Below are 72,089 nucleotides of genomic sequence, written 5' to 3'. Positions count from 1 at the left end.
GGGGTCTGGCCATAGGCCGCAATGTTAATGTGGTTTTTCCAGGGGGCGCTGACGCGCCATTTTTTTGAATTTTTGAATTTTGGAGATGTGAAAGTTTTTTTTTTCACCTAATTGAATTTTGGGCAAAAACGACAAACTTAAATTTTCGAGTCTCTCCATAGGCGCAATGTAATCCTGATTTTCCAGGGGGCGCTGGTGCGCCATTTTTCGATATTTTTTAATGGGATTCATTGACACTGTGTATCGCCGGGATTTTTAATTTTGGGCAAAAAATGGTGACTTTTCGTCGACGACTCGTCGAGTTATTCCAAAAAAACACGGATAGATGAAAAATAATAATAATTAAAGCCGCAAGCGGCATTTAGAGGCCCTCGCGAGCGGCGTTGGCCGGTTGGCGCACGCCGTCGCACGCCACCGCAATAACCGGGGGGCGCTGCCGCGCCGTACGTTGTTATGCCGTCCCTGCCACCCTCGGTTGAGTTTATAAAAGAGCAAAGGCAAGAAATGCGCCTTCGGCGCCAGATCACGCGATATTTCCCAAAATGGCCGACCTCCTGTTGGTTGCCTAGCAACCACGTAATGTACTTTTTTGTTCGGACGGTCATGACGAAGGTGTGTACCAATTTTGGTTTGGCTACGCCAAACTTTATTTCGGGTCGTTGCCATGGCAACACGGTGGGGAAATGGCCGTGGCCATAATTTACTTTTTGATCGGGGTCACGTGTCGGATGTCTGTGCCAATTTTTTTTTGTCTACGACAAAGTTTACTTTTTTTCTCCATTCATTTTTATTCGGTGCTCTGCAGGGGGCGCTATTGCGCCCATTTTCAAAATTCCCATATCAGAACATCCGGGGCCGACGACTCGACCAACGATTCAAGTTTCACTCAAATCGGCCAAAGTATGTGCGAGTTATGACTCTTCGAAAGTGACGGCGAACGCCGAAAACGAACGCCAAATTCATGGCGTTGCCATGACAAAACCAGAAATCCTATTAGAAAGTTTTTAATAACTTTTAATGCCCCACATGTGTAGATGATCTGGAGCGACCGGGGAGTCGCTGCGTTCAACGCCCTAGGACGAGTTCGTTCAAATGCGAGGGCACGAAAAGGCGCCTTCGGCGCCAGGTCGCTCTTCTGGCCAAGATGGCCGCCGTATGGTTGGTTGCCTAGCAACCGCGTAATATCTTTTTTTTTTTGGTTCTATGTGACCAATCACTGTGCCGAATTTTTTTCGTCTGCGACGAACTAAAATTTTCGGGGTTTTCGGGATTTTGGGGGGTCTGGCCATAGGCCGCAATGTTAACGTCGTTTTTCCAGGGGGCGCTGACGCGCCATTTTTTTGAATTTTTGAAATTTGGAGATGTGAAAGTTTTTTTTTTCACCTAATTGAATTTTGGGCAAAAATTCAGGACTTTTCGTCGGTGGGAAGTGGCCGAAACGGCCTCCGGAGGGGGAGAGGAAAAATAATAATAATTAAAGCCGCAAGCGGCATTTAGAGGCCCTCGCGAGCAGCGTTGGCCGGTTGGCGCACGCCGTCGCACGCCACCGCAATAACCGGGGGGCGCTGCCGCGCCCTACGTGGTTAAAATGACGCCGCCACCCTCGGTTAAGTTTATAAAAGAGCAAAGGCAAGAAACGGCGCCTTCGGCGCCAGACCACGCGGTATTTCCCAAAATGGCCTATTTTGTGGGGGTTGCCTAGCAACCACGTAATGTACTTTTTTGTTTGGAAAGTCATGACGAAGGTGTGTACCAATTTTGGTTTGGCTACGCCAAACTTTATTTCGGGTCGTTGCCATGGCAATACGGTGGGAAAATGGGCATGGCCATAATTTACTTTTTGATCGAGGTCACGTGACGGATGTCTGTGCCAAATTTTATTTGTCTACGACAAAGTTTACTTTTTTTCTCCATTCATTTTTATTTGGTGCTCTGCAGGGGGCGCTATCGCGCCCATTTTCAAAATTCCTATATCAAAACATCCGGGGCCGACGACTCGACCAACGATTCAAGTTTCACTCAAATCGGCCACAGTATGTGCGAGTTATGACTCTTCGAAGGTGACGGCGAACGCCGAAAACGAACGCCAAATTCATGGCGTTGCCATGACAACACCGGAAATCCTATTAGAAAGTTTTTAATAACTTTTAATGCCCCACATGTGTAGATGATCTGGAGCGACCGGGGGGTCGCTGCGTTCAACGCCCTAGGACGAGTTCGTTCAAATGCGAGGGCACGAAAAGGCGCCTTTGGCGCCAGGTCGCTCTTCTGGCCAATATGGCCGCCATACAGTTGGTTGCCTAGCAACCGCGTAATATCTTTTTTTTTTTGGCTTCACGTGACCAATCACTGTGCCGAATTTTTTTCGTCTACGACAAACTAAAATTTTCGGGTTTTTCGGGATTTTGGGGGGTCTGGCCATAGGCCGCAATGTTAACGTGTTTTTTCCAGGGGGCGCTGACACGCCATTTTTTTGAGTTTTTGAATTTTGGAGATGTGAAGTTTTTTCTTTTCACCAAATTGAATTTTGGGCAAAAATTCAGGACTTTTCGTCGGTGGGAAAGTGGATTTCTGGGGGAGAGGAAAAATAATAAGAATTAAAGCCGCAAGCGGCATTTAGAGGCCCTCGCGAGCAGCGTTGGCCGGTTGGCGCACGCCGTCGCACGCCACCGCAATAACCGGGGGGCGCTGCCGCGCCGTACGTGGTTAAAATGACGCTACCACCCTCGGTCGAGTTTATAAAAGAGCAAAGGCAAGAAATGCGCCTTTGGCGCCAGATTATGCGATTTTTCCCAAAATGGCCGACTTTGTGTGGGTTGCCTAGCAACCGCGCAATGTACTTTTTTGTTCAGAAGGTCATGACGAAAGTGTGTACCAATTTTGGTTTGGCTCCGCCAAACTTTATTTCGGGTCGTTGCCATGGCAACACGGTGGGAAAATGGGCGTGGCCATAATTTACTTTTTGATCGGGCTCACGTGACGGATGTTTGTGCCAAATTTTATTTGTCTACGACAAAGTTTACTTTTTTTCTCCATTAATTTTTATTCGGTGCTCTGCAGGGGGCGCTATTGCGCCCATTTTCAAAATTCCCATATCAAAACATCCGGGGCCGACGACTCGACCAACGATTCAAGTTTCACTAAAATCGGCCACAGTATGTGCGAGTTATGACTCTTCGAAGGCGACGGCGAACGCCAAAAACGAACGCCAAATTCATGGCGTTACCATGACAAAACCGGAAATCCTATTAGAAAGTTTTTAATAACTTTTAATGCCCCACATGTGTAGATGATCTGGAGCGACCGGGGAGTCGCTGCGTTCAACGCCCTAGGACGAGTTCGTTCAAATGCGAGGACACGAAAAGGCGCCTTCGGCGCCAGGTCGCTCTTCTGGCCAATATGGCCGCCATACAGATGGTTGCCTAGCAACCGCGTAATATCTTTTTTTTTCTGGCTTCATGCGACCAATCACTGTGCCGAATTTTTTTCGTCTACGACGAACTAAAATTTTCGGGGTTTTCGGGATTTTGGGGGGTCTGGCCATAGGCCGCAATGTTAACGCCGTTTTTCCAGGGGGCGCTGACGCGCCATTTTTTTGAATTTTTGAAATTTGGAGATGTGAAGTTTTTTCTTTTCACCAAATTGAATTTTGGGCAAAAATTCAGGACTTTTCGTCGGTGGGAAAGTGGATTTCTGGGGGAGAGGAAAAATAATAATAATAATAATAATAAGAAAAAGAAAAACTCTTACAATAACAATATAGCGCCGCCTGCGGCGGCCCATATTTATATCGTCGGAAAGGTCTCACGTCCAGTAACCCACCCGTAAGGTTCATTGTCAAATACGAGCGCGTTGCGCTCGTATTTTACCACTTCTTTGTCAATATTTCTTAATGCGTTTTTTTTTCAGATTTTTATGCGAGCAACTACAAATATGCCGCTTTCGCGGCAAACACCTATATCATTGGATAGGCCTCGATGCCCTGAGTCACTCTAGTAGTGTTTTGGGCATTGGGGAGTGGCCATGGTCGATGACGAGCGCGTTGCGCTCGTCATCGACTACTTTCTTGTCAATGTTGCGCCTTCACTGGATTTTTCACCTTTTTTCACACGAGCAGTTACAAATGTGCCGCTTTCGCGGCACACGCCTATTTCACCGGACAGGGCGTGGTGCCGGGGTCCCCCCGATTACTGTCTAATGCATGGGGAGCGCTCCGCGCTCTGTTTCTTGAGCGCTGCGCGCTCTTTTCGGGACGTGCGCTACGCGCACGTCTTTCTTCAGTGCGCTCCGCGCACTGCCGTACAATTACAATAGGCCCGAGCCCTGCCAGGCCGCTCGGGCCTAATAAGAAGAAGAATTAAAGCCGCAAGCGGCATTTAGAGGCCCTCGCGAGCAGCGTTGGCCGGTTGGCGCACGCCGTCGCACGCTACCGCAATAACCGGGGGGCGCTGCCGCGCCGTACGTGGTTATGCCATCCCTGCCACCCTCGGTTGAGTTTATAAAAGAGCAAAGGAAAGAAATGCGCCTCCGGCGCCAGATCACGCGATATTTCCCAAAATGGCCGACTTTGTGTGGGTTGCTTAGCAACCATGTAATGTACTTTTTTGTTCGGACGGTCATGACGAAGGTGTGTACCAATTTTGGTTTGGCTACGCCAAAGTTTATTTCGGGTCGTTGCCATGGCAACACGGTGGGAAAATGGGCGTGGCCATAATTTACTTTTTGATTGAGGTCACGTGACGGATGTCTGTGCCAAATTTTATTTGTCTAAGACAAAGTTTACTTTTTTTCTCTATTCATTTTTATTCGGTGCTCTGCAGGGGGCGCTATTGCGCCCATTTTCAAAATTCCTATATCAAAACATCCGGGGCCGACGACTCGACCAACGATTCAAGTTACACCAAAATCGGCCACAGTATGTGCGAGTTATGACTCTTCGAAGGTGACGGCGAACGCCGAAAACGAACGCCAAATTCATGGCGTTGCCATGACAAAACCGGAAATCCTATTAGAAAGTTTTTAATAACTTTTAATGCCCCACATGTGTAGATGATCTGGAGCGACCGGGGAGTCGCTGCGTTCAACGCCCTAGGACGAGTTCGTTCAAATGCGAGGGCACGAAAAGGCGCCTTCGGCGCCAGGTCGCTATTCTGGCCAAGATGGCCGCCATACAGATGGTTGCCTAGCAACCGCGTAATATCTTTTTTTGTTTGGTTCCATGTGACCAATCACTGTGCCGAATTTTTTTCGTCTACGACGAACTAAAATTTTCGGGGTTTTCGGGATTTTGGGGGGTCTGGCCATAGGCCGCAATGTTAACGTGGTTTTTCCAGGGGGCGCTGACGCGCCATTTTTTTGAATTTTTGAAATTTGGAGATCTGAAAGTTTTTTTTTTCACCAAATTGAATTTTGGGCAAAAACGACGAACTTAAATTTTCGAGTCTCTCCATAGGCGCAATGTAATCCTGATTTTCCAGGGGGCGCTAACGCGCCATTTTTCAACATTTTTTATTGGGATTCATTGACACTGTGTATCGCCGGGATTTTTAATTTTGGGCAAAAAATGGTGAGTTTTCGTCGACGACTCGTCGAGTTATTCCAAAAAAACACGGATAGATGAAAAATAATAATAATAAGAATTAAAGCCGCAAGCGGCATTTAAAGGCCCTCGCGAGCAGCGTTGGCCGGTTGGCGCACGCCGTCGCACGCCACCGCAATAACCGGGGGGCGCTGCCGCGCTGTACGTGGTTCTACTGTCGCTGCCACCCTCGGTTGAGTTTATAAAAGAGCAAAGGAAAGAAATGCGCCTTCGGCGCCAGATCACGCGATATTTCCCAAAATGGCCGACTTCGTGTGGGTTGCCTAGCAACCACGTAATGTACTTTTTTGTTCGGACGGTCATGACGAAGGTGTGTACCAATTTTGGTTTGGCTACGCCAAAGTTTATTTCGGGTCGTTGCCATGGCAACACGGTGGGAAAATGGGCGTGGCCATAATTTACTTTTTGATCGGGGTCACGTGACGGATGTCTGTGCCAAATTTTATTTGTCTACGACAAAGTTTACTTTTTTCCCCCATTCATTTTTATTCGGTGCTCTGCAGGGGGCGCTATTGCGCGCATTTTCAAAATTCCCATATCAAAACATCCGGGGCCGACGACTCGACCAACGATTCAAGTTTCGCTAAAATCGGCCACAGTATGTGCGAGTTATGGCTCTTCGAAGGCGACGGCGAACGCCAAAAATGAACGCCAAATTCATGGCGTTGCCATGACAAAACCGGAAATCCTATTAGAAAGTTTTTAATAACTTTTAATGCCCCACATGTGTAGATGATCTGGAGCGACCGGGGAGTCGCTGCGTTCAACGCCCTAGGACGAGTTCGTTCAAATGCGAGGGCACGAAAAGGCGCCTTCGGCGCCAGGTCGCTCTTCTGGCCAAGATGGCCGCCGTATGGTTGGTTGCCTAGCAACCGCGCAATATCTTTTTTTTTTTGGCTTCATGTGACCAATCACTGTGCCAAATTTTTTTCGTCTACGACGAACTAAAATTTTCGGGGTTTTGGGGATTTTGGGGGGTCTGGCCATAGGCCGCAATGTTAACGTCGTTTTTCCAGGGGGCGCTGACGCGCCATTTTTTTGAATTTTTAAAATTTGGAGATGTGGAGGTTTTTTTTTTCACCTAATTGAATTTTGGGCAAAAATTCAGGACTTTTCATCAGTGGGAAGTGGCCGAAACGGCCTCCGGGGGGGGAGAAGAAAAAAAATAATAATAAGAAAAACCCTTACAATAACAATATGGGCCGCCTGCGGCGGCGCATATGCGCATCATCGGAAAGGTCTCACGTCCAGTAATCCACCCGTGAGGTTCATTGTCAAATACGAGCGCGTTGCGCTCGTAATTTACTTCTTCTTTGTCAATATTTCTTAATGCGTTTTTTTTTCATATTTTTGTGCGAGCAACTACAAATGTGCCGCTTTCGCGGCACACGCCAATTTCACCGGACAGGGCGTGGTGCCGGGAGTCCCCCCATTACTGTCTAATGCATGGGGAGCGCTCCGCGCTCTGTTTCTTGAGCGCTGTGCGCTCTTTTCGGGACGTGCGCTACGCGCACGTCTTTCATCAGTGCGCTCTGCGCACTGCCGTACAATTACAATAGGCCCGAGCCCTGCCAGGCCGCTCGGGCCTAATAATAAGAAAAACCCTTACAATAACAATATAGCGCCGCCTGCGGCGGCGCATATTTACATCACCGGAAAGGTCTCACGTCCAGTAACCCACCCGTGAGGTTCATTGTCAAATACGAGCGCGTTGCGCTCGTATTTTACCACTTCTTTGTCAATATTTCTTAATGCGTTTTTTTTTCATATTTTTTTGCGAGCAACAACAAATATGCCGCTTTCGCGGCAAACACCTATATCATTGGATAGGCCTTAATGCCCTGAGTCACTCTAGTAGGGTTTTGGGCATTGGGGAAGTGGCCATGGTCGATGACGAGCGCGTTGCGCTCGTCATCGACTACTTTCTTGTCAGTGTTGCGCCTTGCCTGGATTTTTCACCTTTTTTCACACGAGCAGTTACAAATGTGCCGCTTTCGCGGCACACGCCTATTTCACCGGACAGGGCGTGGTGCCGGGAGTCCCCCCATTACTGTCTAATGCATGGGGAGCGCTCCGCGCTCTGTTTCTTGAGCGCTGCGCGCTCTTTTCGGGACGTGCGCTACGCGCACGTCTTTCTTCAGTGCGCTCCGCGCACTGCCGTACAATTACAATAGGCCCGAGCCCTGCCAGGCCGCTCGGGCCTAATAATAAGAAAAACCCTTACAATAACAATATAGCGCCGCCTGCGGCGGCCCATATTTATATTTTCGGAAAGGTCTCACGTCCAGTAATCCACCCGTGAGGTTCATTGTCAAATACGAGCGCGTTGCGCTCGTATTTTACCTCTTCTTTGTCAATGTTTCTTAATGCGTTTTTTTTTTCATATTTTTTTGCGAGCAACAACAAATATGCCGCTTTCGCGGCAAACACCTATATCATTGGATAGGCCTCGATGCCCTGAGTCACTTTAGTAGTGTTTTGGGCATTGGGGAGTGGCCATGGTCGATGACGAGCGCGTTGCGCTCGTCATCGACTACTTTCTTGTCAATGTTGCGCCATGCCTGGATTTTTCACCTTTTTTCACACGAGCAGTTACAAATGTGCCGCTTTCGCGGCACACGCCTATTTCACCGGACAGGGCGTGGTGCCGGGAGTCCCCCCATTACTGTCTAATGCATGGGGAGCGCTCCGCGCTCTGTTTCTTGAGCGCTGCGCGCTCTTTTCGGGACGTGCGCTACGCGCACGTCTTTCTTCAGTGCGCTCCGCGCACTGCCGTACAATTACAATAGGCCCGAGCCCTGCCAGGCCGCTCGGGCCTAATAAGAATAAGAATTAAAGCCGCAAGCGGCATTTAGAGGCCCTCGCGAGCGGCGTTGGCCGGTTGGCGCACGCCGTCGCACGCCACCGCAATAACCGGGGGGCGCTGACGCGCCCTACGTTGTTAAAATGACGCTCCCACCCTCGGTTGAGTTTATAAAAGAGCAAAGGCAAGAAACGGCGCCTTCGGCGCCAGATCACGCGATATTTCCCAAAATGGCCGACTTTGTGTGTGTTGCCTAGCAACCACGTAATGTACTTTTTTGTTCGGAAAGTCATGACGAAGGTGTGTACCAATTTTGGTTTGGCTACGCCAAACTTTATATCGGGTCGTTGTCATGGCAACACGCTGGGAAAATGGGCGTGGCCATCATTGACTTTTTTGATCAGGGTCATGTGACGGACGTCTGTGCCAAATTTTGTTTGTCTACGACAAAGTTTACTTTTTTTCCTCCATTCATTTTTATTCGGTGCTCTGCAGGGGGCGCTATCGCGCCCATTTTCAAAATTCCTACATCAAAACATCCGGGGCCGACGACTCAACCAACGATTCAAGTTTCACTAAAATCGTCCAAAGTATGTGCGAGTTATGACTCTTCGAAGGCGACGGCGAACGCCGAAAACGAACGCCAAATTCATGGCGTTGCCATGACAAAACCGGAAATCCTATTAGAAAGTTTTTAATAACTTTTAATGCCCCACATGTGTAGATGATCTGGAGCGACCGAGGGGTCGCTGCGTTCAACGCCCTAGGACGAGTTCGTTCAAATGCGAGGGCATGAAAAGGCGCCTTCGGCGCCACGTCGCTCTTCTATCCAATATGGCCGCCATAAAGTTGGTTGCCTAGCAACCGCGTAATATCTTTTTTTGTTTGGCTTCATGTGACCAATCACTGTGCCGAATTTTTTTCGTCTACGACGAACTAAAATTTTCGGGGTTTTCGGGTCTTGCCATAGGGCGCAATGTAAACTTGATTTTCTAGGGGGCGCTGACGCGCCATCTTTTTTAATTTTTTAATTTCAGAGATGTGAAGTATTTTCTTTTCACCAAATTGAATTTTGGGCAAAAATTCAGGACTTTTCGTCGGTGGGAAAGTGGATTTCTAGGGGAGAGGAAAAATAATAAGAATTAAAGCCGCAAGCGGCATTTAAAGGCCCTCGCGAGCAGCGTTGGCCGGTTGGCGCACGCCGTCGCACGCCACCGCAATAACCGGGGGGCGCTGCCGCGCTGTACGTGGTTCTACTGTCGCTGCCACCCTCGGTTGAGTTTATAAAAGAGCAAAGGAAAGAAATGCGCCTTCGGCGCCAGATCACGCGATATTTCCCAAAATGGCCGACTTCGTGTGGGTTGCCTAGCAACCACGTAATGTACTTTTTTGTTCGGACGGTCATGACGAAGGTGTGTACCAATTTTGGTTTGGCTACGCCAAAGTTTATTTCGGGTCGTTGCCATGGCAACACGGTGGGAAAATGGGCGTGGCCATAATTTACTTTTTGATCGGGGTCACGTGACGGATGTCTGTGCCAAATTTTATTTGTCTACGACAAAGTTTACTTTTTTCCCCCATTCATTTTTATTCGGTGCTCTGCAGGGGGCGCTATTGCGCGCATTTTCAAAATTCCCATATCAAAACATCCGGGGCCGACGACTCGACCAACGATTCAAGTTTCGCTAAAATCGGCCACAGTATGTGCGAGTTATGGCTCTTCGAAGGCGACGGCGAACGCCAAAAATGAACGCCAAATTCATGGCGTTGCCATGACAAAACCGGAAATCCTATTAGAAAGTTTTTAATAACTTTTAATGCCCCACATGTGTAGATGATCTGGAGCGACCGGGGAGTCGCTGCGTTCAACGCCCTAGGACGAGTTCGTTCAAATGCGAGGGCACGAAAAGGCGCCTTCGGCGCCAGGTCGCTCTTCTGGCCAAGATGGCCGCCGTATGGTTGGTTGCCTAGCAACCGCGCAATATCTTTTTTTTTTTGGCTTCATGTGACCAATCACTGTGCCAAATTTTTTTCGTCTACGACGAACTAAAATTTTCGGGGTTTTGGGGATTTTGGGGGGTCTGGCCATAGGCCGCAATGTTAACGTCGTTTTTCCAGGGGGCGCTGACGCGCCATTTTTTTGAATTTTTAAAATTTGGAGATGTGGAGGTTTTTTTTTTCACCTAATTGAATTTTGGGCAAAAATTCAGGACTTTTCATCAGTGGGAAGTGGCCGAAACGGCCTCCGGGGGGGGAGAAGAAAAAAAATAATAATAAGAAAAACCCTTACAATAACAATATGGGCCGCCTGCGGCGGCGCATATGCGCATCATCGGAAAGGTCTCACGTCCAGTAATCCACCCGTGAGGTTCATTGTCAAATACGAGCGCGTTGCGCTCGTAATTTACTTCTTCTTTGTCAATATTTCTTAATGCGTTTTTTTTTCATATTTTTGTGCGAGCAACTACAAATGTGCCGCTTTCGCGGCACACGCCAATTTCACCGGACAGGGCGTGGTGCCGGGAGTCCCCCCATTACTGTCTAATGCATGGGGAGCGCTCCGCGCTCTGTTTCTTGAGCGCTGTGCGCTCTTTTCGGGACGTGCGCTACGCGCACGTCTTTCATCAGTGCGCTCTGCGCACTGCCGTACAATTACAATAGGCCCGAGCCCTGCCAGGCCGCTCGGGCCTAATAATTAAAGCCGCAAGCGGCGTCGTGCGGCCCTCGCCCCTGGCATTCCCCCCCTTGCAACCGCCCCTGCTCGCTGTCGCCCCATGCGAGCCCCCCGATTGCTATGCTCCTTGTGAGCCCTTCTGATCGCTCTTGCCCCTGGCGACCTCCCCCTTGCGAATGCCCACGTTCACTGTCACCCAAACCTGCTTTAGCCTCTGTCTCACACCCAAACCACTCTCTTACGCCTGATAACTCCTGCCCCATCCCACTCTCGCCTGAGCCTTTGTCACACACCGGCCTCACTCTTGTCCCAAGTAGCTTTGGTGCCCACTGTTGCCTCAGCCTGAAGGCCCCCTGTCCTCAACCTGGGCTGCTGTTCCAGATATGAAGCTTGTAACACAAGCCTATAAGTAATGTAAGTCTATCAAAGATAACAAACGGATACAGGAGAATCAGAAAAAGACGTTGCAAACTTTTCATACTTGTTGTAGGAAGACACGTTGTACTGTAATGTGGAACCAACCAGAGGGGTGTTTAAATGGAACACCTCTCTGCAATGGGCTGCACGAGTGAAGAGGGGGAAGGGAATACACAATTGTGTCACATTACTTGGTTCTCATTGTGTACTTTTATCAGGCTCGAAAATATGTGAATCATGTGAAAAAACAAAGAATTGGAAAATTGTCATGGCTGTGTTTGAACTGGCAGCCTCCTATACCAGAGACCAGCACACTATCACTGAGCTATAAGTACATACTGTCATTGACCTGATGTGGGCAAGTATTCTCTAGAATAACGCTCCATAATTAGGTCCCAGCACCTGAGGAGATGTAATTTTTGGTCAATTTTCCCCCTCCATTTTCTAGATTGTTTTGACATTGTCCCTGGTGTTGCCTCAATAGTTTCCCTACTATCCTGCCATGTCTTTAGTTATGCAAATTCTGTAAGCGTTGTTCCCACTTTTTTCATGAGGGTGGGACCATAGGTGCTGAATTATGTAATTTCCAGTAGGTGCCGAGAAAAAAAAAAAAAAAGATAAAAATAGTACAGGTCAGAAATGATCCAGCAGCCTCATGGTTATGAACCCAATGCTCTACCTATGACACTATACAGGCACAGTTAAAATTCTAGCTGAACAAAGCAATGTCTTATGAAACTCCCCGTGCATTAGAAATGTTAGGACTAGCTACCTCCTTCACCTAAGACGACCTTTTACCACTGAGATATAAGTCCATACAAACATGGGCCTGATGAGGGCAAGGCTTCTCTAAATTTCTGGGCCGAAATTAGGGGACAGCACCCCACTGGAGGAGAGGGAACATTTCCCCATTTTTCATGAGGGTGGGCCCAAAGGCGGTAAATCATGTTCTTCCCAGAAAGAGCCAAAAAAAAGAAAGAAAGAAAGAAAGAAAAAAAAGAAAAAAACTTATGAAGGTCAGAATTGATCCAGGGTCCTCTTGGTTATAAACCCAATGCTCTGCCCATGACACTATACAGGCATAGACAATGTATTACTCGAACAAAAAAATATCTTATGAAACACCCGCACTCATGGTCTTAGGCTGAGACAATGTGTACAGTGGTCCATGTAAAATGAGAAAGCATAAGAAAAGTGTGAAGGCTGTGTTAGGACTAGCTCATTCACTGAAGACAACCTTGCTACTACTGAGATATAAGTCCATACAAACATGGGCCTGATGAGGGTGAGGGTTCTCTCAATTCTCAGGCCAAAATTAGGTGACAGCACCCCACTGGAGGAGAGGGATCATTTCCCCATTTTTCATGAGGGTGGGACCAGAAATTACCGAGTCCAAAAGAAAAAAAAAAAAAGGTGATGGCTGGGATTGATCCAACAACCTAACGTATAGGAACCCGGCACTCTACCAATGGAGCTTCACAAGCTTAGTGAATACTGCAGCCAATTGAACATTAATGTTATGAAGGCTGCACTTGTCTATTTGCAGGAAACGGAAATTACAGCTTAAGCATTAATATATTTCATCTTTTTAATTAGGGTAAATTCCTCTGACCGGCCAAAGATTTGATGAGAGGGTGCACCAGCCCAGCAGCACCCTCCATATAAAGAATATTTCGTTGAGAGCGAAATAGTACGAGGAACACACAGAGGGACGGACAGGAAACGGGTAAACTAAACTTCCTGTCACTATAAACTTTAGAAAAAGTTGATTTTGGAGGCAAAAACATGGAAATTGAAGCATCTTTCTGTGACAGAGGGGTAGTATAAACATGTACGAGTCTAAAACTGTAGCCGTTGTGAATAAAGGAGGAAATTTGGAAAATTGACGAATTTCAGAGAAAAGTCTTACAGAGGCCACTATGCTGCCTGGCTAAGACCTCTGGCCATTTCCACGGAGGATGGGTGGGACCACTTAGAACCACTTAAAACCCACTTAAGGCCCAAAGGCGCGAGTGTGTGTCCAAGTTGGTGGAGGCTCTCCGTCACTGAATTATTTTTTTCAAATTTGCAGGTGGCGCTGTTGTGCCATTTTGCACGTCCCACATTGGACACTCACATTTTCGTAAATTTTTCACCAGACCGGATTTTTCGGTGATTTTTAATTGAGTTTTCGCGCACGTTCAGGGGGTGAAAATCCAGTTTTAAGAGGCGGAAAGGCGGAAAGAAAGAAAGAAAAATAATCGTTTTTTGCCAAAAAAACCTAAGCCGTTGCCGTTACCACCACATGCTGTACACCGTTGGAAAGCGCTGGCTAAGGCGCACAAAAAAGTTGTGGGTCATTTTTTTCTGGCGTGTACGTGGAGCGCGCGGTTGGCCGCTGAAGCCCCCGGGAAGGCTTTTCTGCAAAAGCAAAAACAATATAGGCGTTTTTCCATTGTAGCTGTTTTTACACATTAGACATTTTCGGAAAGCTCTGGCCGAGTCCTATGCGTCTGTCGTGGTCGGAGGTCGCTGTGGTCGCTGTCGTGTCCGTTGTGCACTCCGTACGCCATCGAAGCGCACCCTGGTGCCCCCCTGCGTTGCAGAAGCAATAGTCCCTATCGCCATGTATGGCGCTCGGGCCTAACAAGGGTTCCCGTTGCTCGAAATACCATATATTATACATTTTCGGAAAGCTCTGACCAAGGCGCATGCAACTGTCAGGGTCATTACTCTCTGGTACGTACCCAGTGAATGAGTGATGACATTAACATGCATTGTATAGGGGGCGCTGTTGGGTCCACTGCCACCAAACCTCATTCCATGTATGCGGGGGTGAAGGGGCAACATGTGTATGAGTTTTGGTAATAATCCGAGTTAGTTTGTGCGAACAGGAGTCATTTTTGATGTCTGAGAAATCGCCCAAATAAAGGTCAACTTTGGGGCTCCACTGGACGAAGACCGCAAAACATAGCAAAATTCTTTGGATAACTTTTGATCCCCAACATGTGTAGATGAGTTAGAAGCGATCAGAAGCTCATTCGGACAAACGCCCACGGAGGAGTTCGTTCAAATGCGACATCAGCGTGAAGGCAATTTGACTTTTCCTCATTTTTCCACTCAAAATAGGGGACTTCCTGTTTGTCAGGGGGCGGGGTCATAATAATGTTTTTTGCTGGTCACGACCTGGACAATGTCTGTGCCCAAAGGCGCGAGTGTGTGTCCAAGTTGGTGGAGGCTCTCCGTCACTGAATTATTTTTTTCAAATTTGCAGGTGGCGCTGTTGTGCCATTTTGCACGTCCCACATTGGACACTCACATTTTCGTAAATTTTTCACCAGACCGGATTTTTCGGTGATTTTTAATTGAGTTTTCGCGCACGTTCAGGGGGTGAAAATCCAGTTTTAAGAGGCGGAAAGGCGGAAAGAAAGAAAGAAAAATAATCGTTTTTTGCCAAAAAAACCTAAGCCGTTGCCGTTACCACCACATGCTGTACACCGTTGGAAAGCGCTGGCTAAGGCGCACAAAAAAGTTGTGGGTCATTTTTTTCTGGCGTGTACGTGGAGCGCGCGGTTGGCCGCTGAAGCCCCCGGGAAGGCTTTTCTGCAAAAGCAAAAACAATATAGGCGTTTTTCCATTGTAGCTGTTTTTACACATTAGACATTTTCGGAAAGCTCTGGCCGAGTCCTATGCGTCTGTCGTGGTCGGAGGTCGCTGTGGTCGCTGTCGTGTCCGTTGTGCACTCCGTACGCCATCGAAGCGCACCCTGGTGCCCCCCTGCGTTGCAGAAGCAATAGTCCCTATCGCCATGTATGGCGCTCGGGCCTAACAAGGGTTCCCGTTGCTCGAAATACCATATATTATACATTTTCGGAAAGCTCTGACCAAGGCGCATGCAACTGTCAGGGTCATTACTCTCTGGTACGTACCCAGTGAATGAGTGATGACATTAACATGCATTGTATAGGGGGCGCTGTTGGGTCCACTGCCACCAAACCTCATTCCATGTATGCGGGGGTGAAGGGGCAACATGTGTATGAGTTTTGGTAATAATCCGAGTTAGTTTGTGCGAACAGGAGTCATTTTTGATGTCTGAGAAATCGCCCAAATAAAGGTCAACTTTGGGGCTCCACTGGACGAAGACCGCAAAACATAGCAAAATTCTTTGGATAACTTTTGATCCCCAACATGTGTAGATGAGTTAGAAGCGATCAGAAGCTCATTCGGACAAACGCCCACGGAGGAGTTCGTTCAAATGCGACATCAGCGTGAAGGCAATTTGACTTTTCCTCATTTTTCCACTCAAAATAGGGGACTTCCTGTTTGTCAGGGGGCGGGGTCATAATAATGTTTTTTGCTGGTCACGACCTGGACAATGTCTGTGCCCAAAGGCGCGAGTGTGTGTCCAAGTTGGTGGAGGCTCTCCGTCACTGAATTATTTTTTTCAAATTTGCAGGTGGCGCTGTTGTGCCATTTTGCACGTCCCACATTGGACACTCACATTTTCGTAAATTTTTCACCAGACCGGATTTTTCGGTGATTTTTAATTGAGTTTTCGCGCACGTTCAGGGGGTGAAAATCCAGTTTTAAGAGGCGGAAAGGCGGAAAGAAAGAAAGAAAAATAATCGTTTTTTGCCAAAAAAACCTAAGCCGTTGCCGTTACCACCACATGCTGTACACCGTTGGAAAGCGCTGGCTAAGGCGCACAAAAAAGTTGTGGGTCATTTTTTTCTGGCGTGTACGTGGAGCGCGCGGTTGGCCGCTGAAGCCCCCGGGAAGGCTTTTCTGCAAAAGCAAAAACAATATAGGCGTTTTTCCATTGTAGCTGTTTTTACACATTAGACATTTTCGGAAAGCTCTGGCCGAGTCCTATGCGTCTGTCGTGGTCGGAGGTCGCTGTGGTCGCTGTCGTGTCCGTTGTGCACTCCGTACGCCATCGAAGCGCACCCTGGTGCCCCCCTGCGTTGCAGAAGCAATAGTCCCTATCGCCATGTATGGCGCTCGGGCCTAACAAGGGTTCCCGTTGCTCGAAATACCATATATTATACATTTTCGGAAAGCTCTGACCAAGGCGCATGCAACTGTCAGGGTCATTACTCTCTGGTACGTACCCAGTGAATGAGTGATGACATTAACATGCATTGTATAGGGGGCGCTGTTGGGTCCACTGCCACCAAACCTCATTCCATGTATGCGGGGGTGAAGGGGCAACATGTGTATGAGTTTTGGTAATAATCCGAGTTAGTTTGTGCGAACAGGAGTCATTTTTGATGTCTGAGAAATCGCCCAAATAAAGGTCAACTTTGGGGCTCCACTGGACGAAGACCGCAAAACATAGCAAAATTCTTTGGATAACTTTTGATCCCCAACATGTGTAGATGAGTTAGAAGCGATCAGAAGCTCATTCGGACAAACGCCCACGGAGGAGTTCGTTCAAATGCGACATCAGCGTGAAGGCAATTTGACTTTTCCTCATTTTTCCACTCAAAATAGGGGACTTCCTGTTTGTCAGGGGGCGGGGTCATAATAATGTTTTTTGCTGGTCACGACCTGGACAATGTCTGTGCCCAAAGGCGCGAGTGTGTGTCCAAGTTGGTGGAGGCTCTCCGTCACTGAATTATTTTTTTCAAATTTGCAGGTGGCGCTGTTGTGCCATTTTGCACGTCCCACATTGGACACTCACATTTTCGTAAATTTTTCACCAGACCGGATTTTTCGGTGATTTTTAATTGAGTTTTCGCGCACGTTCAGGGGGTGAAAATCCAGTTTTAAGAGGCGGAAAGGCGGAAAGAAAGAAAGAAAAATAATCGTTTTTTGCCAAAAAAACCTAAGCCGTTGCCGTTACCACCACATGCTGTACACCGTTGGAAAGCGCTGGCTAAGGCGCACAAAAAAGTTGTGGGTCATTTTTTTCTGGCGTGTACGTGGAGCGCGCGGTTGGCCGCTGAAGCCCCCGGGAAGGCTTTTCTGCAAAAGCAAAAACAATATAGGCGTTTTTCCATTGTAGCTGTTTTTACACATTAGACATTTTCGGAAAGCTCTGGCCGAGTCCTATGCGTCTGTCGTGGTCGGAGGTCGCTGTGGTCGCTGTCGTGTCCGTTGTGCACTCCGTACGCCATCGAAGCGCACCCTGGTGCCCCCCTGCGTTGCAGAAGCAATAGTCCCTATCGCCATGTATGGCGCTCGGGCCTAACAAGGGTTCCCGTTGCTCGAAATACCATATATTATACATTTTCGGAAAGCTCTGACCAAGGCGCATGCAACTGTCAGGGTCATTACTCTCTGGTACGTACCCAGTGAATGAGTGATGACATTAACAAGCATTGTATAGGGGGCGCTGTTGGGTCCACTGCCACCAAACCTCATTCCATGTATGCGGGGGTGAAGGGGCAACATGTGTATGAGTTTTGGTAATAATCCGAGTTAGTTTGTGCGAACAGGAGTCATTTTTGATGTCTGAGAAATCGCCCAAATAAAGGTCAACTTTGGGGCTCCACTGGACGAAGACCGCAAAACATAGCAAAATTCTTTGGATAACTTTTGATCCCCAACATGTGTAGATGAGTTAGAAGCGATCAGAAGCTCATTCGGACAAACGCCCACGGAGGAGTTCGTTCAAATGCGACATCAGCGTGAAGGCAATTTGACTTTTCCTCATTTTTCCACTCAAAATAGGGGACTTCCTGTTTGTCAGGGGGCGGGGTCATAATAATGTTTTTTGCTGGTCACGACCTGGACAATGTCTGTGCCCAAAGGCGCGAGTGTGTGTCCAAGTTGGTGGAGGCTCTCCGTCACTGAATTATTTTTTTCAAATTTGCAGGTGGCGCTGTTGTGCCATTTTGCACGTCCCACATTGGACACTCACATTTTCGTAAATTTTTCACCAGACCGGATTTTTCGGTGATTTTTAATTGAGTTTTCGCGCACGTTCAGGGGGTGAAAATCCAGTTTTAAGAGGCGGAAAGGCGGAAAGAAAGAAAGAAAAATAATCGTTTTTTGCCAAAAAAACCTAAGCCGTTGCCGTTACCACCACATGCTGTACACCGTTGGAAAGCGCTGGCTAAGGCGCACAAAAAAGTTGTGGGTCATTTTTTTCTGGCGTGTACGTGGAGCGCGCGGTTGGCCGCTGAAGCCCCCGGGAAGGCTTTTCTGCAAAAGCAAAAACAATATAGGCGTTTTTCCATTGTAGCTGTTTTTACACATTAGACATTTTCGGAAAGCTCTGGCCGAGTCCTATGCGTCTGTCGTGGTCGGAGGTCGCTGTGGTCGCTGTCGTGTCCGTTGTGCACTCCGTACGCCATCGAAGCGCACCCTGGTGCCCCCCTGCGTTGCAGAAGCAATAGTCCCTATCGCCATGTATGGCGCTCGGGCCTAATAAGAAAAACCCTTACAATAACAATATAGCGCCGCCTGCGGCGGCACATATTTATATCACCGGAAAGGTCTCACGTCCAGTAACCCACCCGTGAGGTTCATTGTCAAATACGAGCGCGTTGCGCTCGTATTTTACCACTTCTTTGTCAATATTTCTTAATGCGTTTTTTTTTCAGATTTTTGTGCGAGCAACTACAAATATGCCGCTTTCGCGGCAAACACCTATATCATTGGATAGGCCTCAATGCCCTGAGTCACTCTAGTAGTGTTTTGGGCATTGGGAAGTGGCCATGGTCGATGACGAGCGCGTTGCGCTCGTCATCGACTACTTTCTTGTCAATGTTGCGCCTTCACTGGATTTTTCACCTTTTTTCACACGAGCAGTTACAAATGTGCCGCTTTCGCGGCACACGCCTATTTCACCGGACAGGGCGTGGTGCCGGGAGTCCCCCCATTACTGTCTAATGCATGGGGAGCGCTCCGCGCTCTGTTTCTTGAGCGCTACGCGCTCTTTTCGGGACGTGCGCTACGCGCACGTCTTTCTTCAGTGCGCTCCGCGCACTGCCGTACAATTACAATAGGCCCGAGCCCTGCCAGGCCGCTCGGGCCTAATAAGAAAAACTCTTACAATAACAATATAGCGCCGCCTGCGGCGGCCCATATTTATATCGTCGGAAAGGTCTCACGTCCAGTAACCCACCCGTGAGGTTCATTGTCAAATACGAGCGCGTTGCGCTCGTATTTTACCTCTTCTTTGTCAATGTTTCTTAATGCGTTTTTTTTTCAGATTTTTGTGCGAGCAACAACAAATATGCCGCTTTCGCGGCAAACACCTATATCATTGGATAGGCCTCGATGCCCTGAGTCACTATAGTAGTGTTTTGGGCATTGGGAAGTGGCCATGGTCGATGACGAGCGCGTTGCGCTCGTCATCGACTACTTTCTTGTCAATGTTGCGCCTTCACTGGATTTTTCACCTTTTTTCATGCAAGCAGTTACAAATGTGCCGCTTTCGCGGCACACGCCTATTTCACCGGACAGGGCGTGGTGCCGGGATTCCCCCCATTACTGTCTAATGCATGGGGAGCGCTCCGCGCTCTGTTTCTTGAGCGCTGCGCGCTCTTTTCAGGACGTGCGCTACGCGCACGTCTTTCTTCAGTGCGCTCCGCGCACTGCCGTACAATTACAATAGGCCCGAGCCCTGCCAGGCCGCTCGGGCCTAATAATAATAATAATAATAATAATAATAATAATAATAATAATAATAATAATAATAATTAAAGCCGCAAGCGGCATTTAGAGGCCCTCGCGAGCAGCGTTGGCCGGTTGGCGCACGCCGTCGCACGCCACCGCAACAACCGGGGGGCGCTGCCGCGCCCTACGTGGTTAAAATGACGCTGCCACCCTCGGTTGAGTTTATAAAAGAGCAAAGGCAAGAAATGCGCCTTCGGCGCCAGATCACGCGATATTTCCCAAAATGGCCGACTTCGTGTAGGTTGCCTAGCAACCACGTTATGTACTTTTTTGTTCGGACGGTCATGACGAAGGTGTGTACCAATTTTGGCTTGGCTACGCCAAACTTTATATCGGGCCGTTGCCATGGCAACACGGTGGGGAAATGGGCGTGGCCATAATTTACTTTTTGATCGTGGTCACGTGACGGATGTCTGTGCCAAATTTTTTTTGTCTACGACAAAGTTTACTTTTTTTCCCAATTCATTTTTATTTGGTGCTCTGCAGGGGGCGCTATCGCGCCCATTTTCAAAATTCCTATATCAAAACATCCGGGGCCGACGACTCGACCAACGATTAAAGTTTCACTCAAATCGGCCAAAGTATGTGCGAGTTATGACTCTTCGAAGGTGACGGCGAACGCCGAAAACGAACGCCAAATTCATGGCGTTGCCATGACAAAACCGGAAATCCTATTAGAAAGTTTTTAATAACTTTTAATGCCCCACATGTGTAGATGATCTGGAGCGACCGGGGAGTCGCTGCGTTCAACGCCCTAGGACGAGTTCGTTCAAATGCGAGGGCACGAAAAGGCGCCTTCGGCGCCAGGTCGCTCTTCTGGCCAATATGGCCGCCGTATAGTTGGTTGCCTAGCAACCGCGTAATATCTTTTTTTCTTTGGCTTCATGTGACCAATCACTGTGCCGAATTTTTTTCGTCTACGACAAACTAAAATTTTGGGGGTTTTCGGGATTTTGGGGGGTCTGGCCATAGGCCGCAATGTTAACGTCGTTTTTCCAGGGGGCGCTGACGCGCCATTTTTTTGAATTTTTGAATTTTGGAGATGTGAAAGTTTTTTTTTTCACCTAATTGAATTTTGGGCAAAAATTCAGGACTTTTCGTCGGTGGGAAGTGGCCGAAACGGCCTCCGGGGGGGGAGAAGAAAAATAATAATAAGAATAAGAAAAACCCTTACAATAACAATATAGCGCCGCCTCCGGCGGCCCATATTTATATCGTCGGAAAGGTCTCACGTCCAGTAACCCACCCGTGAGGTTCATTGTCAAATACGAGCGCGTTGCGCTCGTATTTTACCACTTCTTTGTCAATATTTCTTAATGCGTTTTTTTTTCAGATTTTTGTGCGAGCAACTACAAATATGCCGCTTTCGCGGCAAACACCTATATCATTGGATAGGCCTCGATGCCCTGAGTCACTCTAGTAGTGTTTTAGGTAGTGGGGAGTGGCCATGGTCGATGACGAGCGCGTTGCGCTCGTCATCGACTACTTTCTTGTCAATGTTGCGCCTTCACTGGATTTTTCACCTTTTTTCACACGAGCAGTTACAAATGTGCCGCTTTCGCGGCACACGCCTATTTCACCGGACAGGGCGTGGTGCCGGGAGTCCCCCCATTACTGTCTAATGCATGGGGAGCGCTCCGCGCTCTGTTTCTTGAGCGCTGCGCGCTCTTTTCGGGACGTGCGCTACGCGCACGTCTTTCTTCAGTGCGCTCCGCGCACTGCCGTACAATTACAATAGGCCCGAGCCCTGCCAGGCCGCTCGGGCCTAATAATGGAATAGTTAATTACTAGCTAACTATCCAAATACTACAATACTCCTGGCTGGAGCCTCACCTGGCTGCAGCGGTGCCTGGAATAACTTCATAAATGTACAGTCCACCCTCAACATTAGGGAAAGAGCTGTCTCTCTTTTGGAGGTCATCAATCAGTCTAAAAAAAAAAAGATTATTAGCATATAGGTGAGAACACAGAAATTGCATGACTTTTCCACGTAATTCCTCATGTAAATGGATAACCAACATAAAACTTACAACGGTGTGAGCTTCAGCATCCGAACGCCTATGAACTTCTTTGATGGAGCGTTTCCTAAGGTATTGTTAGATTTACAAAAAAAATCAATACAGAGATCACAAATACAGGGCAATCTAAAATAAAAATAAAAAATGTACCACCGCGCTGTCTGATGTGTGACTCTGTGAGGAACTGCCGTATCCGGTCGGCCGGGATGGCAAAGGATATTCCAGCGGCAACTTTCAATGTGTTCACCCCGATCACGTCTCCGTCCTGTCAACGCACGGAAAGTAATGTGGATTAATGCTGCTCTAAAAGCTATTAAAGCAACAATAAAAGCTACAAACGGTCCGTTTTTCGGGTCAGCACAAGGTAACAAACACTATCCAACACTGACTTTGTTAGAGATGCACCGATCCAACGTTTTTGCTTCTGACACCGATACTGGGGGTTTGAGTATCTGGCTATATATCCGATATCAACCGATACCAAGAGACTTTCTTAAAAGTAACTGCTGTGAGTGAAAACAAATTTACTCATTTTCACCACTGTCAATAAAGTCTTATTTTTTGTTATCAATTATCGCTATCAATTAATAAACTGAAACGGAAGAACAAGAATAACTGAACTTTCTATACTAAATATATGAGCGGCTTTTAAGGTTACATTAATATGAACAACTCAATTAAAACAATAACTAATATTCGTTAGCCACATAGCATAATTGCCTAAGTCATTTTGTATTGTTAAAATGGCAATAAGAGAAAAACAATGTGTTTCCTAAAAAACTGGAAAAATAAGCTAGGCAATTATGCTATGTGGCTAACAATGTTATATCAGTTACTATTCTTTAACAGCATTTCATAAGCTAAAATACAAACACTTGACCAGCGACTGCAGTGGCCGATTTTATTTTATTTATTTACTTTAGGTGATCCAATCATAGTTTCTCTCCAAGCCATGATTAGTTGACATTAGCATTAGCATATTGACATTAGCATTAGCATACTGCTGCCGCTAGCTTGCTAGCCGAAGCATTTTGTGCAACGATCAAAAATAAGATTCAAACAAACTCAGTGATTGAACTCTCATTTTCATTTTATTTATTTATTTAATATGGACATAGCAATTACATTGGACGAACCAGATGCATTGTTTAAAGTGTTATAGCACATGTGCTAATTTTCAACACCTCCCTCCAGGTTCAGCTCCGATATCTGATAGCAGTATTGGATCAGTGCTATACTACAGTGCTACAGTGCACTAAGCAAAGTGTCCCACTTCCCACAACAAGCCAACAGGAAATGTTCATAAAATAAATCTCTTCTTCATCATGGCACCAGCTTATATGAGGTCACATGGCTTGAAGTTGAATTTGAGTGACAAATTGTAGAGTGCAGCTCTTTAGGCGTGTCTACAATGGTCTGTAGTCTCTATCAAAAGTGGCCCACAGAATGAGGAGTTGAGCACCAACAACAGGTGAGGCACATGACCATAACATGACAATTATGTCTGAATAATAATCTCTGTCTCAACATGGGGGTGTCAGATGTGCTATAATTACTGTTGTTAATCATAGTGTAATACAAGTATTTAAAAGCACGAACTCTCTCATGCATTGGTTCTTCAAAACAACACCATTGTTTTTGGTATGCATTGGAAACAACGTCCATCTCGCCGCAGCGTAGAGCCTCCGCAGTGAAGGACGAGTTACCAAATGCACCTTGAGTGCACCGCGCGGCATGAAGGAGTGTTTTTTTTTTTTTTACGAACGCTCAAGGCAACAACCTTGATAAATACATGCACGGCGAGGGTAATTCAAAACTACGGCCGAGATGCAAACGGCCTCTCTAATCAGCGGCGAGAAAAGCGACCAGGGAGACTCGAACTGACAAGAAACATGACCTTAGCATTCGCCGCCATTAATAAAACAAGCCGCACTGACAGGCCGCAGCCAAAATGCAAATGAATGGTATTATCCCTTTGACATACGACATAAATCCTCTTACCAAATTGACAAGCGGGCCGCCCGAGTTGCCGTACTGTGGAGACAAAAAGAAGAGCATTAGGGAGGTCGGGCGGGAATGTTTAATGAGTTTGTTTGTGACTATTTTGACATAAATGCTGAACCAGCCAAATGAGGGAAACGAGGGTACGAAAAGTCTGTAAATTATACGGAAGTTATGGGAGTTACCCACCGGAAAATTGTGTAAATAGGTTTACGGTGAATAACTGTTTTGTTTGATCTGACACAGAACTGTACAATTGACATATATTTGCTGTCAATATTACAGGTTTACTTTGTTAACAGTTTTATACAGTCAAGTTTAAAGTATAAAACTGGCAATTCAGTTGCCCGTTTTTTACTGTTCAAGTCACATTTTTCTTTACATTGAATTCAATTTTGGCAGAAAAAACTTCAACTTACAGTTGGCAGTGCACTGAAAAACGTAATTAACTAGATAGACTAGTATAAATGTCCCAATTTGAGCATAATAATCCACATTTGAGATATATTTATTTATTGGTTTATTTGGTCGGAACAGTGCATGTTAATGAACATACATGGGTCTCATGCATGTAAACAAGCCACACCGGATTGTAGCCTTGGTCTAATTTCCATCCGTCGTCCCTCATGCGCACTCACAAACACACTCACATTCATCCTGGCCTATTGTACATGTTTTTAGTGGTAGGGGAAACCGGAGTACGCGGAGGAAACCTACGCAGACCGGAGTACCCGGAGGAAACCTACGCAGACACGGGGAGAACATGCAAACTCCACACAGAAAGGCCCCGTCCCTGGTGGGAATCGAACCCGGACCTTCTAGCTGTGAAGCACCAGCGCTAACCGCTGTACTACCATGCCGCCATGTTTTGGTAAGATGGTAAGATATAGTTTCACTTGTTCTGAGATGTTTCTGACTCGTCTCAATACATTTTGTCCTTATTTCAAGTAATTTTCTTTGCCAATGGGGTGGGTTTTTCTTATCCCAAATCTGTTATTTCAAGCAAGATTTACTTTAGAACAAGTCTAACATGTCCTCAAACTAGCAAGGTAATGCTTACCATTTACTTTTTGCAGTGTGCCAGTTATCCTTTTAATTAAACTAATAGTGTCTCTGCTTTATACTGTTTGTCACTGTCAATTTAATCCCCATTCTCTGCATAATTTCTTAAACCCTTTTAGAATAATTATCTCTGTCAGCAGTTTTATACTGTAAAATGTACTCTTGATTTGTATTATTCAATGTATTTTTTCAATGCAAAAGAGTCTTGAAGGCTATATTTTTAGAAACAGCAAATTCAAGTATCGAAAAATGTATTTTAAATACAAAAACACAAAATCTACCTTCATTAGATCGACAATGGCGAATAATCGTAAAATCGCAATATTTTCTCTCACAATAATCGTGTCTCATAAAATTTAAAGCGTGACACCCCTACTCAGTTGGCAGTTTTTTTTTTACAGTTAAATGTCCAGTTGTTTTGTTTTACAGTGTATATTTCAATTTTGGCAGAAAAACCTATTTTAACTTAATTGGGCTGAGTAGGCTCAAAATCTTTCACAAGACACACATTTATCTTTCTCCCCATATTTCATGTTAGAAAAGGTAAAACCCAATGATCCACAATGATTTAAATATATATCCTCATTATCTCAAGATATTTTGCACTAAATTACATAAACCAGTCACAAAGTTTGTACCATTATCAGAGATCACCTGGTCTTGTTTTGGTGCTTGGCTGTATTACTCTGCACATACTTACTATTTGCATCTTTCCTGTTTCGTCTAACACGAAAACAGCAATGTATTGACATTTATATTCTAAATAAAACAGGGCTGTGGTTTTCAAAGAGAAAGCAATGCTGACAGGTGCTAATTGTCATCACACTAGCAGGAAGTGTGGAATGGTGTTGTGCAGAAGAGCTACAGAAAGTTCTCAACAAGTTACTGCTTTACTTATAAATAAAGAATCTAACAATGAAAATGGCTTACATTAAAATTTAAATTTGCACAAATATATATCAAATTATAGAGTGATATCTGCATCAATCTATAATATTACCATATCAGTCTGGTATTGAACAGAAAAGTTGAGGTTCTGGTATCGAAAAAATAAAAGTATCGAAAGCAGGTACCAAAAGAAATATTACATCTTTAGAGCCCAAGTTTTGATGCCTGTTTTTTCTTGCCTGGCCTTAGCCATCCGTAAACTCGGTCAATTATCATTTCCCTACATGTACGTCTGGGTCTGATCTCAGTGGCCGCGTTACATCGGTTGAATTTCAACCTACCATTCAGCGAGCGGGGGAGGCGGGCACCTACAACAGGTGACGTCAAGCATAGTTTGGCAATGGCGGCGGATCCGAAAGTAATGGAAGCTCTTCAATCGGTTCTGGCTCGGCCCCAAAAATCCCGAAGTTAAAGTTGAAGCCTTGGAATGCCCCCAAGAATTATGAAGGCTGATTCACTCACTCGGGCGCATTACATCACGACCAAACGCTAGTGAAAATCAGATCCAATCGTTTCAAAGGAGTTCATCCCTCCCACCTGATAACGGAGCTCAGTTGTGAAGATCCAGACCCTTGTACGAAACGAAATGAAGTACGAGGGCATGGTAAAACCAGGCTGCAGCCAGATGCTCCTTCTCTCTGTTCAAAAGAAGAACCATCTGGACATCATTTCCTGATTTTACCACTATCGGTCCAATCACGCACCAAGAGGCGGGAGTTCATCGCACTAAGAGATGGAAGCCGTGACCGCACTCTTCCAAAACATTAAAAGATGGCGGCGTGACGACCGATACCCTGTTTTCTTCTGCACTTTGATCTGTTTTGAACAAGTGGGAAAATATAAAATCCCCCAAACTGGAGCAAGAAACAGTGTTGGATGCGTTCCTCGTAAAAAAGGACGTTTTTTTTTTTCCTGCGTCACATCCAGCGTTTCTCTAATTGGTTGATCCCGTCTGTCAATCACGCCCACCAGGAAACTGCTGAGATCACACTCGTAGTCTGGCAGGCCCAGAAAAAAAACATTGCCTGGCCTGTTAAAGTTACTTGGTTGTTTAGTTTTATGGTTCTAGACGACAAATATTTTAGTATAGGTATCGAAAAAAGTATCTTTCAGGAATCAGTGTCCTAAACCAAGTCTCCTCAAAGTACCGGCACTGAAACAAGTGACATTATTAGATTTAAAGATCACCAAGCAGATGAAATAAAAACTGTGGATGCCTGTGACTCACATTAATGATGGCGTCGGTCTGAATGTAGTCCAGGTCGGAGTCCTTGAAGCCCAGTTCCTGTCCCGTCCTCTGGGCGGTGCTGACGATGCCTGTGGTCACCGTGTTCTGGAGGGCGAAGGGGGAGCCCACAGCCACCACGAACTCCCCGGGACGGAGGTCAGACGACTGGCCCAGAGGCAGCACAGGCAGTGGGCTCTGAGGAGGGGGGAGTGGGGGAGGACAGGTGATGTTACGGAATAGATCAGCCACCACTATAGCCTCATCTTTCAAGAATGAGTGAGAAATACGAAATAAAAAGTAGGCTTATATTTGAGTAGAACTGTGGAATAGTCTTAACACATCTGCTTGTGTGAACTACAGCTCGACAAGGACGCACAAAAGCCATGGCATACCAACTTGATTTTATGTGCAAAATCCTCGCTTTTGAAAACGAACGCAGATTTCTTGATTTATTTCACTCAAGGATTTCATGTGCTAACCTCGGATTATTCTTAAAGAATGAGGAAGAAACCTCACACGTTAAGACCATTCAACAATGCACGGCTTTCTAAACGAATAACGGTAAAAATCCTATAATAGGGCCACGGATGAAGCATTTTTCTTGTTAAAAACGACCATTTTGCTCAACTTCCTCACACTTTGCAATTCTCTGACGTTCATCTTTGCTCTTGGAATGACAAGTCAGTGATTTTATTCCAACAAAAAAACCCAAAAAAAAACTCTTCTCTCACTTTTTAACTGTTTTCTGGTACAGTAAATGTAATTAGTGCTATGAAGCGGAAGTGGCTCAGTCGTCATTCGGGGTTCAAAGGTTTACAATTCCATCCCCACTCCAATCAGTGCATGCGGCCATTGTGTCAAGACAAATCTTTGCTTGCTTTTCTTTGATTACACAAGTACTTTGCTAATATAAGTACACGCCTGGGTTTTAAGATAACACGCACTGCGGAGACCTGGACAGCAGCGCAAACGCAAAACTTTCCAAATATATGTTCCGACATATGCAGGATCAGAACGAGTTTTGAGGAAAGAGTGTGGACCGTCATGAAAGTATGACGTATATATCAGAGTGTGGGCTAGTGTTACTTGTATACTGTGTGTATATCCAGGATTACTGAAACAAACTAAAACAAACAATACTCCAGGTATAAAAGGCAGCAACTATAATGTTACATCAAAACTCAATTATTTTCATTAATTCGTTTCGAGAGTGTGTTTGATTTTAATGAACCACCCCTCCTTTTGTAGTTTGTAGTATGTCCTGTGAGAGCTTGAAAATGCTGAATGAAGCACATGAGGTTGTGCGATGTTAAAGGGACGATACGGAGTTTAAAAATGTTTAAAATGATGTATTTTCTACTCCCTACATGTTCCAGCCGTGTCCTAATGTGTAGAATGAGCCCAGACCTGTTCACCACAACTGCCTCTAAAATCCTGCACTGTCACTCAAAAAGTTGTTAATTCAAGAGTTACTTAGTATTGCTTTAATATAAAAACTGCAGGTATGCGTAAGACCTGAGGTGGCAGTAGCGAGAATAAAAATGACAACTTGCATCTAGTCCCTTTAAAGTAAAGATGGGGCGAGAGAAGGGGAAGAAGCAATTCAATCTAGCACGAATTCTAGTTCCCACTTTTCTCAGGATAAGGACAGATGTTTACGAAAATAAAATTCTCGTTTTTCTCATAAAAACGTGAATCCTTTCTTTGAGAGACTTCCAGTTTTGCCCATAAAGCGTAGTAACACTGAAGTTAGCGCTCACATGCCAGAGCCTGCCCATTTGTGATCGTGGCAGGCTTCGTTAGATGATTTATTGCAGCTCATGTCCTCAGGTGAAAAGCTGGGTTTAGAGATTCGTTTTAGAATTGAGGAATGTGCCACTTAAAGATACCACCGTATTCAGAGTGCTGTGTGCAATGCCTTCAATGTTATCCACTTTGATATGAACGTGACATCACGCAGGCAAGGCCAACGAAGCTCTTTGTCAGAATGGAAGTGCCAGTATGCAAGAGAAGTCACTACAAATTGAAAATTCTAGCCTTGGCCTGGCTTCCACCTCCGTTTGAGACTCTGACAATATGCGAAGCAACCTAATAATACATTATAAGTGATTTGCAGTGTTCACAACATTCTTATCATTTCAGATGGAGGGTGTGGGTCTGTTTGAGCCTGATTTATTTAATTGAAGGTTGTGCCTGTGGATCCAATAATGCCAACATTTTTGTTTAATTGTGGGAAGTTTAACTTTACTTCATTTTTTTTTATGACAGACAAGATCTTGAGTTTTATATCCGTTTATTTGTGGATAGACTCAAACTTTTCTCAACAAGTTGTACCACCTCCATATTTGACCTTTCACCATGCAGGCTTGGATTGAAAACAAATTATGCATAAACTAGAAAACACACCTAACTTGAATGCATAAATAAAGAATAAATGAAATGATCTGGTGCAAAAAGGAATACTTTTAAATATTGCAAATGGCCCTGAGCAACACCTGAAGATGCCCAAGTACCACCTGTGGAACTCGTTTGAGAACCACAGGGATAGACTAAGTAATCATGGAGATATACTAGAGATGCACCTTTTTTTTTTTTGCTTCAGCTGCCAATACTGATACTGGGGATTCAAGTATCTCCCGATATCCGATAAGAGACTTTCTTAAAAGTCATTGCTTTGAGTGAAAAAGATGGTCCTCTGTTGGTCCTATTCTTCTTTTTTTTTGCAAACAAGATGATCAATTGACCCATGTGCATTAAGCTAACGGTAACCTCGCCCAAGAAACGACATCCGGTTTTGCCAGCACGGCAAAATAAAAGCACCGTCTCATTCATTAGTTTGTTCAGCAATTCATTAGTTCAGCTTTTGTTTGATGTCTGACTATTAACAGGCAAAACACAATGAATATCTCAACTGAAAGATAGTTATTTTTGGATGATTTGGCTCGTTCTTGCTCTGCAGCCTGTACTATCTCTCTCCTCACTCCTCTCCCCTCGCACGCCCATTTTTGCTAGCAGCCGCGGCTCGGCCATAGACTGTAGAAAATAATGGACGTCTTATGCTCACTCCTCCCCGTTTACCAGAATGACCACGGCCGTGGGGCAATTCATGGCGGATTTACAGGCTCCCCCTCCCCAGCTCTGACGAAGCATGTTCCTAAAAAGGACATACGGGCGGGATTTTCACCGTAGACTCGGCCCTTGCGTGACGTGTAGCTCGCGCTGCTCCAATGCTAACAGTCCGAGCCACATTAAGTACGAGATTTCAAAAAATCATATTACGAAAACCAGCCTGGTTTCATATATTGTTATTAACCCAGCGTGATCTCAGGAGGAAGATCTAGCCTAGTCTAGCGTTGAAACAATTGAAACCAGGCTTTAAAGTAGTTTTTAACGTGTCTAAAGTCCAATGCTTTTCAATGGGGGCCTAGCGGCGATATGGAGGTACTGCAGCAACGGCGGAGCAATGGCGGCCCCCACGTTTGTGGTCAAAAAGCAGGGCAGCCAGCGGCCATTGGGCTCGGCTCGGCTCGGCTCAGCTCGGCTCGGCCCTGAGGGAAGTAATGGTGAGTGATAAAAGCCTTGGGATTTTCATTTTTTGCCCCTTTGCCCCATGGATCAGTGATAGGAACTTTTCTAAGGTATGTTGTTGTTTTTGTACAGGTCAAATGCTAACTTTAGCTCTGCTGCTAGCTATGTCTAAACTTTAAGCTGTTGCTGATGGTTTATTTGTGCGTCTTTCTAATTATACTGTAAAAGTGCTTATCATGCGAGTTATCCTTTCAAATCCACTCTTTATCTGCTCACGCTGCTACAAGTGCAAACCTGGCTCAGAAAAGACTGGTCCTTAGCGTAAACATGCTGCTTAGCTTCACCTCTTTTTTATCATTGTCACTGAATAAAGTCAGAGCGGACATGTGTCTGGATTGCGTTACAGTGGCACTTAAAATGTGTGTATTTAATTATATTCTTATGTACCAAGAACAACTCACATGAATTGATATAATCATTACAACTTGTGCATAACTAATACTATATGTCAGATCAGTTGTTCTTTAACAGCATTTCAACACTTGGCCAGTGCAGCAGCGGGGCATTTTATTCTATTAGGCTACTTTAGGTGATCCGATCATACAGTAGTTTCTGTCCCAGGCTTGATTAGTTGACGTTAGCTTTAGCATACTGCTGCTAGCTTTAGCATACTGTTGCTAGCCGCGACATTTTGTGCGACAAAAAAATGGGGATGTAAAACTAACTCGAATATTTGAAGCCGATATCCAAAATCATATTTTTTTGGGTATCGGCTCCGATAACCAATACCAGTATTGGATCGATGTATCCCGAATAATAAACATAAACTACATCAAAACATCTGTATTTGGAGAGCTACTAGGCCAATTCTGCCATTATTCTGGCCTGTTCTCAACCTTGATACTAAACTGTGGCTCATTGGAACATCAAAATGCAGCTTATAATGTATGAAAAATGGAAGAAACAACTTTGACTACTACCAATCGTTCACATATATTTATGTTAGCAGTGTATAAGCTGTGTGATAGCTATTGTCTCCAGGAAATGCATGTGTCTGTGCCTCGGAGCGGTTCAAATGGCTCAGGCATAAACATCTGGTAAATGTCGGAACAAAACAGCCAGTTCTTGAGTCACGGTGGAAAATACAAAATGCCAAATTTCGTTAGGGACCATCTGGCATTCATTATTTTCACACCAAACCTGCAGCTCTGCGAGGCAATAGAGTGTCAGCTGTGGCTGTACTGACAACAGCGACGCGCGACAAAAACAATTCTTAAAACACAGCTTTTAACAGATGCATAAACTCATTCTTTACATCCTTTGCGTAATGTTTAGCTGATGTATGTATTGCAGATGCTGTTGCTGCCAGGCTTTGCCCATAATGGTGGATGTTTATCTCCTCAAAGGTCACTCACCTCTGGGTCAATCTTGATGAGTGCGATGTCTATGCGCTGGTCCACGTCTATGACCGAGGCGTCGTACTGCAGGCCGCTCTTCAGCTCCACTTTGATCCGCTCTTTGTTGGACAGGACGTGAGCGTTGGTGACGATCCATCCGTCCTCGGAAACAATGAACCCCGAGCCACTGGACACGGACACCGCCTCGGTGGAGAAGGGCAGCCTGTAGAGAAACACAGTCAGTGTGTTTGATCGTTGATGGATGGGAGGTGTTTGCAGAGATATTTAAGTTGAAGCATTCATTCGATCAGTGGTTTTGTCGACCACTTGTTACTCATCAATCACAGCCCAGTGGTTCAGTGGTTTTTGCCCACTCATTCAAAAGGCTTGTGGTTCAAATCAAATTCAGTCTGGTGCATACTGTTGATGTGTCCTTGAGCAAGACACTTCCATATTTTCTATACGAATGTGATGTGTAGGTGATTGGTGATCGTTTGTGGCCTATGGGTCAAGATGTACTTAGTGCCAAACACGAAAAAAAAAAAAAAACTATTTTTTTCACCCCATGCATGGAGTGCTAAAAACGGAGAAAAAAAAAAAAGGTTTTAATTTATGAAACGAGACGCTCTAATACACCTTATGTGTGATTTTGGGAGCTCTGTGATGAACAGAACTGAAATAAATGACGATCAAACACTTGTGAAAAGTCACGATCTGGACATTTCGTCTGGGCATTTAATCACATCGAGGCAGAAATGACCCCCCCTTAGTGCAGCGTGTGTTTTCAATGCCCCGCCCAGCGGTCCTGTAGCAGTGGTGCTTTGAGTGAGGAGGAAGTGAGAGCAGAGGGGATCTCCTGCGCAGAACAACGATCTCCACACCTTGTGCTTCATATCGCTCTTTATTTTTTATCAGAAGACCCATGAATAAACCTTGTGTCAGACAAGAGCGTCATTTACCGCGGGTCATAGTGGCATCCTCGGGTCGCAATGTTCTTTTCTTAAGCTCCTGTTTTCAGTCACAGCTCAGTGAAGAGAATGAAATGAGGTAGACAGTTGTGTTTCATAAAACACGCAATATCTCTGTTTCTAGAAAAAAAAAACTGTGATCAAAACTAGCCTCTGTTTAGCTTAGGATTTCTCAGGAACCGAGGCATGTAGAATTAAACGGTTTTCACCTACTGAGCTATAACATAGAATACGCTGTGGTGCTACAAATATCATGAAAAATGCAATCCCAAAATCAGCGCAGCACTCAATGTGTTAAACCAGGCTAATGATCAGCTGGCTCGAGGATTAACCCATTGTGCATGATTTAGTGGATGCAAAACAACTTTCTCCCACTAAAATGAAATAATTGTTTTTTGCCCACAGACACAAAGAGAAAGTGTTATCAGTCACCTTGAGTCTCTCTCTCTAAAACCAAATAATCAGGTTCGAAATCTAGGAGTGATCATGGACTCAGACCTGAACTTAAACAGAGGAATAGTGTCAAAACCAGACTTAAAGAGACGATCCATGCATTTGTCTCCAGCAGGTTTGATACTGTGACGGCTGCTCACTGTCAGACAGCTGCAGTACATCCAGAACGCTGCTGCTCGAGTCCTGATAAGAACCAGGAAATACGACCATATTAGTCCAGTGCTCCGGTCTCTGCACTGGCTTCCTGTCACTCCGAGAATAGAATTTAAAACAGCTCTGCTTGTGCGCAAGTCTTTTCATGGTTAGAGCCGAAGCACATCTCTGACATGTTACAGCCGTATGAGGGGGAGGGGTCTCCTGGTTGTTCCCAGAGTCGAGACTAAACACGGTAAGGCTGCATTTTAGTTTAATGCAGCTAAAATCTAGAACCGTCTTTATGAGGATGTGAGACAGGCCTCAACTCTGACAATGTTCAAATCCAGGCTGAAAACAGTTCTTTTTACCAGTGCATATGACAACGGAAAGTATTTTATCTGCGCTCTTGCAATTGAAAGTTTTGTGGATTGATTTGAACAGTGAAGCACTTTCAATTGCATAATGCTCTACAAATAAACTTGCCTTGCCTATGTAGGAAAAAACATGAAAACTCTACACAGAAAACCACCCTGGACTGAACCTGGGACCTTCTTGCTCTGAAGCGTCAGCACTAACAGCTGCACCACCGTGCCAGGCTGGCAGACTTGTTTCTGTCAGTCAACTCCAGGGCAGCTGTGGCTACAGGCTAAATACACAGCTTATTACCACTGAGAGTGAGGGGTGAATGAATAATGCACAAAGGTTGCAAAGCGACTTTGGGTGTCTGGAAAAGCGCTGTAATAGACTAACACATTGTTATAATTACCTCTCAACTCATTCAATTTACGAGACTTTGACATAAATTAACTTTTCCTACGCTGTGCCAGCAGAGCCACGAGCATTCTCAGCTTCTTCAAACCCTCCTCTTAATGGCTCTTAATGGATCAATGGAGCTGCATAGGCCCATCAGATCATTAGTCTACATATATCACATCAATTTCACTCCATCAGTCACTTTTGTTACCGTTGAAACAGCTCCAGATGCACCACGGCTGGGACGATCTTATCCACGACGTCTGCGATGAAGTTGAACTTGTAGCGCATGCTCAAAGGATGAAGTAAACCTGTGGAGAGACATCAAGAACAGTGCTTTTTTTGTGGTTTCGAAAGGGCTTCCTGTCGCTTGTTCCTGCATCATATCCATTGTTTCTCTAATTGGTTGATCCTGTCTGTGAATTACGCCCACCAGGACATCGCCGAGATCACGCACACTCCCAGACTACACATCTTTGAAGAAGCATCTTTGATAAAGCATGGACTCTGCCAGGCAGGTCAGGCCAGAATATCAGTATAGAAACAGTCATGTACAGAAGAAGTGAAAGAAAAGTTTCCTATGACTTCTTTTTCTGAAACTTTCAGTCCTTGAAAGCCCCAATGACTGAGGGATTACATAAACATGTCAGTCACCTGCTGTACGTCACATTCACTGCTCAATCAATCCATCCAGCAACTTGATGGCAAACTCTCAATATAAGAGTGCACCAAGCATGAACCGATGGCGTGCTGGGTAATCAGGAGAGTCGAGACGTTTCAGTTTCAGACTCTCACAGTTGTACTACTACAGGCCTTTAACTGGGCTGCAGCAGGAGCCGGGCTGCAGTTTGAGATATATCTGTAAATTAAATAGCACAATCGTTTTACTGCCATGTAAATCTATCAAATAATGGCTGATGTATCAAAATCAGACAGAACTGGGTGGCGGGGAGATACTCAGAGAGGTGTTTAAGGGTCTTTAAGCGGAACACTCCTCACCGTTAAGTTGCAGTCCACTTTAGCAGAGACAGAGGAGTGTCTGCGTGAGCGAAGAAGGGAACCGAAAAAAAAAGAAAAGCATTAGCATTCAATGTAGAAAAAGTGGATGAGCAATATATTTTTCATCTACATAACTGAGTGCTGACTGTGGAGATGTGCAGCGCCCCACGTGAAAAGCATAGCTGTCAAGTGTGTTCCGTTTTGGCCGGGAAACTACCTTATTTTGCCCCTCTTTCCTGTCCTCTTCCTGTATTAGTTTTCTCCTGTGAATATCCCGTATTATAATAAAATATATAAAAAAAACACTCCTCTCGCCAAAACTGCCACCTGTAGACGCCTGAGTGGCAGTTGTGGCGAGGTTGCGTTGCTGTCAAGTCTCACATTCTGGCCAGGAAATCTCACTTTCAGTTCCTGAGGTATTGGCCTTTTTGTCAACCGATAGCTGATAATGAAAATACCCGATATATCGATATATCGTCTGGCCAAAATTAGGGCTGAATGATCTAGCCAAAAATCCATATTGAGATAATTTTTCAATCAATATTGCAATTTTGATTTTATTTCAATTTAAAACTCCATGTGGGCTGGTTTAAATCAGGAAACTACCAAAATGAGGTCCCAGCACGCCCCTGGGATGAACTGAATGCACAAGACACATTTCCAAACCAGGGACAATAGAGTGAAGCCCGATCAGCTCATCCAAGTTGTTGTAGCAAAGTTTCAGCCCACCCTGGTGTTCAGAAGACACCCATTTCTCCTTTGCAAAGTTAACAATGTTTCATTCAGGGCTCAAACTGCAGAACTCATTTATGCTTGTGAAACGACCAGAGAATACGACTTTTACCGATTCACCTTCATTGTCCCCTTCCTACATTATTAAATATAGTCCAACTTTTAAGTGGCACATTTCACCTCAGATATATACTTTTCGGGTAGACAGTGCTGCAAGCCTTAATGGTCCTCTCGAGGCCTATATTACGTCCTAAAATGGCTGTCATAATTGGTATTGACCTGTTTTGAGCGAATGACAACATAATTGATAGTCCGCAGCTGCCTCTTTTACATCCGTCCTGTCGCCGCGCCATAAGCCATTTGCGCTTAAGAGCATTGGTCTGTCACTGCTCTGCCGTAATGACACACTTAAAAAGGATCGAAGCCAAACCAAGGCCCTTTAAAGAAAACCATTAATTGCCCCCGTCCGACCTCCCGTTTCTATAGAGACAAACCCGTCCCACTCCTGAAATGTTTAACACTTTTGGTCTTTATGCAGAATGGATTCATTGTATCAGCTGACACTTGGTAAGTGTTCTGAAGAGGGAACTTTTGAACTTTTAAGGGGGGAAAAAAAGTTTAAACAGATCAAACCAATCCTCATCACTGTCTCAACACTGTGTGGGCTGGAAAATGCAATATTGATCTAAAGCAGCTGAAAAAAAATATCAAGTCGTTTCAATGTGGAGGAGCTTTAAGGGAACAGGAGGAGATTTCTCACGCCGGCAGCCGCGAAAGAAGCCACTGAAGAAGATTCAAAGATGCGCAAGTGAGTTTAAACATAATAAAAAGATCTAAAAAGTCTTGCTCTCCCAAAATGTCATCCACTGAGCGGCACTGTGATCGAAAAATGACACTGTTGCTATCATACTACATTCAGACCGAACGCAATGGAGACTTTTCTGTTCTGTTTTATTGCCATAATGTTCTGGTGCAGCCCTGTGAGGCAACTCTTGTTGTGATACCGGGCTATACAAAACCATTGATTGATTGAGACGTCAGTGGCGAGTGATTTTAAACGTGTTCTGAAGCGTAGAAAGGAGCTCTTGACTGAAAAATAATTGCTGTTTTGGGGCTAACTAGTCCCGCTTTGCTACTGCCATCTCCTATGGATCTTCAACTAGCTATACCCATGGTCTACGCGAAGATCTCCCTAGTATTTAAGCACATGTCCAGCCTATATGTGATTCCAGGATAGCACCGTTAGCTTTACAATCTTGTTACAATCGCCTACAGCTCATTGTTGACGAAAAGTCCACAATAAACCACCAATGTGTCAAAGGCTGCTTCATATAGTTACCGGCTTTATTGACATTGTTAGTGCATAATACTTGTTTTCACTGGATCGATGCGTGCTAGCTGCTAAGCAGCTAGTTAGCTCTGGGCGAGAGGTTAGCCTCTCGGCTACAGACTTATTTGACATGGCTGGTTAGCTATCCTGCCCGGCCTTCGAGGCTCTGAGCCGGGCGGGAGACTGTACAGCGGGGCAGTGTGTGGCTGAGTGTCCGCTGCAGGGGAGGCGGGAGGTACGAGCCTCAAAGCTAGAGAGTCAGGACAGTCAAAGTCTGCATCATAAAATATCAGCAACAGAACTGCATTCCTTTTTTAGAAGATGAAGCAAGCAGAGTGAACAAAAACGCTACGGTAGAATATTACCCATAATTCAACGCAAAATTCAGTCGCTCCCCCACCCATCGGATGAAATTTTGGGAGAGCAGAACGCCCGAATTATCAAGACAGTTCCATTTTACAGGAGTTTACCAACAGATGAAAGGTTCAATCCGTCATCTGTACTGGGTTGTTATGGTGTTGATATTTCACCTCCAGGGCTGGAACATTTTCAGTAAACAAAACGCACATTTATATTTTAGTGGGAGTTCTATTTGTTAAAATGTCCTTCAAATATTTCTACAGTTCTGGCTCATTTACATTGATGTTTATCCCGACATCGGACTCTCTCGTGTTTCTCCCGTTTCAGAAGTGAGGAATTACGTCTGTACAGCTGCCTTCTATCAAACAAAACATGCACTCTGGTCTCGAGAACAAACCCAATAAACTGAATGCTTGTTTCACTGGGCGTCCTTCCTGTGATTGAAGAAAACAGGGACACAACAACGGTGTGTGCCTGGGGGGTTTCAAACCTGTGACCCCACCGTTCCGAGCCAAACGCTTAACTACAACTTCTCTGTCCCCAGCTCCCAACCCTGATGTGATCAAGTGAAAGCAGATGAATGAACGCTTTGATGTATTAGCTGTTTTGATCAAATATTGAATTTGGTGTAATCCATTTTTTCCTCTTAATTCCTCTGAAACCGGCGCTTCTCTCTGACTGATGCCGTGTTTACTAAGCTGTACAAATAAACTTGTCTCGGCAGCGACGGCCTTATACGCAAATGATGTGTGGGTATTGCCAGCGGCTATTGGCAGACTACCAGGCTTTTTATTTCGTGTTTTTTTTTTTTTCTTCTTCTCTGAAAGCTTCGCCGACAAATCAACAATGCTCGCTCTCCCTGCAGGCAGCCGTGCCGGGGGAGTGCGCGCTACCTTCTCGCTTACTCTTTTAAAAGCCGTGCCAAGACACACAAGACACACGATACGGCTGCAGCCAGAGGTGGGTAAGTATGGCGAGGGTTATTTTAATGTAATATTTCAAACAAAAGTCAAGATCAGTGAGGATGACAGTGGCACAGGTGGTTGGTGGTTTGTCTTATACCCGTACGTTTGGTGGTTTCTTATCCGGCAATTTGTCAAATAATGCACCAAGGGGGTTATTAACCAAGCGTTTGCTCCTGTGCAAAACAAGTAGCACGTGCAAATATGGAGTAATTTGTGCATTCATTACTCACACATAATTCAACCTGGATAGACTCAAACAGACAAAAGCAGCGATTAGGAAGATTTATTGACATGTATATTAGTTTTGGCGATCAGACCCCGGCGGTAGACATCGATGTATGAAAGTCAGTATGGATGAACAGCTTGTAGTTAGGGATGTCTTCCCCCGGAGCCTGGACACTGGTGGTGGTATGGAAGACCCGTGAAGCTGCAGCAGGTAGAAGCCGTGGATGGAAGAGGCGGAGATGGGGTGGAGGCGGGTCCCAGCACAGCTGGGAAGCGAACGAACCATGATTGCTGGGGCTTAAAAGCGGGGCTGAGGGCGATGATTGGCTGCTACGGAGGTGCGGCTCTTACGCTGATGGCTGACGTGGAGGTGTGGCCCTCTCAGAAGCGATCATTGGCTGGAGGTATGTGATGCTGAAAATCGTCTCCCAGGTTGAATTAACGCCTAGGCTTCATTTCATCTACACATCGGACTTCACATACAACACGGACAGCTGTCATCTGCAGAAGTTCGACGACTTCACCATAGTGGGCTGTGTCTCTGAGGGGAACGATCTGGAGTCGGATATCGTGGACTTTGTGGACTGGTGTGAGCGCAACCACCTGTGCTTGAACACCAGTAAACCAAGGAGATGGTGATCGACTTCAGGAGGAAGACACTACCACACACACCGCTGAACATCCAGGGGGGAGGACATTGAGGAGGTGGATAGTTTCAAGTACCTGGGTGTTCACCTCAACAATAAACTGGACTGGTCACAACACCAATAAGAAGGGCCAAAGTTGCCCCCACCTTCTGAGGAGACTGAGGTCCTATGGAGTGAGCAGGCCTCTGCTCAGGACTTTTTATGACTCTGTGGTAGCCTCTGCTATCCCTGGCCCTGTGCTGGGCCCCGGGCAGCACAGACCGGGACAAGAACAGACTGAACAAGCTGGTCAGGAGGGCCAGCTCCGTCCTGGGCTGCCCCCTGGACTCTGTGGAGGAGGTGAGGGACAGGGAGGTATTAGCCAAGCTCACCCCAGCTAAGCAGCTCTTTTAGTGGCAGACTGAGACACCCTCAGTGCAAGAAGGAGAGCTACAGCAAGGCCTTCGTCCCCACTGCTGTCAGACTGTACAACAAGACTGTAAGTAAGTCATTGTACAACAGACATGTCTCTTTTTACTATTTAACTATTTGCACATTTCCTGTCTATTTTGCACACCCTGAGTGATCGTATTGAGAGCCAAATGTAACAAGTGAATTTCTCCATTGTGAGATCATTATAGGATTATTTTATCTTATCTCCTCCATCATTTACATATTCAATTTTGGACTTCAAATGGTAAATTAGTTGCCCACAAAATAGCATATTTTATTGTTCAGCTGGCACCTGCTGTCTTGATAAATGACCCCCAAAGAGAAGGATTCCTGAAGAGTCTAGAAAATAAACAAAAAAACATTTCTAATTGTTCAATGTCAACACAAAGATTTCAAAAGTCGATCTACATGAGTCCTATTTCAGTTATACTGGTGAAGCAGAATTAAAATATAGAAGTGTAGAACTAATAATAAAGAATAATAAAACTGGACTATGAACTGAAGTAATATGTATACTTAACTGGCGAGAGAGAGCTTTTTTTCCCAATCGGCGGTAAATGACAAAAGCACATCGACAGTAGGTGAGTTTTGTGATTATAATCCTGTTCGAATGTTAACGCAAAACCACTAATAACACGGCAGATGGGCTTAAAAATAGGGTTGATATTGCCAACAACTTCATGATACGAATTGCGATTCAACACAACACAAGATATATTCCAATATATATTTCTTATAGGCGCACAACATTGAGTGTTTTTTATTGCGCTGAATAACCTCAGCATTCAACTTAAGCCTTTTATTGGAGTAGTTTGGATGGAGTAGCATGTTGTGATACGTTCTGAACAAAGACTATGGTTAGACAAATTTGCATATCACGATACAGGTGCCTTGATGTGATACACATATTGTCACGTACTCCGTTACGATATATTGAGCACAGCCCTACATTAAAAGGTCAAATACAGTTAAAACTATCGTCAAGTGCAATACTTACTTTGATTGCAAGGAGGATGAATAGGATTGTATACTGTCTGTCAGCCCATCTCGTGGCCTCAATCTGTCTCCTGAAGACATGACTAAGCAGTTACGCTGAGTCACGCTGCAGATGTAGTGATGTTGCCGGGTTTCTAAATGCAATGATGCCAGTAAGGGTAGGAAAGTGATTTTGATCTAGATTTATTGGGGATAATTTTGTTTCAAATGAGTTTGCGTCTTAACTTGTGTGTTGGAGATTGCCTGGGTCATTACTGAGCAATTATCAGGGCCATAAAACAATCTCCTTTGGCACAAAAATGTATTTTCTATGACATTAGTAAACACCTGTGTGTACGGTGCAACGTGGACTTCTGCCAGTTGGTGAGTATTATGAAATTCTATTAGAAAAGAAAAGAATAACAGGTATGCTGCTACCCACTTAAAAGCAAAGAATATATTTGTTAAAACTAAATGGATTTGGATCATGTCGTTTTAAGACTTATCTGTGATTAGCTAAAACAAGACACACTTGATCTAATTAGCTACAAATTATCTTCTCAAATGAAAGCAATTTCAGATGAATATCACTAATGAATAGTGCTTGTGTTATTTCAACTCTAATATCATTTTGCCTCTTTCCAGGTCAGAGGAGAGCCGTTTCAGGGTTGTAATGCAAAGACTAAAGTTTAAATATATTTAAAAAAGGACATATCAGGCATATGTGGCTTAATAACTGGCTTAAAAGCATTACTGAAGCAGCGTTCTATCCGAACGTATGCGGACTATTGGCTATTTAGCTAGCTGGCTATTTCGGGAAACTTTTCAGCTTCCGTTGACCTGTTCAATGTATTTTTCCTATAGCCGTTAGCATTAGTCATCAAACATCACAAATGAGGAAAGATCCAGATGTTTTCAGCTGTTGTCAACCTATCGACCACATTCAGGTGAGGTCAAAGCTTAGACGTACCTGTCTGATCTTTGTGTGTACGCTGAGTCACGCACAACGACCAAAGATGTTGTTAGCATTTGGCCTCTCCCAGTATATTCCTATCGCTCCAAACGGGGGTGAAGCTGGAAGCTACCGAACTCTTCCACGGGCATGCACAAAGACCAGACAGGTACGTATCAACTCGTGGAAAACCATATCACAGTATGGAAGAACTGTGTGCCCTCAGTCACGCAAAAAGACCAAAGTTGTTGTTAGCATTTGGCCTCTCCCAGTATATTCCTATAGCTCCAAACAGGGTGAAGTTAGAAGCGACCAAGCTCTTCCACGGGCACGCACAAAGACCAGACAGGTACGCATCAACTTGTCTAAGCTCAGGTAAGAACATATCTCAGCACGGAAAAACGGCGGCCTGTTCCTTTAAATAGTTGTTTATTATTTATTAGTTTTTTGGTTTTTTTTCTCAAACTCGTTGTGTTGCACATGTTCACTTCAAGCTCCTCGTGGAGCTGCAGAGACAACCGGGACGGACTGAGAAGGAGGCTGTGGGCGTTGATGTCGCAGCCGTTCGGAGGCGGCCAGGAGCGGAGTGGAGCTGAGCGAGCAGGCGGAGGACGTGGAATCCTGGTGCAACAGAAGGACACATTCGTAGGAACAGGCTCGGATTGCTAACAGCGTTTCTATCATTTTTACAGCTACAGCAGGAAAAAGAAACCATGAAGAAACAAGTGAGGAGGACTACTCAACTGTGCGAATGAAGTAAAGTACTGTTCCAGATATGTTGTGTGATCAGGGATCTCCGTTAAAACATGATTTAAAGCTGTATTACTTGAATCAAACCGCAAGAGTCAAAGCAGTTGAGTAAAATCTATTATCTGTTGCCCAAACGCGTTTCTAGCTCTCACAGATCCTCCGCACATCCAGCCAACCAACCAGCCGCCAACGCTAACACTGTGCTAATTATTATAGCCTCTGACTTCCTGGAGGAAAATGTGCAGTATTTTGACACACAACAGCATTTACAATGTAGATCTATGGTGCCAAAATAAAGTTACTCTACAACAAAAAAGTGTTAAAGCTCCAAAAAGTCAATTTTGCATGATATGTCTCCGCTACAAAAGCATAGACATTATTCAGTGTTGCTCTGTCTGCCTCCCACTGAGTGTGGCCCTGCTGTAACAGTCTGGCAGGTCTGACACCTCCACAGGATCACAGAGTCACTGAACACTTTTACCCACAATGCAGCGGGCTGCTGCGGAGTTCATGTTAAGGGCAGGTCAAGCACAAAACAGAAAGAAGCAGGATTGGGTGAAAAGAGTTGTTGGTGGATATTAGTGCAACGAAACAGAGTGAAATTAATTATTTGTTTTGTGTTGGTTTTGTTCAGAGCTCTTGGTAGTTTGGTTTTCCATCAAAGCAAAAGTTTTCCAAAAATTGGACTGGGTCTTTTAGAATTGAAGCCTCTTTTGAATCCAGGCTGGATTTAAACCCTACTTCTGAGGCTACAAAACACTTGCTTTGCTTTTGGACCAATCACAGGCGCGATTTTACCTACAATATTAATAAAACAGTATTTCTGCAGCCACGGTCACCTCTACTTGAACCCATGTACAGGGACAGAGCGGCAAAGTCCAACGCGCTCTTGCCTTACAACTAGAGGGTCTAAATTTTTATGAACATTTTTATTCTTCCTCTCATTTTTAAAGCCGTTTGCTTTATATTTTGCAGAATTATACTGAGAAGCAATAACCAATTTACCAAGTTCCAGCTGAAATAACTGCTCTGGTGACCATGGAGTGGCCTTAACAGCGATCTTCGAAACCCCACGTGAATGTGGTGTACTTTATAAAACGAGCCCAGTGCCTCATGTACTGCTGTGACCATGGAATATCCTGTTCCTATTGGGAGCGGTGGTTTAAAGTGCAAATTACTTTTTTTTTCTTTTCAGATTTTCTTGTTCTTACCTAGTGTGATGGCTGATATTTTTTCATGTGTGAATAAAGTCGTCATTGTTACGTACTGTACTGGCACAAAGGTGAAAATCATCGTGGGCACTGCTTTATGTTTTTTCCAGTGGGTGCCAAGTCAAAAGTTTGAACCAAAAAATAAAATAAAAGAGTGTCTCAATCTCGCAAAGTCCTGTTTATAAGTCGGGCGCTCTCCTTGTTGAGCTTCGTGAGTGGAACATCGCACTGCTGCCACAGCTTTACTAATGAAAAGAGAAGCAAAGGAAGCTCTGGTGAGTTACAGGTTATCTATTGAATCAGTTTGTATAATCAATTTGCCTGGGTGCCCAAAGATTTGGCATATCAATATGAAGTTTATTTATTATTATCTACAAGTGTAGATTATGCAAGCACTGTAGTTCACTTCAGCAGCAGGGTAGCGCAGCGGTTAGCGCTCATGCTTCACAGCTAGAAGGTCCTGGGTTCTGTGTGGAGTTTGGATGTTCTCCCCGTGTTTGGTTTCCCCGGAGAACTCCAGTTTTCCCTACCACTAATAACATGTACAATAGGTAAATCCTCCAGCAGGCAATTCTAACCCTCAGCCTGGCTCCACATCTGGAGATGGGTCCCCAGGCGCTGCACTGCCCACTGCTACAGTGCCATGCTGTTGGTTCGACGGCTCACGAGTCCTAACCTTAAAGGAATAGGCCACCGTTTTTACATACTAAGATATGTTCTTACCTAACCTTAGTCGAGTTAATATATCCCCGTCTGGTCTTTGTCCGTGCGCTCTGTCACGCAAACGGAGCACATACGCAGCCTCTCCCACATGTCATATAGCTCCAAAAAAGCTCACGATAGAAGCTACCAAGCTCTTCCACGTGTTCCCTATTTAAATAAAGTTACGTGAAGTGTTTTCATGCGAAGTATATTTACACAGAAATGTAACATGTCGATTTTATAAGCAGATAAAAAGGGGGACTATATTGTGAGGCGTAATGATACAGGAGCACAACGTCCGCGCAGTAACTCCTAAAGACTTCCCCCGCTCACTTCCGTCAATAGAAGCTGCGTGACTTGTAGAGAGCTAGCAGAGAACAGTTGAAGAAGCGTGGATAACTTGTGAACAATGCCTTTTATGTGCATCGTGCCGGGCTGGGATAACAAGCAGAAAGTATATAGTGTAGTAATGTTTCACAGATTTCCAACTCACCCCGGACGACGACACAGGACTCAGGACCTCGACCATCAGGTAGGAATGCGCCAGCACTTTCCCAAAATATATTTTCTGCTTGTTGTAAAAGGCTCTCTACAAGTCACGCAGCTTCTATTGACGGAAGTGAGCGGGGGAAGTCTTTAGGAGTTACTGCGCGGACGTTTTGCTCCTCGTATCATTACGCCTCACAATATAGTCCCCCTTTTTATCTGCTTATAAAATCGACATGTTACATTTCTGTGTAAATATACTTCGCATGAAAACACTTCACGTAACTTTATTTAAATAGGGAACACGTGGAAGAGCTTGGTAGCTTCTATCGTGAGCTTTTTTGGAGCTATATGACATGTGGGAGAGGCTGCGTATGTGCTCCGTTTGCGTGACAGAGCGCACGGACAAAGACCAGACGCGTATATATTAACTCGGCTAAGGTTAGGTAAGAACATATCTTGGTATGTAAAAACGGTGGCCTATTCCTTTAAGGTCAGTGGACTCTTGCCTGAACCTAATTTTGGGAATGACAATTTCAGTTTTACATATACATTTTCGGAATAAAGCGTTGTCGGACTAATGGGTTGTCGGACTAATGCGCGAACCCCTGCTCCTTACGGGTCGTCCCAGCGGCGTCGAAGGATGGGTCAAATGCAGAGGACACATGTCATTGTACAGTTGTTGTATAATGACCAATAGCCTTAACCTTCAACACAAAAGGTTCACAAATTCCAGTAGTTCCAGATTAATATGGCTCTTCTGACTGTTTTCTTCCTAAAATTTGATTGTTGTCATTTGATACAATGGTTGGTTTATGCAGGGGATATGAATGAACAATATATTGGGCCTGATCTTGGGTTACTTAACGCAGGCTTTCGACAATAACGTTCGCGCTGCCAAGGTGCGCTCGGTGTCATCTTCAGCTTGTCTCCTGGTGCAGTAAGTGGCTTGAACGGGGGCTGGACAGACCCCCATGGCCAATGACAAAGTAAGCTACAACAGCGTACAAAAGTCCCTCCCCGAGCTTTTTCCTCCAGAGCCAGCTCTCTTCTCAGTTCTTTTCTCTTGGGATGCGGCCAATGTTGAACTCACGGTGAAGGGGAGAAGGGGAAGGGGTGCACGCTGTTGTTGTGTTGTGAAGAAGATCTGGACCATTGTGTTCGGCTGCGCAGTGTGACTTGTGCTCTTTGATTTCGATTTTAAAACTGAGCCACGCCTGAGTAAAACACATGTGTTTTCTGCTAGTTTTCACAGAACAACCAAGAACAGTTCTGCTGCTTTGTTTTGAACAACTTGTAATTTGGTAAGGAGCTTTCGGGGAGGCGAAAGACCACACTCAGTGGGACCCGAAAAAGGCTTTCAGAGGGAGAGCGTGAGTATGCTTCCCCACACACGGAACGGTCCAGCTTTAGAAATGACCAAATGATAGCCTCAAAGCCCCATTCTGTAAACACTGTAAACGTCTATAACAGGGGTGCCCAAACTTTTTGTCTCCGAGGGCCAAAATGAAAAAGTGCCTGTGAGTCGCGGGCCAAACACGGCGATGTCAAGCACGAAAAACACATATAACTGCACATTACAAAGTTACTTTATTTTATTTACTTTTAATTTTTTCGATTGCATTTGCATTTGATTCTATCTATGCAAATAACATGCTATATTAAAAAAAATGGTAACTATGGCAAAAGCCTAATTTTAGTCGAACAAAATCAACCATTGTAGCAATTTAGTGCAAAAATACAAAACACCTGCATCTATAGCACCTACAGTAACTTTACCTCATTCATTAACTCAAAGAAAATGCCAAATTAGATTATTTTGAAAGTGTCAGTTCAGCATCAATTCTTTTATAAGTCAGTTTTAACACATGCTGTTATTGATGTCAACAACCTTTGCGATAAAACTTGGAAAACTGTGAAAGTTGCTGCTACAACGCTCTGTAATTGATAGATACAAGAGAAAGACACCACAACAGTGTTTCCTTAACTTTGTGAAAGGAGTGAAACAGCGCCCCCAATTTGACGCTGGTGGTCAAAAAGTGTACTGCATCCATATTTACCTTTGAGAATCAATGGGAGAGAGTTAATATTAACCACACGCAGCGCAAAAAGTAAGTCACTCTCTGGCGGGCCAACAGAATTGCTTCGGCGGGCCAAATTTGGCCCGCGGGCCCCACTTTGGGCACCCCTGGTCTATAACACAACAGCCGTGTTTATTTATCCAGATGAGGTCGTAGTTTGAAATGGCGAGCGCTGATTTAAACCGTCAGTCAACATTCAGTGTTTGTATTGTCGTCCAATTATACACAGATCATCGAAAACCCCTCAGTCATGGTCACGGAGTGGTTCTTATTGCCGACATGCACCGAGCCGACCCCATCATCCCCCCCTGCCCCCCGAGTGAAAGCGTCATATGGACTGTTTTTATTGGATCTGGTGGCGCGGTAAAGTTTTAGTGGCGCCTTAAACGACATGACAACCGCAGCACGCAGCTCCTAAAGGGGGGATTTTCCATTTCCACTTTACTCCCTTCTTTTATATTTGATGCGGCGCGGTGATTGTGTGCACCTGCTGCCAGAGAAAACTGTGTAGGAGGGACACGGGGAAAGAAGTGAAAATGCATTATGAAAACACGTAGTGGGGGAGAGGAGAGGGGAGCGGCGCCGAGGGACGGTTTAGGCAAAGTCACGGGAGGATTTTAAATGGGATTTTTACTTTCATGTGGATGAAAATGAGGACGGTACAGCATGTTTCTTTCCAGGGCTGTTTCTTGCTTTGTGAGGGACCTGTATAAAGTAATGTCTCACGGCTATGGCAAAGCAATAAATCAAATGTTGTTGTTTTTTTCAAACACATATTAAGCCGAGACGCTGCAGGTGAATGGGGGGGAAAAAAAAATGCTGAAGTATCCATTTGAAACCTTTGCTGTGGATTTTTGACAAGGCATAAGAAAAAGATGAATCGCAATTTTCAACCAAAATTGCCAATTGCTGTGTCTAGTTTCTCGATTGTGCAAAAACAGCTCGACTGACCGTGCATGCGTGCATATCTCATTATGTTCGGACAAACTCTGTCAACTGATTTCCACTATGCTCGCTACAATCAACTAGCATTTCTGTGTCAATTTCAGCTGAATATCTGCCCAAACCACAGAAATATGGTGACTAGTGCTATCTATCACGACATAAAAAAGAAATATCAAGATAACGACAATATAACTGACAACGGACAAATTACTTGCAAATAATGCAAAGATATTTCATTCTTTTTTTTAGCGCCATGCTAATTTCCTCAATATGATCTATTCAAGCAGTTCTAGGGGTGCAACGGATCAAAAACTTCACAGTTCGGATCGTTCCTCAGATCAGAGTCACGGATCAGATCATTTTTAAGATCAGCAAAAGGCATATATGTCCTTCCTTAAACATGGACCAATGACCATTAATAAATAAATAACTATTAATAATATTAAATGTATCACAGACACTTAAATAGATTTTAAATCTAAACTGTGTAGTCCATGTTATTTCAATAACAATCAATATGCCTATAGGATTTTACTTGTATTCACAGGTTGTTGCTAAATGAGGCTGTGGGACAGAAGCCAAAGTGAAAATTTAAATGAATAAAGCCCAGTCTGCTCTCCCAAACCCCACACACTCTGATCAAATCAGCTGATGTCTGGACTCGAGCGCCTGCACACCCTCACGTACATAACCCCCAGTGTCTGAGTGTAAAACGCACATTTCCAACAGTCTCCACAGCGTCTTTTCCGCAGACTTCAGCGCTTTGTTGTAAAATACAGACTAGCCCACAACAGTCACTGCCTTTGCCCATTGCCTCTCGTGAGAGTGGCTCCATTTCTCCGGGACGGAGGAAAGCGCATAGATGGCCCGACATCGAGGACTCTCAGAGCAGGCCTGAACAGGGAAGGTGGTGTTGACAGAGGCGACGCTGAGCTGACTCCTCCAGCATCATGAGGATCGTTAATAAGCCTCTATCATCATCAGCTATTCTCAGGCTTTTGTTTTGGGAGCTGTGCACTCTATCCAACCTCTTTCCTTCATCATGAAATTTGACAGGGAAGCCAAAATGTCCCCATTTAAATGACGTGGGGTGTTCAAGCGCCTCCGTTCCTCCGCTCTCCTTGACCACGCTCTGTATGGACTGAACCTGCGCACAACTTTTTCTTTCCAAAAAGCAATCTGTGGATCACGTGTGTGCCACCCGGAAGATATTGATCCGAACGGATCACGGATCAATGAGGATCCGTTGCACCACTAAACAGTTCACATCCTTCATGTCATTTAACTTTTTAAGCAGTCAGTGTTTCTGCTGTTCTGATGGAGCCGAGCGTAACATACATTATTTCGTGTTCACAACGATATCCAAAATGACAACATGATTGATATCAAAAAATGATATCACGATAACGATATGCGATACGATACGGCCCACCCCTAATGGTGACAACAAAACACTGTAGCGAATAGCTGTGGTTTGTGTCGATGCGATGCAAGATGCTAATGAAAGGAGTTCATCCCGTTCGTGAAACCAAAGCACTACATCGAGAAGTAAGTGGTGGACTCGTGCTTGTGTTCAGTCGAATTTCTCCCATGAAAATGTTGAATAGAACACGAACAAGTGTTGAGCATTTGGATCCAATTCCAGCCACGTTTACCCAGAGAAAGTCAGTCATTGTCTGATTTAGCTGATCTTTCCTCAGCTCCACTGACAATAAAATGCCTCATAGTTTAAAAGCCTAAGCTACATTATCGGTCGGAATGATGTCGAAGTGCCCAGTGCTATGGGAGGGGGCAAACGCCAACGCAAACTAATGTGCGAGGAACAGCGACTTCACTCTAATCATCAAAATCTTGGAATTATCAATGCAAATGTCCTCAAATTGCATGCAAACTGAGACCAAAATACCATGAACCACTATCGATGCATTTTGTAAAGTGTCCCTTCATGGTCAATGACTGCTAGCTGCTCCACTTTTTGCCGACGACACTAGGGGCCGCTATTGCACTATCACCCCGTTGGAATGCATTGCACTTTAGACATGTTTAAAAACAACTTTAAAGCCTGGTTTCAAATATTATTATTTTTACTTTCTACAGCTAGATGTTTCTCCTGTGATAACACTGGGTTAGTTACAAATAAAGGCTGGTTTTCGTAAGAAAAATAGTAGAAATCGTACTTATGAGGGTCGGACTGTTATCATTGGAGCTGCACGTCACGCAAGGGCCGAGTCTACAGTGAAGATCCCGCCCTTATGCCCTTTTTAGGAACATGTTTTGTCAGAAATGGGGAGGAGGAGTCTGTAAATCCACCATGATTTCCCCTTCGAACGTGGTCATTGTGGTAAACGGGGAGGAGTGAGGAATGACGGTCTATTGATAATATATCCATGGCTCCAGTACAGGATTATTTACAGTAAATGAGTTTGTCACTCGCTGTTGTTAAGATTTGCATAGTTAGAAATGTCGTGTTGATAGTCATTTTACACAAAGCTACGGCCGACTATCAATCATATGTGAGAGAAGCTTTTAAAGGTTTCCTTTGAGAATTCTGTGTGAATGTTGTGGGCGTGGCCAGTGATTGTATGAAGCATACAGGACTTGTGGGGGGGAATTGTGGCCAAGTTTCTTAGGTTGACATTTTGATTTGATTTCATTATTTTGTCCAGGGGTATTTTAGACGTCTTATTATGTTTTTTTTTTTTTTATAAAACTGCCTTAAGTTGTAGATTGTCCAACATCATTTCAGCTCAGAGCGACCAGCTACACTTGGCCCTCTATAATCTTTTTTATATTGTGCTTAGAGCCAGAAACTAATTAAATCATTTATAAATAATAGACTGTGTGTGAGACTGTGGGGTTTATGAAAATGTCTAAGGCCTGATCTCTGTGATAAAATGACATTTTTAATTAATATCTGAAGCATTTTTTTCATCATCAGTCAATTATTCAATATGCCCTGAAAACAACATGCGATTCTTACTCATTACACGGTCACCAGGCTGATTGAAATTGAATTTCAATTTCACAGCACACAACAGAAACCATGGTGAAATTTCAAATGACTTGCTGACCTTTAGAGCGGCTCCTTCTTGTTGCGTTGGCACATTAACATCTCTCTCAGTAAGCTGTAGCCACAGTGTTATACTGTTGGCATTATAGGATCTGAACTCCGTGGAATGAGGAGAACAGCTGCAAGGTCTGTAGTTGAATTGAAATTCTTAAGGAATAATTAGCTATAACTTGCAAAGGCGTTGACCATAAAGTGAAGCCCAAGGACAAATTCTTCCCTTAAACAGGTTCCAGAGCAACAACATCAGGGTTCACTTCAGAGGTTATATAATCCTCGAGCCAAGTCATCATCATCATAGAAATAAAAACAAGAACTTAGCGAGTAGGTCCAGGACACTTTTATGTGTCTGTTAGCATCAGCCATGACACATCGCAAATTAGGAACGACACAGATTCATCAACCACATTTAGGTCAGAGCCCAGTTAGAAATTATTAACCAATGTACAGACCTTTGGAGATTTTGTTTTAAAGGTAGGCCTACACTGCGTAACATTTTGAACTATACTGTTGCAGGCAAAACAAAATATGCTCCTAATGACCATTTCAACACAGAAAATGCTATTACTGCAGTGGGTAATATAATAATGGATTTGGATGAAGACCTAACCTGTTTAAATGTCAAATTCTACTGCCCTTCGTCACGTCTCCATGGAAACGAGCGTACCCACTCCCGGTAAAGTTGACACTCATATCTTAGGATGGGTGAAAATGTTTGTTTGTACATTTATGAGGCATTTTTCAATGATGAAAATATCTGTCATAAAATAAATGCTTTTATTTCAATTTTATTTATTGGGTAAAATTCTACGCAGTGTGGCTTTAAAGAGACTAGAGGCAGGTTGGTCATTTTATACTCACTCCTGCCACCTCAGGTCTTACGCGTAACTGCAGCTTGTATATTAAGCTCATGCATGACGGCACATGATGGGCTCATTCTACACATTAGGACATTGCAGGAACAAGTAGGGGGAGGAAAATACTTTGTTTTAAAAAATTTTAAGGAGAGCATAAAGAGGTGGCAGGTTTCACTCCATTTGTTTTTGAAACTAATTCAGTAAAACAGTAGGCTAAAGTTTGTCACGTGTCTCGCCCTCTCTCTGGATGAGTGATAGCACAGCGCAGTGCGGAGAAGTGAAGTCAGAGGGGAGACATTCTCACAAATCAACACTGTAGTCTCTGTGTGCAAGTTATTACTACTGACTATTCAAAAGAACTTACGAACTGCAGAGCTTGACTTTAACACGAGCCAATGACCCCTGCTGACCTCTTGCCCTGTGTGTGTGTCTGAATGAGTTTGAATGTCACTGTGGGTCTGCTCGTCTATCGTTTGGTGCACAGTGATCTATTGTTGTTTCTTTTCTATTGTATCTATTGTAGACATGTAACAGAAATGTTCATTATTGTGTGCTGTCCCTGAAATTAAAGAGAAAGAAAGGAAGGAAGGAAGGAAGGAAGGAAGGAAGAAAGAAAGAAAGAAAGAAAGAAAGAAAGAAAGAAAGAAAGAAAGAAAGAAAGAAAGAAAGAAAGAAAGAAAGAAAGAAAGAAAGAAAGAAAGAAAGAAAGAAAGAAAGAAAGAAAGAAAGAAAGGAAGGAAGGAAGGAAGGAAGGAAGGAAGGAAGGAAGGAAGGAAGGAAGAAAAAAAATGAGCCAAGCACTGATAGTTTTGTCTTAGCCAGCATCTATTGGACCCAACTAACCAATTTGACCAATTGGGTTTAGTTATGGACTAGATCTGATTGTGCTTACAAGAAAATTAAAGGAACAGGCCACTGTTTTTACATACTGAGATATGTATGTTATCTTACCTGGGCTTAGACGAGTTGATGCGTACCTTTCTAAAGTTTGCGCGTGCCCGTGGAAGAGAGTGGTAGCCTCCAACTTCACCCCAGTTTGGAACTATAGGAATATGCTGGGAGAGGCCAAATGCTAACAACTTCTTTGGTCGTTTGCGTGACTGAGCGCACGCACAAAGACCAGAAAGGTACGTTTCAACTCGTCTAAGCTCAGGCATGAACATATCTCAGTCTGTAAAAACGGTGCCCTGTTCCTTTAAGCATGGTACAGTTTTCAGGCCTTAAGACTTAAAGGGGCTAGATGCAAGTTTGCCATTTTATACTCACTACTGCCACCTCAGGTCATACGTGTAACTGCAGCTTCTATATTAAGCTCGTGCATGACGGCACTTCGGACCCGAATGAACACCTTTCTGAGTGACAGTGCAGGATTTTAGAGGCAGTTGTGGTGAACATGTCAGGGCTCATTCTACACATTAGGACATTGTTGAAACATGTAGGGCGAGGAAAATACTTAATTTTAACATGTTTAAACTCTGTATAGTCCCTTTAAGTTTTTGTAGAATATGTGGTTGGTGTTCAATGTACATATAGCGATTAGTCGGTTTTAAGTAAATTGTAAAATGTTTAACATAGAAATAAACGTCATACATAATCATATTGGGGCTTGTAAATACATTGTTGCTGGTAGGATTTAAGAAAGGCTTGTGACACTGGCCAAAAAGGTAATGTCAAGCCCTGATAAATTCACCATTATGTAACAATCCCACCCCATAGGCCTATTTTAACCAGCTCATGGAAGTGAGAGGGTGACAGATGGACTTATTATGAGTAAAATGCCAATTTGAACCCCTATTGGTGGGTTGTAGGTTATAGAATATGATGATGTCATCGCCCAAGTCGTAGCTAAACAGAAAATGTATGAATTTTAAAAATGATCATTAATATCAGTCACTGGGTCCATGATGTCTCTGCACAAGACCACAAATTTCCTTAAAAACAAAATATTTTTTCCTCTTTATATAGTATAGGCCTTTAGAATGCTGTGATGTCACCTGCAACCCAGCAATAGGCCTATGTAAAACATACAGTATATTATTCAGACTTATACACCCATTTCTTCACAGGACCTGCTCTTTTATTATTGGGGAAAAGCTTCATTTGCAACATGTTTGGGATATTTTCTTGGCTTTGAGAACATTTATTTCTGCGTTTCTCTAAATTCTCCTAGTCACATGCACATGCCCCTTTGTAATGTAGCTGTTATCTATAGTAAAAAGCCTTTGTATGTTCAATTTGTGTTTTTACCCACAACTGCAGAGACTGAGATGGGTGTATTCAGGTCTGTTTCTTCAAACATTTCAAACCATTTAGTTTTGGTTGCACCTTTTCTGAATTAGTAAAATTAATGTGTTTTTTTTTACATGCTCAGTTCATCTTATTTATACCAACTCACCATCAAAATCCAGGAAATCTGACCTTTGCTCTTCAAAATGTGACCTCCAGACCCCGCTCATTATAAGAATTACCACCATAGTCTACTTTTATCCACCACAGTCTAAAACCTCTGTACGGACAAAGGTTTTAAAACACTGTAAACTCTTGTCAACTTTTAAACAAATGCTCAAATTCACAATTAAATATTTCATATAGTTAGTTAGTCAATGCACATTAGAACAATTTACTGTGAAGGTGACATGTCAGCTGTTTGGATCCTAATGCTCAAAGTTGGCAGGTCTGGTTTTGCTCCTGGACATGTTTCTAATGTGCACAATGGAATGAATTGCGATTTCATAAAGTTATCGTAACACTCTGATGACAACCATGGAGTAAAATACATATGAATCGTCTGCACTTTCCATGTCGTGTCTTAAATGCCGAACTCACCCGAAGCGTGGCACTCTCCCCTCTGCACCATGGTGACCAGCGGCGCCCCCTCCGTCTCCGCCCTGCTGTTCTCGGCCCGCAGGCGGCAGACGCTGGGGTACGTCCTGCCGTCGCTCCCGCACACGGGCCCGTTGGTCTCGCACACGCACGCCCGGCTCCCCGGCCGCTCCTGGCTTCTCCTCTCGCACCTCAGCCCATCCCCGCAGGCCAGTCCGCCGCAGTCCTCGCCTTCCCCTGACGCGCACACCACGCAGCATCCGCAAAAGTCCGGCACGTGCCCGTAGTAGCACGCCGGGGGTGGCATCGGGCACTGGGTCGCGTCGCAAAGCTGCTGGCAAGTCTCCCTTTTGCTCAGCAATCCGCCACGCGCCAGGGACAGCAGCGCAAAATAAGCAAGTATCTTCATGATTGTCAGAAGTGACGTTGCCAAAGGTTGATCCTCTTCCCCTTCTTTCCCTGAACGATACACGTGTGCGTCTGTCTCCAAATGACAGCGAAACCACACATCGCAGTCGTTTGTAGGCTATAGGTTGGCCAGTACGAGCATGTTTTATGTAGTTCTATGCAAAGCTCCTTGTCCTTAAACGTGCACGCACAGGAATTCAGCACGATCACTTTTATATGTTTCTTTCGACATAAAATAGGCCCCAAGGGAGTTCAGAGCACATCTCGTCTTAGCTGGTTGCCTGCCAAAGTGAACAGTGATTATAGGGGTGTTATTATAAAGACAATGTCATATAATCGTACGCAGCCTCAAGGTAGTGGAATGAAAAGAAAATTTGCATGTTAGTATTCGATATGTAATGCTCTGATATGTCGGGCCTTGCATGCCAATTATATGATACGCTCAAAAGTTTGACAATAGATCACTCAACAAATTTTAAATACATTGTTTTTGCTCTCATTTTTCATGGGGTGAAGTCAAAGACATACAGCTTTTTCTATAAACACAATTGACCCATTTCTCCCAAATATTGGTCGTAAATCTGATTGAATCTGTGTCCGTGAGCAGTTCTCCTGTGTGTCAGAGGCTGTGTCCGAATGTCCACGCTAATCCCGATATAGTGAACTACATCGAGGCCATGCCCTTGTGCAGGGGTGTCCGAATGTCCAGGGAGAAAAGAGTAGTGCACCCAGCATTTCCCACAACGCAGCGATGGTCACTAGACGGGTCATAGACCACAATGCATTGCGAGAGTCAGAGGATAACAGATGGAAAGAGGTCTTTAAAGCTAAACATTGTTTTTATCACGTGTGGTGTATTTTTCATGAATGAACTACTTGAATACAAATCGTTGCAGTGAAAAGTTGCTAGCGTTAGCTGCTCACCTTTAGCTCGAGCTGTTGATCGATCAGCAGCTTCCTCAGGCAAAAAGGTCATAATCCAAGCCGTTTTGTTCATTCATGTGCAATCCATGGGAAATAAAAGTTAAGTAGTAAGCAAGAAGTAAAACTAAATTCATGTTGTTTGGGAACAGAAAAATTAATACTGAAGCAAAAGTCCAAATCAAGGAGGTAGAGATAGAAAGAATTAACAAAATCACATTTCTTGGGATTTTAATTGACTGCAAAATAAGCTACGGGATTATAAATCACTTCGCTACGCTAGTCCTACCACATTTAATATATTGTATTGAGGTCTGGGGGAATGGCTACAGCAGTACTACAAACTCACTTGCCCTTCTCCAGAAAAGAGCAATTCGTGTAATTCATAATGCAGGGTCATACTCACCCTCTTTTCCTAAAGTCAAATCTACTTAAACTGAAGGGTCTAATCAATTATTTCACTGCAATAATGATGTTTAAAGCTAAAAATGATCTATTACCAGCCAGTATTCAGGATTTCTTTCGACAACAGGAGGAAGGGTACAGATTAAGGGGTCACATGAATTTCAAAACTCCAGTTGAGGAGTTTCTGCCTTGCTGTTTGCGGCGTAAAACTATGTAATAGCTTGAATGTGTCGCTCGAGAAATGTACCACAGTTTGCCAATTTAAATCTATGAAGAAAAAAAAGAAAAGAAGTATGTAGTTGGCAAAGGGACAAACGAGGAGAAGGTGAAATACTGTTGTGGAGCGGAGGGAGCTGCGCAGGAGGAAGAGGAGAAGGAGGAGGTGGAGCTTGACCCGTGCAGGACACAACGCTCTGAAACACGGGACATTCCTGCTGTGAAGCACGAGCACTAACCGCTGCGCCACCGTGCCGCTTTCACTTAGTCAACAATTCCACTGGGCAATTTTGACTTGTACATATTTCACTTTCACTGGAAATAAAACAAAAAAAACGTTGCTAGTGATTCACTGCGGCGGCTGAAGAAAGAAAGTTAAACACGTTCAATTTGTAAAACCAAATTAAACGTACCATCCGTGCAAAGGATCTTTCCCATTTTCAAGTAAACTTATTAAAACTTACAAAATGGCCTTTTCTAGTTTAGCGACAGGCACATGCTTTTCCAATTCCGTCGTCATTACTGTTTCACTTCACGCGAGTAAGTAAAACACATTTCACATTCAGATACATAATGAACTTTCCAGACAGACGATCACAAGCCAACTCTTCTCATCTCGGCGCACGGATCGACGTTTCTCTCTGTTCCGTTCTCGCCGCGCTCCTCCCGCCGCTGTTTGATCTGGCTCTGTAGATGCCATAATTAACTGCCCGCTCCTGTTTGGACGACTCAGTTACATCGTATTGATCGGCCGCTCGTCTCTCCGTCACCTGGCGTGCACCTGTTGGAGGTTCGGAGATTGATCCCTTGAGTATGCGAGGAAGATGGTCAGATGGATACTTGGTGCGCTTCTGTACTTTCGCGAACGCGTGGGTAATGATCCGACTCTGTTTTTGATGGTGGAGTGCAGAATGGGGATGGAAAGAGACACCACTCGCAGGGGACTTGTCTGAAAAAGCACGTATAAAGAGAGTTTACGGTGGAGGGTGGTGATTAAGGCATCAGTTGGACAGTCTTATAACAGTTACAGTCTTTTTTTATTCAGTTTTGCCCTGATTTGAGCTCGATCTAGGTGCGGCAGTACTTGATGGGAAAACTTTGAGAAGCATTGTGCTATACAGTTTTGTCTGAAGTCAATTCAGCTTCTTATTTTTGTCATTAGCTTGCGTTCACATGACATCACAGCATTGTTAACAGCCTATAATGTAAATCTTGAGTTAGTGCAGCTGTTCTACTGTGGTAACTATCGCAACCATCAAAATGCTGAATTTTTGGACTTGGTTTATGGTTAGCCTCTTCAGCCATACAGACCCACCTGTGAGACCAAAATAAATAAAAATTTGGTCCGGGCATTTGGATGCAAGGTGACACAAGGGGGCGCCCATCCAACCCTCTCAGTGTACATGTGAAATGACTTTCTTCAGAGTTAGACTTTAGGTCAGACACCATGAGTGACAGTAACATGACGCTAAACACAATGTGATCTTTGTTTCCAGTAAAAGGCTGAGGCCTCATTGCTCTTCAGTCACAGACAGAGAAGTGACGAAGGAAGTCATGGAGATTCCGCTTTAAACAGAACTTTAGACTTGTACTGGATCTAAGAGTTATATCATATTCTGAAACTCCAAAATATGGTAAAAACAACAAATAGAGGAGAAATTATTATTACAATTACAAAAAACAAACACATGATGCTTATAAAGGTTGAAGAAATATCCATATATATTATCTGATTATCTGATGTAGGGTCATGCTTGTCCCAGTTCTGAGTCATGATGGACCATGACAGATGTGGACAGGACTGTGATAGATGTACTTTTTTGTACAACATAAAAAAGAAAATAGCTATTATAGTAACTGTGTAGAAGAAATGAACCTCTTGAGCTTCTTCTGTAACATCTGTCCACATCAGTCCTGCTGCACCACGACTCAGAGGAACTGGGACAAACATTTCTCTACAGCAGATACAAATGACAATGGTTTGTTTTTGTAGAATTAAAGTAATTAAGAATTTACTAATATTCTAATTATATCTGTTTTTTTAGACTTATCACAAAGGATTACTTGAATTGCAATCTTTTGTTGTTACAACCAGCAGACGTATAATGTTCTAAAGCAGAATCTCCATGATTTCCTTCTCCACTTCTCTTCACTTCACTTTTTTCAACATTCCTAAAGAAGAGGACACTCGCCAGAAGTTGGAATTTCTTTCTAGGATTCAGCGACTATCAGCCAAAATAGTGTTTTTCTGTGACGGTCTCTTGATGGATGCTGATGAATCTTCGCAAAGTGGATTAACTTTTATAACCAACGTGAGTCCCCAATGTGATGGAGAGGCCAGGACAGAGCGGTGGTGAGTCAAAACGCGTGTTAGCTTGTGTGTTAGCTTGTGTGTTAGCTTGTGTGTATTAGCCATGTATGAAGCTGTGGTGCAGATGTCAACTCCTTATAATGTGTATCTGTATTGTGAAGTAACTTTACTTATTGCTGTGATATTTATATTTATTTTACTGCTAATAATGCATGGGCAGATCCGCTCGGAGAGAGGGGGCGGAGTTAACTGAATCGAAGCGTCTTGTCTTCCAGGTTTGCAAAATACCCCCAGAAAATACTTTATATATTTCTCACAAAAAATAGTTCTCCATAGTGGTAGAGGTACAGTATATCATATAAATGCCTAATTGTACCTAACCCAGCGTTATCACAGGAGCAATATCTAGCTGTAGAAAGTTTAACATCATTGGAAACCAGGCTTTAAAGTTGTTTAAAACATGTGTAAAGAGCTTTGCTTTCTAGTGCAAAACTAGCTTTTTCTGCTGCCACGAGATGGTGGCAATTGGCAGCAATGGCGGCCAATTGCGGCGCCCTGCATTGTGGTCACGAAATGGTGCGGCCATTGGTTTAGCTCTATATCACTACAGCAGTTTCCTCACAAGCAGGGTTGCCAGGTCCGCATTTTTTTTTAAGCCTTGCCCCAGGTTAAAAAAAAAAAAGTGTTTTTTTGCCATGCTATTTTCAGTGTCAATAGGCTAATTTTAGCTTATTTAGCTTATGCAAAGAGCAGTTTTTTAGAGAGAGAGGGAGAAATGGGTGGTTTCTCATCATGAGCACATGGCTCTTTAAACCAGTAAAAACATTTTGTCAGCGTTTTTTCAGATATTTTTCGGCAGGTTTAGCTGCCGAGACCTGGCTGCTTACAAGGCAGAAAGAACAGTTTGGAAATCAACAGATATGTATGTACTGCATATGTTCAAAATGCGCTTATAGACCCTATAAGCTGCAAAAAAGAGGAGAGAGAAATATTGAAGGAAAGATTCACATCCATGGACAGACATCATTATTTTTTATTCCCTGCAGTTGTTTCACTCTAACAACAGCATCAACGCCACAAGACAATGATTAAATTCATTGTTAGTGACAAGACAAGAAAGTAACATGGAAGACTGAGAGGCGCCTGGTCTGACAAACTGAGTGTTAACAACTAAAGCTCCCAGCCTCACAAATTAACACCTTTCACGATTTTTAAAACTCCCAAATCACTCATGTATTTAATTTGCTTATGTAAGAATAAATCTGACAGCGGTGGTAATAGATACCGTATTTTACTGCAACTCAACTATGCAAAACAATTACACTCCGCTATTATCTCGTTTATCAGCTGTCATGGAGTTGACGTTTGGTTGATTGGTTTCTATTATCCTTCATTGCACTTGTTTTTTCCCTGTTAACTTGCCTTGTCACATTCTAAATCGGTCTATGGCAGAGATATGTAGACCTTTTTTTTTTGTGGCAGCGAGCAACTTATGCTTGGATGGCATCTGTCTAACTATGCATGAATCTCAGAAACAATCTCAGAAAATGTGTTTCTTTCTTGGTACAGTACTTACCTTAAAGGAACAGGCCACTGTTTTTCCATGCTGAGATATGTTCTTACATGAGCTTAGACGAGTTGATGCGTACCTGTCTCGTCACTGTGCGTGCCCTCAGTCACGCACAATGGCCAAAGATGTTGTTAGCATTTGGCCTCTCCCAATGTATTCCTATAGCTCCAAACGGGGGTGAAGTTGGAATCGACCATGCTCTTCCACATACCTGTCTGGCACAAAGACCAGACAGGTACGTATCAACTCGTCTAAGCTCAGGTAGAAGAACATATCTCAGTATGGAAAAACGGTGGCCTGTTCCTTTAATTTCCTGACTATAAGCCAAAACCTTTTTGTATTGTTTTTAGCTAATGTCAGTCTAAGGAAAATGTATGTAACAGCCACAAACATGGCGGATCTCCATGTGGATTTTTAAAATTTTGTTAGAAATTCACTGACCCAGCTTTTTTGCTTTCCGATACCGATACTGGGAGTTTGAGAATCTGCCGACATCCAATATTAACCGATACCAAGAGACTGTCTCCAAGTGAAAAAATGAATGGCCTTCTTTTCCCTGTTTTAAGATCAATAAAGTCTTAATTGATCTGTAACGTTATGACAAGAAAATATATTTATCGGTTAATAAACTAATGGAAACACACACAAAAAAACACAAAAATAAGTATTTTCCTCCCCCTACATGTTCCAACAACGTCCTATGGTGTAGAATGAGCCCAGACATATTCACCACAACTGCCTCTAAAATCCTCCACTGTCACTCAAAAAGGTGTTAATTCGGGTCCGAAGTGCCGTCATGCAAAAGCTTAATATAGAAGCTGCAGTTACACGTATGACCTGAGGTGGCAGTAGTGAGTATAAAATGGCTAACTTGCATCTAGCCCCTTTAACCAGGATCATTGGATTTTTCTACGCTAAAAATCCTTGGAATATGACGATTTAGGTTACATTAATATAAACAACTCGCATTAAGTGTTCATTACAAATATGTTAGATCAGTTAGAACAGCATTTCATGAACTGAAACACTTAAAACACTTGTGGAAGATTTGATTTTATTCTATTAGACCACTTTAGGTATTTCTATCATAGTTTCAGACCCAGGCATGATCAACTGTTTCTAGAAATAGCATGTTGCCATTGCTATTGCTCACCTCTGCATTTTGTGCAGCAATCAAAAATACATTTGCAGAGGGTAAAACTATCTTAACTTAAATTTGAATACGTTTACTCGAAACGGAAAAGATTATTTGCACGGGTGGTACGTTTAATTTGGTTAATAAATAAACTGGTATCGGCTCAGTATTTGCAGTCTATATCATATTCTTTTCCAGTATCGGCTCCGATATCCAATATCAGATCGGTGCATCAATACAATACAGAGCATCTAAAAACGTCTCTCATCAAGCGAGGAGAATTGTAGAAAGTTTTTGGCAAGCGATACGAGACCGTTCTGGAGATCTACGGGTTGGCGATCCCTGCTCTATGGCATATAAATATCCACCTCTCTTTGACGGGCTGATTTGTGACTGTAATTGGCCCCATGATTTAAAAAAAATGGATGTGTGATGGCAGTAATGAGCTGCTGATGCTATGAGGACATTATGATACTTGCCCCGCTCCCCCTCTCTCCCTCTCTCTCTCCCTCTCTCCCTCTCTCTCTCCCTCTCTCTCTCTCTCTCTCTCTTGGCTAAGGTTCAGGTACATTGGGTGATATTATGGCCCGACTGTCTTCCAGGATCTATTATGGGCTGAGGCCAAGTGGAGTGACTGCCAGCTCTGACACCGCTGCTGCTGCGGAAAGATCAGGTTTGTACAAAATGAGTCCAACAAAAGCACAAGAGATTTGACCTTTAACTTTAAGTTTCACTGTCAAGGTCTTTGAATCTTTATTTTAAGATACAGTCACAATGGTAAAAAAAAGGTTGCACGATACAGTATTTACTACTTTTTTGGGATACCATAAAAGATTCCATAAGTTGTTAAAGTATAAAGTATGTACTACACATTTCAAAATGTTGAAGACAAGTTGTAGAGTACACACAGTTCCAATGCAATAGGCTATTTAAAGGACACATCATGCAAAATCCTTTTTTTCCCCCCACCTTTCAACCATGTTCTAACATTGTCAATAATAATAATACTTTGGTTTTACATAGCACTTTCCTGGACACTCAAAATGCTTTACACTGCATTGCACCATCAGACCCTCAGACCACCACCAGCCACTCACTAAGACAGACACTACATTCATCACAAATTGTTCCCTTTCAAAGACTTACCTGGAGCACTATTTCACTTCATTCATGCAGCTTGTGTATCGTTGGGTAGTTGTGTTTAATTTAGATGTTTCTTCTTCTACGGTGACAGCACTTTGTTCTGTACTTCCTGGATAAAATTCCTCCCTTCTGAAATACGTGCATGGTCAATGTTGAGTCAAGATGCGCAAACAAGAGTTAGAGATGGCTAATTTTGTCATAAGCATGGAAATATTTCCCAGCGTTTTAAACAACACAGCAGCAGCAGCAGATGTAGTATTATAACCCTCACTGTGCTATTTTAGCCCTATTGGTATGTTGTATTCATCTGAAAGGCTGAGATATGCCTGGCGCTCACATGGCTACTAAAATAAACAAACTAACAAAGCACGGACTTCAGCGCTCCCGATTATAGCAGTTGGACTCGATTCTGCCAGGCTGAGTCTGGAGACACAGCAGCGCTGCACATGCTATATGCTACAATAATGATGTCTTTAGCAGGTGCAGACCCTCAGTGAGAGTATTTATAAGCTGCTGTGGACGTTAGCGCTAGCTGCGCTAGCACTAGCCACGATAGCACTAGCCTCGTAAGAACTAACCCCGTTAACACTAGCCACATTAGTGTTATCCCACGCTAGCACTAGCCGGGTTAGCACTAGCCGCGTCACCACTAGTCGAGTTAACACTAGCCGGGTTAGCACTAGCCGCGTCACCACTAGTCGAGTTAGCGCTAGCCGTGTTACCGATAGTCGAGTTAACACTAGCCGCGTTACCACTAGTCAAGTTAACACTAGCCGCGTTTGCACTAGCGAATGCATTGCATTGCGATTAGCCTATTTATTTATTGTGGAATGAAGGTTATGACTGTACTACTGAGACTACTATTTAAACAGTTCTGGCTCATACAGATGTCTTACATCATTGTAAATAAAAGTATGTTTTTAACAAGCAACCAAAAATGGAATGGAAGCTTATGTGTATTGGTTAGAAAATTAGGTTATTCTGTGAAATTATTAAAAATGTGGCCATTTAATTTAAACTATATCTTTTAAAGCAGTACTAAGTAACGTTTACCATAATAAACCCTTTTTGTAGTCCCTCTATGTTAATGGGATGATTGAGGGGTCTTTTATTTCCCCCTGGTGTCTTTGGCCAGAAAACCACCCTTGCAGCTTTCCCTGCTTCGATCCGGAGACGCAATACACACTAATGGAATCACGAAGAAACTAACATGCAAAGCCAACTGTGGGCTAGCACCACTTTAGCAGTGTTTACAGCCAAGTTTGAGTGAAAAAAAACATCTCCATTGTGTAATTGGATGTACAACATCCCTCTGTCCCTTTGTCTTTTCTGTCAGCCTAGTATTTACTCTCACGGACAATTAATGAGTAAAAAAAATGCTACAACACCTACAATGGTGCTTATGGCCTCTCGGGGCATGAGTTACATGGAACGACTTTAACGACGCCACCCAGATTTTTGTGCTTATTGTGAATGTGGAGGACTGAACCAAGCCTAAACTATATTTAGACTGGACGTCCAAACCAGACTAAATAAGCTTTCTTTAGACAGCCAAAGAATTGCGTTTTAGTAGAGCGAAAGACATGGCACAAAAAGGTTGCCCATGATTCAAAACAAATCATAATTTAAACCTCATTTTGTAGGGACTTAGCAAGACTCTACTTAAATACTCCATTCGAACTAAAGAGTAGCTGACTCACGGCCCTATCTCTTTTTTTTTTATTTCTTTTTTTTTAACCAATCTCTGGGTTAAGTGAAATGCGCCCACTCCCTCGGACCACTTATGCGATCCGAACTCTTTTAACTCGAGGACAGCGGGCGATCTGCTCAAAGTCACTCCGAGAACAATCTTTAAAAAGTTTAGAGGAACAAACCGCTCTTGACTTTCACGAAATGTAGGCCGCTCCTTGATTGGGAAATTACACGACGGATGCACGCGCCGTTTTTTAATTCTCACCCGTCGTAATGAGCTTATGAATTATGAGGTTTTCCGGGCGCCATAATGGATTCGTATGCCGAAGGAAGAAGCTGGCGGAAATGACAAGTGCTATAAAAGATTAACAAAAAAAAAACAAAAAACATGAGGGTGGTAGTTACAGTGAGCCATTATGTAAATGTCAGGTCATTACTCCGGACTCTGATGTTGGGCCTTGAATGCAGCGTGTTAAATGTAATCCATTTACCATGTGCGAATACTCCAATTATAATCATAACAAAATAATCAGAAAATTGAATTCTAACAGGCCACCATTACCGACTCTCTCTCCCTCTTTCTCTCTCTCCTTTCTCTGGTCATTACCCACAATCCATCAGGGAAAACATGGGCAGTGGACTGTGGGCTGTTAGTGCGGGAGTCAGACCTCAATAATTAGCAACACACAAATCAAAATAAAGCTGCAGCGTTTAAAGTCGACATTTGGTGATCAATTGATTCTTGTAAATGCACTCACTTTTCCTTGTGTTTGTTATAGCTACAACGGACAGGGGCTTATTGGCTTATCTGTTCATCCATGTCTGAAAGGTCAAGTCTTCCAAAGTAATACAATTTCTTTGGAGTACCTTGGTGATTTTTGGATTTTTCTTTTCTTTTCTTTTTTTTTGCAAATAAAGATATAACAAGCGGTAGTCTTGGAGTTTGTGTTCATTTTAACAAAATCGGTTTTAACACTGGAAAAATGACCTTCTTGAATGAGAGAAATGACTTCAAAGGTTCTTTGTGCAGAATTTGAGTCAGTTTGAACTAATCTAAGATAAGATAAAAAGAAAAATGCCAATGGAACAACCTGAGATCTCACTAGAAATCAGTCAAACAGAGACAAAAGCAGCGATTAGAAAGATTTATTGATAGTGCAAGTACATGTAAATGAGTAAATGTAAAGTATGTAAAGTACCACCCGCCTCCGACCTGGAGCCTAGACACTGGTGGTGGTATGGGAGACCGGGGACGGACAGAAGAGGCGGTGAAGGGGTGGAGGTGGGTCGCAGCACAGCTGGGAAGCGGACGAGCCCTGAACGCCCGAGGCTTAAAGCAGTGCTAAGTAACTTGTTTATCTTAATAAATCGTTTTCGTAGTCCCTCTAGGGTTAATAAAAGGGTTAAAGGGATGATTGGGGGGTCTTTCATCTCCCCCGGTGTCTCTGGTCAGAAAACCATAATTACAACTTTGCTTCCTCCGGGTAGGAGCTACCAATACACACTAATGAAATCACGAAGATCAAGCTAACAGGCTAACGGGAAAAGCTAACTGCGGGCAAGTGCTACTTTAAACAGTGTTTACAGCTAAGTTTGAGTTAAAAAAAATATCTACATTGTGTAATTGGATGTACAATATCCCTCTCTCCCTTTGTCTTTTCTGTCAGCGTAGTATTTATTCTCACGGACAACTAATGAGAAAAAAAGCGTAACATGCTACGACACCTGCACTTATGGCCTCTAGGCGCAGAAGTTAGTACTGCTTTAGACACAGGACTTTTTTCCAGTGAATGATTGCTTTCCCTCTGATTTGTAAAGACAAATGAAACATAATTAGTAAGTTATTTATGAAGCCGAACATTGAAGGAGTCTTCAAAAGGTCGGCCTTGGACAGCTTGAATCCGATGGTTTGTGAATGTGAATATGTGACTTCTGTTTACATCCTGGTGTGTCATATTTGCACTATCCCCGCCAAATATAAAAAGCAGCACAACCACAAGCCTATGCAACCTCCTCATCTCTTTACCCCCACAACCAGTGTGAACTGAGAAACCGAGGAGATATTTTCCCGAACAAAAACAAAGGTATCAATCTCTTCCTTTCCTCTGCTACCTGCAGTATCTAGTGCCAATGTTTATCCATTTAATAAATTATTCAGCTCTCTCATTTGTCTGTTCGGTGTAAGGCAGGGCTGCACAAAGACAAGAAGCACAAACCTCTGACACTTGGATAAAACCTAAACATGGATTAAACCAGTAAACCAGTAGGGCTGGTTACTGTTCATTTTTTTCTCGATATCACTACTTTAACGATACCTGCTTTGCGATACTGGTGCCTTAACCCTTTATAGGGCAAGAGACTATTTTTGGTAATTTCCGCACACTTTACATATGGCCTCCCTGTTGCACATCACTAAAGTAAAGAAGAATGTAGTCCTCACTCAGCCAATCAGACATCTCCCTACATCACAGATCCCTCTATTGTGGCATTTGACTAATCAGCAGAGATCGGTCGGGTCTCAACTTCCTGTTTTCTCTGAAGTCTGAAAAAGACCCTAGTCTGGCTAAATTTATGGTACATTTCTTTACATAACTTGACTTCTAACTAACCATGGTAAGTTGATGAAACTCCAACACTTTATTGGTGAGTAATTGTACTAAGTGATGATATATATGTTGGTTTTGGGGGATGTAGAGAAATAAGTGAAATTACAGCATGAAAAAGGCAGGCAACATATTTGATCATACGCCCTTTTCACTTAAAAAAAGAGTTAATTAGTTTTGTCCATATTTGGACATACTTACAGTATTTTCTTCACAGAAGAACCAATAAACTGTAGGACTGTGTTTTTATGTTGCCAAAATTTTGAGTTTTTAGGCAAACAATATTGATGGTGACTGACCCCGCCCACTGCACGTAAAGCTCAATCACATTACAACTCTTGTACTTTGTGTATATTTTATATATAAACCTTTGTATTATATATATATTTATTTATTTATTTATATATATATATATATATATATATATATATATATATATAATGTTATAACAGAACTAAACGTGTGTTATGTCTAACAATAACACTCTTTAGTTGAAAATATTTATAAGTATTTCAATGAGTGCCCTATAAAGGGTTAACAGTACTTTTTTAATACTATTTTAGATCAGTTAAAATAACACGTATAAAAATAGTATTGTTCAGAATGTCATAAAAAGAAAAGCAATACCGGCCACAGCAGGGTCACATGTAACTTAATGTTTTGAGCAGAATCTGGAGCAGTGATAAAAAGAGAGAAAGGACATTAATACCTCCTGAGCTGCAGGGCCAGATCCACATCATGACCGTTTTATTTCAGCTACAATTCTCTAAACATGAGCTGGGCTCTTCGATGACAAAGGAATAGGATAAAATTAACATTATTACTTACAACAGATGCATCCATTCATATCCACCTTTAAAAAAAAAAAGGCATATTTCCAATGCACTTTAAACTGAGTTATGCCTTAAAACCAAGACTAAATACAATGTAAACCAGCTTGGACCAGAAAAAATCAACAGATGATCAGGGGGCTGGAGCAAGAACTATGCCAGGACTAAACGAAGATAAAAGAGGACTACGAGTGCATAAAGGTTATGCATGTCATAACATAGCATCAGCGTGGCAGTTCGCATTCCTTCATGGCAACAGCTGAGAAAGTCTGCATTGTTATTCATTGATTCGCTGCTAAAATTGCAATGTGGAAGGTCCCATTTTTATTTTTAAATAAGCAAGTTAATGCCATTTAAACGGTGTCTAAATTCATCAAAGTCATGACTTGAACTCCCAAAGACCCTTTTCTCGACACAGTATTGCAGATTTCTAATAATCCCCTTTGCTTGCTGGCTCTTTCTTTCAAGCATGACTTCTCTCTATGGGAAAGTGCAGTTGTTATGATCACATCTCCACCATTAGGGGGCAGTAGGCATCCACACTTTACTCCTTCCGCACCTCCCTCTCCTCATTTGAGCTCCGGACGTGCATGTGTGTGTGTGTGTGTGTCGGGGGGGGGGAGAGGCCTTAAAGCTTCACTGCTCCTGTCCCGAACCCAAATGCACGCTGGGAAGGTCAGTCATCTGAGAGCCTGGGCGGACCACAGAACCAGCTCGTCTTCCCTTTCTGGAGCTAATTGACGATGCTGCAAATGAAAAGGCAAATCAAATGACTATGTCCCCACTGGGATTTACAAAAAGGGGGGGGGGAGGCTCCATATCATAGACCGAGGCGAGGAGGAGGTTTGGTTTTCGTATCCTGTGACATTGTTGAAAGTGTTGTGGTTTGTGCAGCTAAAACATACACGTTTAGCAGCGCAAATAAGCTCGGTAAAGGTTACTGGGTTTAAGCCGCTTTTTTCACGCAATGGTCGATGTGGGGTTTTGAAGCTAGTTTTCTTCCTTGGCATCTTAGTTTTCAAGTTATAGTATTATAAAAAGGTCAAAACTTACCCTGTGCGATGCTTAATTTATGACATTTTGTTGCAGTATAACATCGGTCCTCAATAAAAGTACACCTACCCGTTCTTTAGACCGCGAAAACAAGTGAACATATAATTACAGAAAACATGCTATACATTTTTGTCTCATATTTATGTCAGTAATCAGTAAATATATATATATATATTTTTTACCAACTCTGATTGAATAAATGGGGTTGAATTTTGTCTTCAGTGCGTCTGAATCCTCGTGGTATTTTATCTTGGTGTTAGATTGTTATACAGCAGAGCAACATAAGCCAATTAAGACAACGCTTCCCATATTTGCTACAGTATTAACCCCTGGGCTATCTGTGCAGACACTGTATCTAGGTACGCTTATATGAAGATAATTAAAATGCTTTGTTCTTTATTCGATGCTGGCGTTTCTGCCCTGAAGCTGACTTGACTATTGCGCCAATGGCCTCTCCAACAACCCGCCAATATAATAGATCCATGCCCGCCACATCATCAGTGGGGGAGAAGCTAACCTGTCTCAAAATGAGCTAAATCCATCTCTATCAGTGGACATTTTGAACTCAAATTGCAAGACGTGGGGATTGCAAAATCGTGAGCCTGCTCTTGTCTCCACTGTGCGATGGTTCAAAGAGAGACCAAAGTTTATCGTAGCGATTTTCAGCTCCAGACGGCGTGTGTTTATCTGAGGCATGGCTGGTCTCTGTTGCTTTTGACTCTGCGCTGCAAAAAATGAATAACTATGTTAGTTTAAATGTCTCAGTTTGAGACATTGTGGGCCAACCTGACCAGCATGTTTTTTGGAGGTCGGGGGAATCAGAGTACTGCCTTCACGGTAAGAGGCTTAGTTTGCCGTAAGACAAGAGAGGCAGCTGCCTGGGGCCCCCAACAGTCAAGGGCCCCCATGTACCAACCTGTTGCTCAGAAGCCTGCAGTAAATGCTTGATATACACAGTCTTCCTAATGATTTTGGTGATGCAGTTACATCATCTCTCCACCAATGTGCCGTGGCGCTGTTTAACCCCATCCTGCTGCATGTTTTAGTGAGTCATGGTTCCCTAATGTTAATTTATAAGGAGCAGTGGAGAAACGTTTTTACTCATGGCTCCACCTAATAGTGAAACCAGTTTATTGTAACACTCTTCATGACCTCTTCAAGAACCTCAGCCTTCTGTTCTGAGGAAAATGTATGCAGAGAACTGCATTATGGGAGTGACCCGCTCCTGCACAAATGACGGCCTCTCTCCCAGTGCACAGTACACCGAGTGGCCACCAGAGGGCCCCCTACCGACATTCTTGCTTGGGGTCCCTTGGTATGTTTCAGAGCGTGGTGTCCTGCACTGGTCAGTTGCTCCTCCACCTCCTCCTCCCTTCGTCTTCCTCCTGCGCAGCTCCCTCCGCTCCACAACAGTCTTTTGTTTCTTTTTTTGTGTCTTGTAGCGCCTCTTGTGACGCCTCCACTGTGCTGTTGGTGCCTCTTCAGTGTGTGTAGGTCTCAATGTCTTTAGCGCATAGCTGTTTGTTTACTTTTAAAAACCTGGCTCCGTCATGGCTAAGACGGACTCTCTGCTGTGAAAAATGCACTGAACCTCACAAAAACACAGCAAAGATGTACAAAAGGCAGCTCGTCTTTTAAATCTGTGTCCCTGTCTCACTGTTCGACCTAAGACCTGCGATTTTCAGCTACGGCAAGTGATTTTTCGCTCTAGAGGGCAAAATCGAGCAGGGAACAAACCGCAACTTCGCCAAAAGCCAGTTTTCCTCGTTGTAACTCATGTGATGCGTCAGATATGATTTGAACTTCTATTCATGACATACTACTGATAAAAGTACAAAATCTTCCGCATGCTGCACGAGAACACTAATGTCCTAGCTGTTGTTCGCACGACTTTGTCCTCTCCCGATCGCTGCGAAAGGCCTAATCCTGTGTTGACGTCTCTTGATAGTTTGTCATGTCCAGAGGTTACTCAGCCCTTATCAGCGCACATCCAGCCGGACAGGGGCTAACCACTCTGCCGACGGATCCGCGCTCCAGTCGCCCTCACCTCCCGTCCAAGATGGCCGGCGTTTTTTCCTGACGCTAAGACGGCTAATTCCGCCGCCTGCAATTTCAGACCAGCTCAAATCCTCTTAATAGATTATGGACCATCACTCAGCGCGCACAAAGGCCGGTCAGGGAGCGGACCGGCTATCCATGACCGAGCTTATTCGCCCTTCGAGTTGATCTGACAGACTGCAGCTCTGGAGGGGATGTTTCAGTTGCACTTTGCCATAACATTACAAGCCCAGAGCAAAGGACAAGCATATGGACAAGGATATAGCATGAGGCTGAGCAGCTGAGGGATGTGGCGCCCACATATTGCACGTAATCATACTTTGAACCATATTTTTTTTAAAGCAAGAGCGAAGGCTGCGTATCCAATATGTATGACCAGAGAACAAGCTGTTAAAGGACAGCTATAGCTTAGAGGTGGATAAGCCAAATCAAGATTGGTTCAGTTCTGTTACTAATACGTGCTCCCAAAAACCCTCGGTTCCTCCTTTCTGGGTGGAGTTTGCACGTTTCCCCCGCGTCTGCGTAGGTTTCCTCAGGGGATTCCGGTTTCCCCTGCCACTTAAAATATGTACAATAGGCTGGGACGAATGAGAGCGGGTTTGTGAGTGCGACTG

At 43.8% G+C, this 72,089-nt stretch overlaps 1 protein-coding gene across 1 annotated transcript; it reads right to left on the bottom strand.

Annotated features, from left to right (window-relative positions):
* Nucleotides 1-21,929: 21,929 nt before the first annotated feature.
* htra4 (HtrA serine peptidase 4) lies at nucleotides 21,930-55,539 on the bottom strand (the record flags this gene model as incomplete). Its single annotated transcript, XM_079567640.1, has 8 exons — nucleotides 21,930-22,029; nucleotides 22,131-22,185; nucleotides 22,269-22,383; nucleotides 24,120-24,152; nucleotides 27,358-27,552; nucleotides 32,301-32,505; nucleotides 34,803-34,902; nucleotides 55,134-55,539. The coding sequence occupies 8 exons, from the start codon at nucleotides 55,537-55,539 to the stop codon at nucleotides 21,930-21,932; spliced, it is 1,209 nt and encodes a 402-aa protein (XP_079423766.1).
* Nucleotides 55,540-72,089: the final 16,550 nt, after the last annotated feature.

Source organism: Gobius niger, assembly GCF_951799975.1.
Source record: "Gobius niger genome assembly, chromosome: 1".
Taxonomy (NCBI): domain Eukaryota; kingdom Metazoa; phylum Chordata; class Actinopteri; order Gobiiformes; family Gobiidae; genus Gobius; species Gobius niger.
The sequence above is the reverse complement of the archived record's forward strand: the minus strand, read 5'-3'. Positions and strand labels throughout refer to the sequence as shown.